Source organism: Monodon monoceros, unplaced genomic scaffold (assembly GCF_005190385.1).
Source record: "Monodon monoceros isolate NGI ecotype Baffin Bay Population unplaced genomic scaffold, NGI_Narwhal_1 Super_Scaffold_18, whole genome shotgun sequence".
NCBI lineage: Eukaryota > Metazoa > Chordata > Mammalia > Artiodactyla > Monodontidae > Monodon > Monodon monoceros.
The window spans coordinates 85,331,404-85,401,059 of record NW_021703774.1 but is presented as its reverse complement, the minus strand read 5'-3'; the positions used below and the strand labels follow the sequence as shown (position 1 = coordinate 85,401,059).

The 69,656-nt window shown below is 46.8% G+C and overlaps 4 protein-coding genes and 1 long non-coding RNA gene across 8 annotated transcripts in view; 4 read left to right on the top strand and 1 right to left on the bottom strand.

Annotated features, from left to right (window-relative positions):
- Nucleotides 1-10,277, bottom strand: part of PSMA5 (proteasome subunit alpha 5) — a 23,223-nt gene extending 12,946 nt beyond the window's left edge. Inside the window, exons 1-2 of the mRNA XM_029229687.1 lie at nt 10,137-10,277; nt 6,063-6,129 (exon numbers count right to left, since the gene is read on the bottom strand). Coding sequence (XP_029085520.1) covers nt 6,063-6,129; nt 10,137-10,165 — 96 coding nt within the window. The 5' untranslated portion in view covers nt 10,166-10,277. The remainder of the gene's footprint in view (nt 1-6,062; nt 6,130-10,136) is intronic.
- A 433-nt stretch (nt 10,278-10,710) lies between these two features.
- On the top strand, nt 10,711-28,228 carry LOC114898201. Its single transcript, XR_003794298.1, has 3 exons — nt 10,711-10,831; nt 16,712-16,898; nt 27,689-28,228. It is a non-coding gene; the product is annotated as an uncharacterized LOC114898201 (long non-coding RNA).
- A 10,505-nt stretch (nt 28,229-38,733) lies between these two features.
- SYPL2 (synaptophysin like 2) lies at nt 38,734-50,703 on the top strand. Its single transcript, XM_029230473.1, has 6 exons — nt 38,734-38,787; nt 38,948-39,022; nt 46,156-46,280; nt 47,342-47,543; nt 48,483-48,674; nt 50,039-50,703. Exons 1-6 carry the CDS (start codon nt 38,734-38,736, stop codon nt 50,183-50,185), a joined length of 795 nt encoding a protein of 264 aa, XP_029086306.1. The 3' UTR covers nt 50,186-50,703.
- A 3,870-nt stretch (nt 50,704-54,573) lies between these two features.
- Nucleotides 54,574-63,472, top strand: ATXN7L2 (ataxin 7 like 2). 2 transcript variants are annotated; one of them, XM_029229354.1, is made up of 11 exons: nt 54,574-54,743; nt 56,644-56,709; nt 57,094-57,198; nt 57,614-57,824; nt 58,123-58,409; nt 59,032-59,114; nt 59,470-59,723; nt 60,516-60,714; nt 60,855-60,976; nt 61,458-62,253; nt 63,260-63,472. In XM_029229354.1, exons 1-11 carry the CDS (start codon nt 54,617-54,619, stop codon nt 63,272-63,274), a joined length of 2,265 nt encoding a protein of 754 aa, XP_029085187.1. In that variant the 5' UTR covers nt 54,574-54,616; the 3' UTR covers nt 63,275-63,472. The 2 variants fall into 2 exon arrangements, with proteins under 2 accessions (XP_029085187.1, XP_029085186.1); XM_029229353.1 differs by lacking the exon at nt 63,260-63,472 and having other exon boundaries at nt 54,617-54,743; nt 61,458-62,346.
- Nucleotides 63,473-64,784: 1,312 nt separating this feature from the next.
- Nucleotides 64,785-68,700, top strand: LOC114899662 (cytochrome b561 domain-containing protein 1). Of its 3 annotated transcripts, none has more exons than XM_029230633.1 (3): nt 64,798-64,973; nt 65,507-65,544; nt 66,115-68,700. In XM_029230633.1, the coding sequence occupies exons 1-3, from the start codon at nt 64,826-64,828 to the stop codon at nt 66,616-66,618; spliced, it is 690 nt and encodes a 229-aa protein (XP_029086466.1). In that variant the 5' UTR covers nt 64,798-64,825; the 3' UTR covers nt 66,619-68,700. The 3 variants fall into 3 exon arrangements, with proteins under 3 accessions (XP_029086467.1, XP_029086466.1, XP_029086468.1); XM_029230635.1 differs by having other exon boundaries at nt 64,803-64,973; nt 65,507-65,568; XM_029230634.1 differs by lacking the exon at nt 65,507-65,544 and having other exon boundaries at nt 64,785-64,973.
- Nucleotides 68,701-69,656: the final 956 nt, after the last annotated feature.

Sequence of the window (69,656 nt, the reverse complement as noted above, 5' to 3'; positions counted from 1 at the left end):
TGTGACCTCCAGAAAAGTAATTTACTTAAAAAAATAATAATAATAAAGAAAGAAAAAAGAAAAGATAAAGAAACACCACCAACAACATAAAAATATCTTTCAAGGTCACTAGCAGTCTACAATATAGCTTGATTTCATCTCTCCATCTCCATGTCACCATCCTAGTCACCCACCCCTCTTTGTCTCAGTTTCCTTATCTACAAAAGGGGGATAATAATAACAATACCTACACATCAAGAGGGGTAAACACACATACATAAAATGCTTAAAATGGTAACTTGCACATAATAAATGAGCAACAAATGTTAGCTATTTTTTTATATGCCAAGATTACTTCAATAGCCTCCTTAGTCTCCCTATCTTTAATCTCTCTCTCCCAATGCATCTTTCATATTATGGCCTGACTGATACAATAAAATGCTATTTTCATTATACTTCTCCTTCTCTAAAGAATTAATATCTCTCTATACTGCCTGTAACATAAAATCCAAGTAAAGCTTCCAGAGTCCTCAAAACCTAATCCTACTTTACTCTTCCAACTTTATTATTTATCATTCTCCAGCAAAACCCCTCAGGTATAGCCAAATCCATTTTCTCATGCCATATTATCCGCTACCCTTGTTCTGCCCATGCTGTCACACCTGGAATACGCTCCTCCCTTTGCCTATCCAAATTCCACCCATCATTCATAAAGGCTTCCATAACTATACGTGCTCTCTCCTCTACATAATCACTATATTTACTTACAGTAAATCACTATATTTACTTAGTTCTACAAAGCAATGACTATCAGTGTGAGCATCAGATTCCTGGAGTCTGTAATTGCAAAGTATTCCAAAGAATTTCATAAATCATTGTGCATAACATGCTTAAAACGCATGTAGACTGAATGATCATGTTTCTTACATATATGTATTATTTTTCAAATGTGTAAAGTTGTGACTTTATTTAGAAGTTATTAAATATATATACCTGCTTTTCACTGTATATTTTCTTAATGGTACATGTGTAACTACAGGAGATAAAACGTCAAAGAATTTTATGTAAAAAATGAGTGCTCTTACTTCTAAGTAAAGGTGTAGACTGAATACATACATTAGCTCTACTCCTTCTCCAAGCCTGAGAACAGGAGATTAAAAGGCTTAAGCAGGGACTGGATAAATCCACTAGGACAAAGAGTGGACAAAGACACAGACACAAAATTTTAAAGAAGGAAGATGGGTTAGTGATTACTTACTTAGCAAACCTGAGAAATCCAAATCCTAAGCCAGTAGTAAAGAAAGTCAAGAAACAACCTGATTTCTATCATAGGACCCCCCAAAAAGGGAATGGTGGCAACAAGGACCTCTGGAAATAGGAACAGAACAGCTAAAAATTATAAAATTAGTTCAACGTTTGCTTAAGAGACAGATTTCCAGATCTCTTACCCTACGTTGTAAAGCTAGATGATGGCCCCCACTCCCACTCCTGTAGAAGACTCTGGAGTGAGTAAAACAGAGGGTCTCTAGATTGGGGGATGCCACCATCGAAGGCAGAGTACTGCAGGAAAACAGGGGAATTAAGTAAAAATTGACAAGTTTAATGTTAAGAACCCCAGCCTTCTTTCCCTGCTCAGTTCTCAGAAGTGAGCAGGCAGAAACACCTTCAAGGCATGAAATGAGAAGAGGCAGTTTTCTCTAGAGCAGTAGTTTTCAAATTTTCTGACCCAAATCTACATTAAGAAATATACTTTATATCATGACCAAAATACACAAACAGATACAAAGAAATAAATATAATAGAAACAAAGTTTCATAAAGAAAAGAAAACACTCACCAATACTATGAGCAAGGCATTCTGAGATCTACTGCTCCTGTCTACATCAAAAAGAAATGCTCCCATGACCTACTAAATTGATTCAGTGCCCAGTAATAGGTCAAGATCTGCAGTTTAAAAATATATATCTAAAGAATCTAGCTTGTTCAAGGGGAAAAAGAAATCTAAAGAAAAAAATTTTTTTTAGTCCTTGAAAAAGGTATTTTCATCCATAAAACAAGAACAGGACACTAATAAGAAAAAGGAAAAAAAACAAAAAAGCTTGGAAATTGAAAATACTTTCTTATGAAATCATTGGAGAACGGGTTCTACCAAATTGAAGGAATACATCAAAAAGAAAATGACTTACAATCTAACGCAAGAGGGAGTTAAAGAGAGTTCCTAGGATGATGATGATAGAAGAGCCTAAGTATACAGCTGTGCAGCAGGCCCAGAGAACCAGTCCCGATTAGAGCTGGTCAAAGGCTCAAAGATTTCTTTAAGAATCTTTTACAGGATACTTAATGTGCCTGAGTGTTTTGAGAGGATATACATAACTTGGAGAGACCTTGGGGATGAATTATTGATATTTACATACTAAATTAGGCAAAATTTTTAAAGAGAATTACAAACTCCCAGGAAAACACTATTGTGCAGAAACAGAAAAACAGCTCAGGTATGAAACGCATTTACGTAGTCTTACCAATAGAAATGTTGACTAATGATCTAACAAAATTATGACAGATATGACATACATTGAGAGGGTTGCCCTATCTCTACCCCAGTAGGAAACTGTATATCTGTGTGTCACTGGGGGCAGAAGTCGTCATCCTTCATAATGAAAAGTCTGTGGATAATACCTAGGTGAAAAAAATGTAAGTCTGTGTTCCTATCTTAGAGATATGGAAGTAAATGCCAAGAAAATTAGCTAAAAGACTTTAAAATGTTGCATCTGAGAAGCTGAAGATAAAGAGGGGCAGGCTCAGGGATTTCTGCTTTTGTTACAAGGTTTATAAAACTATTTTACCTTCTGACTAAAACTACATGCACATATGCCTTAAAAATACAGTTGACCCTTGAACAATACAAGTTTGAACTGTGCAGGTCCACTTACATGTGGATTTTTTTTTTCAATAGTAATACAACAGTACTGATCTGTGGTTGGTTGAATGGGTGAATGAGGAACCACAGATATGGAGGGCCAACTATAACAATAGATTATAGGGCAATTTTAGACTGCTTGGAGGGTCGGTGTCCTTAACCCTTGCCTTGTTCAAGGGTCAACTGTAAAATAAAAAAGTCAGAAACCATTGTCAGAGAAGTTAATTTGGCACTTAGTTGTCCTCTAATTGTTTTATGTATAGTGTATTGATCTTGAATCTCCAACTGAACAGAGAAGAACAGAATTCATACCTACTTTGTAAATTTTTATTTATTTATTTATTTACTGCTGCATTGGGTCTTCGTTGCTGCGCACGGGCTTTCTCTAGTTGCGGCGAACGGAGGCTATTCTTCGTTGCAGTGTGTGGGCTTCTCATTGTGGTGGCTTCTCTTGCTATGGATCATGGGCTCTAGGTGCATGGGCTTCAGCAGTTGTGGCACATGGGCTTCAGTACTTGTGACTCGCAGGCTCTAGAGCGCAGGCTCAGTAGTTGTGGCTCACGGGCTTAGTTGCTCTGCGGCATGTGGGATCTTCCCGGACCAGGGCTCGAACCCGTGTCCCCTGCATTGGCAGGCGGATTCTTAACCACTGCACCACCAGGGAAGTCCCCATGCCTACCTTAAAATTTTATCTAGCAGAGTTATTCTCAACCGGGAGCCATTTTACCCCCTAGGGGACAACTAACAAAGTCTGGAGACATTTCTGGTTGTCACAACTGGAGGAGTGAGTGCTACTGGCATCTAATGGGTAGAGGCCAGGGATGTTGCTAAACAGCCTACAATGCACAGGTCTGTCCCCCACAACAAAGAATTATCCGTTCTAAAATGTCAATAGTCCCTGTAATTATTTTGTGGAGGAAGTTCTCACAGCACAAGAAAAAATTTTCAACTTGTTCAATTTGGCCTCCGACTTAAATAGCTTTCTAGGACTTCCCTGGAGGCGCAGTAGTTAAGAATCCGCCTGTCAGTGCAGGGGACATGGGTTTGAGCCCTGGTCCAGGAAGATCCCACATGCCGCGGAGCAACTAAGCCCGTGCACCACAACTACTGAGCCTGCGCTCTAGAGCCCACGAGCCACAACTACTGAGCCCACGTGCCACAACTACTGAAACCCGTGCACCTAGAGACTGAGCACCACAACGAAGAGTAGCCCCCGCTCGCCGCAACTAGAGAAAGCCCGCACGCAGCAACAAAGACCCAATGCAGTCAAAAATCAACCAATCAATCAATTAATTAAAAAATATAATTTCTATGCTTCTACTCCAAAAAAGGGTCAATATTTTGAGACAGGCTATTTTACAAAATATATCAAAATCAAGATAATTTTCTCTTGTACATTACATTTATCCCCAGACATTTCAATATTACGATTCTGACTAAACTCCACCCCCACCCTGGGTTGGGACTGGGGAGACGGAGAAGGGAAGAAAGAGAACATTTGAACTGACTATGTATTATTTATTTAATATAATTCACTAGCATAGTAACCAATGTCCAGATGCTCAGAATAATACAATAATTTTGACACTGTCACAGATTTCCATTTCTTCCCCCAAACCTAACTCTAAAAGGCACTCTGCCCCCACCTCTGCTGGCTATATCTCACCCATGCCATCCATACAGCACCTCTACGTGATAATTTCTATTTGTCAGCCATTTTTAGTCATTTCTCCAGCTCCTTTCATACTACTAAATCCTTATAGTTATCAAATTGCTTTCACATTGGCTAAGTTGCCAAGACAACAACAAGGTTGTTTCAACACCTAGTAGTATGAATTTTTACACAGGTTAAGCAGCATACATTAATGGCACTACTCCATCCTAGCTCAAACTACGGCTACAGAGATCAGATACTATCTCGTTATCTCTAAGCAACGTGGAAATTACTAGCACTAAGGGGCTTAAGGAGAACCAAAAGAACTGAGAATTACTCTTCGCTTGCACATCTGGATAGAACTATTACCTTAGCTGAGGCTCAAAATAAATGCTACAGCTTGGAATTGTGATAATCTCAGACTTCCTAGTAACATATGGTTTAAATATAGGGCACACATGATTAGAAATAGAAAACAGGCACTTTTTGTAGCTGGCCCATCGTTTTCTGCCCACTATCTACTACAATGCTTCCACCTTCACTTCTATGTCTTCAACTAAGAATCTTCTTTGCCCTTTCCAGATTCTCATACAACTATTTCCCCCAATACACTCTTTCTAGAAGAGGTAACTTAGAGGGAAACACAATAGTTCTCTTCAAATATGTGAGGAATTGCCTTATGGAAGAGGTTTAAACATCCTGTATGGTTCAAGGGCAAAACTAGGGCCAACTGAAGGAAACTTCAGGAAGCTAGACTTTCAATTCAATATAAGGATAAATTTCTAAACCATTATGAACGATTTCCAAACAGAATGAGCTATCTAGTGAGAAAATATTCTGTCACTAGATCTATAAAAACAGAAGCTGTTTGGGGATGCAGAGGTGATTGAAACAGAGTGAAGAGTTGGACTAGATCAGTGATTCTCAACCCTTGCTAGACACTAAGAATCACTGAGGTAGTCCTTAAAAATACTGATGCCTGGACCTTATCCTAAACGACCTAATTTAGATCTAAAGCAGAATTTAGATTATCCATAATCCAACAAATAGAAGATCCCACATAACTAACTTTAGTATAAATAGTTTACTTTCTAACTAATTTTTTGAATACTGGTTTGAACTATTTGATTTTGTTGTTAGATTACAGGACACTCAGGAATTCTAGACCCCTTTCTTTATAGCCAAGATTATAAACACAAACATGTCCTTCCAACCCCACTAAGAAAAAGCTACTTACATAACTATGAAGTAGTTATTTGTTTAAAAAGTTCCAAAGTAGTTGTTAGGAATGGGATTGAAATTGTTATACAAATGGTTAATTGTGCCCAACACTGTAAATCAACCATACTTCAATAAAAAAATAAAATTAAAAAGAAGGTTAACTGTGGTTGATTAAAGGGAGATAAAGAACATTTTCTAAAGGAATAGCTAAAACACATTTACTCCAACTGTTCTGCCAGCAAAGTACTAAGTTGCCATGAAATTTCAAAAACTACCCCACTTGATACTATACCTTGATAGCCTCAATGGCATATTCCACTTGAAATAATCTTCCTTCAGGAGAAAAAGTATTCACACCCCTATAATTAAAAAAAAAAAGAAAAAGGTATTAAAATTGTCAGAAAAAATAAGCATAGAGACACTAAAGTCAAGTTCCTTGACATCTAGCTCAGATGGCTACAAGATGTACACACTGTCTTTATGCTCCTTTACCCACAACAATCTGTAGCTGTTTTTTGGTACATTAACAGTCTTCAAGAGAATGGAACCTATACATAGAACACCTCTGCCCCACTCCCATAGTATCTTCAAACTGATCAAATGAAAGCAGGTGACTTTCTGCCTCAATCTTGAATCAATTTGGAATCCCTCTGGTAAATTCATGCCCCCAAACTATCAGGCAGCTCCTAAGAAAATGTGCATTTATCCTTATCCTCTTCCCATTACGTGAATTTGATGTTAATATCTTACTTTTTAGTAAAAGTCAGCCACAGGGACATTTCTCTATTTATTTTTATGAATTAGTATTGTTATCTGAACAACAGACTGAGATCTGTTGTAGTTCCTAAAGCCTAACCTAGTTAATTCACTCAATACATTATACATGCCAGACTACTCTTCTCCCTTAAACAATTCCCAACCTTTCCTTGCTCATCTGTTAGAAATCCCTTTGGAGAAGAGGCATCATGGTCTTAGCTATAAAAGCTTTCCGCACACAATGGACACTTTAAGAATATTTGAACAAATGAATGAAAATAGTTGTGCTCCTTGGTTTATGGAGTCTGGAGTTTATAACGTGTAAGATGATATAGAGCACTGTTTTCAAATTTGTTTTATCAAAACCTCTTTTTTTAAAAAAAGAAATATTATATATATATATATATATATATATATCCCAAATATAAAACAGATAATAATACAAGTTGACATTTACTGAATATGTACTATATGCCTGGCACTGTTGCAAACCTTTAAATGACAACACACTTAATTCTCAAAACAATCCCATGAAATAGTATTCTAAAGCGATACTATTTTAGAGATGAGGAAGTTGAGACACAAAGAGGTTGACTAATTTGCCCAAAGTCACTCAGCATATAAGAGGCAGAACTGGAATGAGAATTTAGGCAATCTAAGACCAAGCTTTCAACTATCAGGAGTCAAAAGAGAATCTCACCATTCCAGCCTCCCATTTTCCCCAGAGGTACTATCCCTAATGTCATTTAAAAGGAAATTTAGGACTCTAAGAAACAGCTTTTAAAAATCACTGAGAGGAAAGTCCGAGGGCAGAATACCTGGGATTAAATTCCAGTTCTGCCACTTACTAACTTTAATTAGCTCAAATGAAAAAAAAAAATCTATCCTGCCTCTGTCATAATACAATTGGTATTGAATTGCACAGATTATGAAAGCACTTTGTAAAGTGTAAAGTACTATGTGAATACGAATACAGTATTTTCACCCTAATTCAGGAACTTCATCCTGTTGAGGTATTACTAAGTCTTTCCTAATGTGGGCTCTGCTCTTGGCCCTGTTTTCAAACTTTCTCTGGGTTATTTCATTCATGTCAAGCACTAACTACTTCCAAATCTCTATTACCAGTTTGACCTCTTTCCTGATTAATCTGAAAGCCTCCTGAGCATTTCCATTTGGATATCCCATTAGTGCCAAACACTTGACATTTTCCAGTCTGAAATATATAGTCACCCTTGCAAAATCAGCTACATCTCCTGCCATTCCTACTTCATTTTTACTTTAAAACACCTCGCATCTCCCAGTTCCCCAAACTATAAAGTTCTGAACGATCTGACTCACTCCTCCCCTTTTCCCATAATTAACAATATGCCAAGTCATATCAATTCAAATCAGTTCCCCCCACACCCCCCACACAGTAACTCGGCACTCCCTTCCATTGTCAATGCCCTCATTACCTTTCAACTAAGTATTTTAATAGCCTTCTAACTGGTACTGATTCTCTTTCCTCTAATCCAGTCAATTAATCTCTATACAACACAATTATGATTATGTAACTTCTTAAAATTATAATTTATGCCACACAGATGCCTACAAAATAAGACCCAAACTTCTCAATCTCATATTAAAAACCATCCAGTATCTAGCACCATAGTGTTTTCCCAGATCTCCCCCCATTCCCATATGTGTATCATATGTGCCAGCAGACTAGAATTTTCGCAAACACTATGTATGCTTTCCCACTGCCCCTCCTTTGTTCATCCTATATTCTCTGCCTCAAAACTATTCACTCTCACTCTCCATATTTATTAAAACCTTACATCTAAGACTCAGTTTATTTATGTTTTTTAAAATTTATTTAGGCTGTGCTTGGTCTTATTTGCAGCAAGTGGGATCTTCATTGCCGAATGTGGGTTCTTAGTTGCGGCATGCATGTGGGATCTAGTTCCTTGACCAGGGATCGAACCCGGGCCCCCTGCATTGGAAGCGCGGAGTCTTAGCCACTGAACCACCAGGGAAGTTCCTAAGGCTCAGTTTAAATATCAGCTCCTTTTGAAGTTTTCCATAATACCCTAATATTGAATGCAATCTCTCTCATCAAACTCCCATAGTGTTGATTTGAGCTTCTCTAATGACATGAACACATTTCTGAATTATACTATAGTTACTTTTGTAAATAGTTCTTTAAAGGACAGTCTCCCATATGAGAAAAAGGATCATGATATTGTTCACTGCCATATGACAAGCATTCAAGTACCTTAGCTAAGTGAATAAAAAAGGACTGTTTCAGGCATTCTTTAGGAAGATACAAAAATGAGTAACACAAAGCAGTTAATAAAGATGTTAAGTAAATGATCACAAAAACCTTAATAAAGGCTTTCTGATAAGAATAACAATTTCCATCATACACACCCCTTACTCAAAATTATATCACCCAAAGATGATTCTTTCCAATGCTCTGGAAGCTAAATACTGACTAACAAAGTTATTTTATAGGACAGTAGGAAAAGGAGTCCGTTTTTTTTTTTTGTTTTTTTTTAAGGAGTCAGTTTTAAAACCTCACATACATCTTCTATGAGTCAGTAAAAGGATTTTTTTCTTTAAGTGGTAGTTCTAACTGATAAAACTTTTGACAGGTTCAACATATACTTGACAAGAAATGCAGCTTCTCAAGCCATCTAGTACAAAGAAAACATCTGCCTTTCCTGGCTTTAAAATTTAAAAAAAACAATAGCTATGTGAAACGTAACTGATCAAAACAGAAACTGAAAGTAAAAATGTCTACAGCATAAGTATGTACAATTTAATATTACTTAACATTTCCAAGCTCTCAAAAGATTTTTTGTTTTATACAAATACAACAACCTCACAGCTTTGATTTCAAAAACAGATCTGGCTGCAACACACATTTAAAGTAACTTGCTTTAAACTGTTTAAAAAGTCAGAAAAGCCTGGGTCTAGTTGAATCAGCATGATGACAAAACTCTTGAGAACACTCTAAACTCCAGTTCCCATAAAATCAGACACCATACACTATATCTGGGCAAAGCTGAGACTTCCTTCGCGCTTCTGCAGAAACTATACATCACATCACGCCCCATTACACCTCAATCAAAGGAATGGCTGCTCTGTTCCCACAGCTAAGAAACGGAAAACGAGGTTGTGCTCCTAGAAGGAAAAGGGAGCTGAAATGATCAAACCCATTAAGTGATCTCTAATTGCTTTTTCTTCCAGGCACACGTTTACATTTTTAAAAAGGCAGTCACACTCAGCACAAAAAGATGAAGGGGAGAAGGGGTGACTCCTGGCCTTTCCAGGTTAAAGGTCGGAGTCGCGGCGCGCCAGCCGCCTTTCCCCAAGCACAAAGCGGAGCTTCACGCTTCCGCACTGACTTCGGACCCAGCAGTGACTCAGCGGCAGGACAAGTGCGGCCGACAGGCGCAACTCTAGCCTGGGGAATCACAGCGGGCGGCTGGGGAAGGCGAGAGATCCCCGGGCCGGGCCAGACTCGGGATCCTGGGGCGCCCCCATGACACGGCAGAACCCAGGCCCAGACCGGGCCCCGGGCCCGCCGACCCGTAACTTCCACCCCATTTCCCCCAACCACACAGACCTGTCGTACTCAGACCGGGTGAGAAACATGGTAAGGGCAGGAGAAAGCAGCAGCGGCCACTCGGGGATTCTGAGGGCCAAGACGAGTCCACCTGCACCCAACTCACCCACACCGCCACACAGCCAAGTCTCCGTTACCAACTGCGCGTGCGCTCGCAACCCCTTCAGCCCGCCCTCCTGTACCTGCCTTCTATTGGTTGGTCGGAGTTCCCGCCGAGGTGACTGGGCCAACGCGCTTCCCCCGCCCGGCCTCGGTAGTTCCAGAGAGGGCGGGACAAAGGTCTTTCTTCCGCTTTTAATTGCTGGTGGTTGCTAGGGGCGCTCGGAACGGTAGGTGTGTGGTGAGAGTTCACGTTTTAGAGACGTTGTGAAGCCATCCCAAGATTGGCAACTGGGGAACTTGTATGGAGAGTCGGTCTGTCTGAACCCTGGTTTGATAGGTCCCTCGCCGACTCCCGCAATCCCCGCCAGAGCACGTTGGCCCCAGTCTCTCCTCGCTCTTCACCTGCCCGGCCTTTGGCGGGACTCCTCGCTTTTCCGGCTCCGGCGCGGACTTCCTCCAGGTGCTGTGTGACGGCCTCCAGGACTCGACCTGGGAGGTGATGAGGTGCGCTCCGGTGCGTCTGAGCGGGCGCCGGGGGCGAGTCCAGTCGCTTCAGCGCACCTCTCTCATGGCTCGTTTGTTGAGAAAAGTTGGTGAGTTCTAGTCGGTAGGAAAGTCTTTAAGTTTCCGCACGGTCAAGGTAATTTTACCAGCATTTCCTTCCATTTCTCCCCGCTGCCCCCAGTACAGGCTTTCGACCTGGTGACCCAGAGCTCTGGATGTGGGATTCAAATTGTTCACTGTTTTTCTGTTATTCATGAATTAGCTGAAGGTGCCGTCTTTTTTGTGCTTCATGCTTCCATTCTCTAAGCGTAGGAGAGCAACTTCACAGCTTCATAGAAAGACTGTAAATGAATTATGTGTTCCAGAAAGATAACCAGTTAGGAAGTCATTTAGTGGGCAGTGTATGACTGAAAGGGAAACGCAAGCGTTCCGATTCTGGTTAAAGATATACCACTGGTCAAGGCCTTAACCTCTCCAGGCCTGTCTCTCTCAAGTTAAGTTCATAACTTAGCCTTAGATTAGGTTTGTAAATGACCAAGGCAATTCAGTGGTAGGGGAAATGTAGAAATAAGCCTTTTGGGTATTGACATCTGTTTTTCCCAACATTTATTTCCCTCATGAATTCAACAGGAATTTCGTTTTGTGGTCCCTAGCCAATAAGAAGTTTGGCACCAATAAAACTGAGGAGAAATTCCAAGTGGCAATCCTCAGGGACCTTTTAGATTTCTGAGAAAGGAATGGTATCCTTTAGTTTCTGGTCAGCTTAATGTGCCCTTTCTATTAAAAAATTTTAGTTAATTTCAGTATGCCCTCTCTTTTGAAGTTCTCTTGAAATTAATATATAGTAACTACCTATATACCTACATAAATATTACCTATGTACCTATATAGGTACTTGAGCATAATAGTATTTCCTGAACACCCAGGGATGCAAGGTGCTCTGCAGCCCTTACTCATATCAGATGTGGTGGTGAATGTCTCACAAGATTATTTGAATGTAGACTCCTCTGGGTAAATGTGTTTGTGCCCTATATATCATAAGTGAAAGGGAGCCACAGGTAGCTCTCATTGTGGATAAGAAGGGAAATCTTGGTTTCTCCCAAGAAAGTGGACCATTATGGAATAAAAATCCAGCACCTACGGACTTCCCCGGTGGCGCAGTGGTTAAGAATCCGGCTGCCAATGCAGGGGACGTGGGTTTGATCCCTGGTCCGGGAAGATCCCAGAAGATGCTGCGGAGCAACTAAGCCAGTGCACCACAACTACTGAGCCTGAGCTCTAGAGCCCACAAGCCATAACTAGTGAGCCTGCACACCACAACTACTTAAGCCCGCATGCCTTTGAGCCCTTGCACTGCAACTACTGAGCCCGTGTGCTGCAACTACTGAAGGCTGCACGCCTGGAGCCTGTGCCCCACAACAAGAGAAGCCACCGCAATGAGAAGCCCATGAACTGCAATGAAGAGTAGCCCCCGCTTGCCACAAGTAGAGAAAGCCTGCGTGCAGCAACAAAGACCCAACGCAGAAAAAATATAAATTAAAAAAAAAAATCCAGCACCTAGTATAGTTTCTTGCCTATAATCAATTCCATTCAATAAATGCTTCATTAAAAGTTGAACCAGGTGTCCCTCTGAAAAAATGAGCCAGAGAAGACAGAAAGGAAAGGAATGGAGTAAAGCATGAGAGAATGAGCTAGATTCAGAAACTGAGAAAGGTGTATAAACATCTCGGAGAGCTAGGCACATGCCTCCTGGAGCAAAATAAAGTGTGGCAGAATGGTCAGGGTGGACTGGAGACACTACTGGAGAAACCAGTAAGAACTGATCCCCAAACTGAATTCTTTATGTTCCTGTAACTGTCTAACTTATAAATGACTGAACATGGCTAATGTGCTTCATTGCTGTAATGTTTGGGTCTCTGATGGGCAGTTTTGGCTGGAGAGCCCATCATCCTAGCTTGAACTTTCTTCCAATTGTGCTGTGGTCTGAGACCCTGCCTACTCTCAATCCTTTCTTTTCCCTCTCCTTCATAGGTGTCAGGCCTGAGTCACAGTTTGCAGACTCTCCCACCTTCCCTTGCTCCCTTCCCTTTTATCTTTCACAGATAGTTCCCCTAAAGATATCTTGCATGTTGTTACGAATTGTGTCCTTCCCAAAATCCATATGTTGAAGCCCTAAACCCACAATACTGCAGAATGTGACTGCATTTGGAGATGAGTCCTTTAAAGATGTGATTAAGTTAAAATGAAGGTGTTAGGTAGGGTGAACCCTAATCCAGTTCGGCTGATTGCTTATAAGAAGAGGAAATTTGGACACATAAGGAGACACCAGGGGCATGTTTGCAGAGGACATGCAGAGGAAGGGCCATGTGAGGACACTGTGAGAAGGTGGCCATCTGCAAGCCAAGGACAGAGGCCTCAGAAGAAACCAAACCTGTTGACACCTTGTTCTTGGACCTCTAGCCTCCAGAAATAAAGGAGAAATAAATTTCTATTGTTTAAGCCACCCAGTCTGTGGTATTTTGTTATGGCAGCCCTGGCTAATACACATGTCAAATCCCACCTTGGCAACTGCCTCTCAGAGGGCCCAAACTAGCACAAGTGGTACCAGGAGAGGTCCAAGAAAACATAATAAGTTGAAATTTCAGGACTGGCACACTCATTACCTCATAAGCAAAGATGATGCTATCCTGAGCAGTATAGGGGCATGGGTAGCTCCTAGCACAAGGTGGTGACCCAGTTGCTAAAGATTTAATCAGTAGTGACCTGGGAAAACATCCCAGTGGAGGAGAAAGCCCTTGCAGATAGAATTTCAGGCATGTGAAATATATGAGTGGGAACATGCCTACAAGGACAGTGGAGTTGGCTGGTTACTGCTAAGTTGTATTGACACTGTGAAAAGGAATAAGGAGAAAGCAAGGGTTCTCCCTGGGTTAATGCCTAAGTGTGAGAGACAGAAAACCTCTTTAGTAGCTTACAAAGAGGCTTTTATGTCCTATAGTGGAAGAGCTGACACAGTTAAGCCACAGACTCAGGTCGTGATAGAGGCAGCAGAGTTCCAAAGACATTTAAATGTGCAACCAAAGGAGGTCAGGGCCCTGGTTGCAAAAACCTGAAACCCTGAAACAAGGGATAGGACTTCTGGATGGACATCTGTAAGGATGTTAGTTCTGCAAACCCACATGAACTTACAAAGTTTGCAGAGGTGGTTCACCTCTTCGCATTATTCTCTGCATGCTGAAAGACACTGCAGAGCCACTGCCCCATGAGGCAACATAGAAGTTGCCTCTACTTCCTGTCCTGGCTGCCAGGCCAGTAACTAGAGTTAAGTCCTAACAAAACCCAGCTGAGGGACTTCCCTGGTGGTGCAGTGGTTAAGAATCTGCCTGCCGGGCTTCCCTGGTGGCACAGTGGTTGAGAGTACGCCTGCTGATGCAGGGGCCATGGGTTCGTGCCCCGGTCCGGGAAGATCCCACATGCTGCGGAGCAACTAAGCCCATGCACCACAACTACTGAGCCTGTACTCTAGAGCCCGCGACCCACAACTACTGAGCCCATGTGCCACAACTACTGAGGCCAGTGCGCCTAGAGCCCATGCTCCACAACAAGAGAAGCCACCGCAATGAGAAACCTGTGCACTGCAAGGAAGAGTAGCCCCCGCTTGCCACAACTAGAGAAAGCCTGTACGCAGCAGCAAAGACCCAACGTAGCCAAAAATAAATAAATAAATTTATATTAAAAAAAAAAAAACCCAGCTGAGAACATACTGGGCCTGATAACAGAGGAAAGAGATTAAATACAAAAAGCTGTAAGAATTAGCTCGCATATATAGACAGAAGCCAGGGGAGTACCCTGCAATTGAAATTTGAGGTTGCTTGATCAAAGTGGCTGGAATATAAGACTAGACAATCAGGAATTCATTGAATTGGGAGCACTTTCTTGAGGCACAGGATTTAACACCCTGGCAAGAACTCTTGGGGATGAAAAAAACTCACTGCTGGGAGGCTTTTAGAAACCTAGAGAAAGTGACGGCCAATGCTGAGTAAAGTAGAAATGCCCCAGTTGCCCTGGCATATGGTACAAGAATGAAAAAAAAGACAGGAAAGTGGGCATGCAGGAATAGGTGTGTGAAGCCAGAAGACCCATCAGAAGATTATGTTCAACAGGAAGGCCCAGAAAACACACCATTCACTGAGGCCATCAGAAATTTGGTGAGGGGCAAGAGCATCACCAAGAAGTTCTCTGCTGCCTGGGCTGACAGTAGAAACAGTCACAGAGCTGGGGCTCATTAATAACTATGGGAATGATATTCGCCTTCCCCCAAGTAAGAGAGACCAGATGGTGGCACTTAGTCACCAGAAGCCAGGAGGCTACAATTATGACAAAGACCAACAACATCTGACAAGAGTGGCAACCAAGGGGGCCTGACCCACAGCGAATTGTGGAGATGGATATAGAACTTGGCATCTCTAGGGGCAAAGTTAACATCTACAACCAAAAAGAGGCCAAAATGGAGAAGCAAGAGCCTGAGTATGGTTCCCCCGCACTGCACCAAAAGTCATTATCCCTTGTTCAGTGTCTGGATTTGAGCCACTCTTCAGATCTGAAACCCATTGACTTAAGAGGTGGCAGATCCTGCAGCACTGCAGCAAGTATACATGTAATGATTCCTCAGTCCTTCCCCAAAGAGACCTGTGGCCATTTACTTTGGTGACTGTACACACTGGGGAAGAGGAATAACCAGAAAATTTACTCAGAGTCTGAGTTGACATCAGTACCCTGAGACCCAAAGCATTGTCGTGGCCCCTGTTAGAGTGGGGGCTTATGGGGGCCTTGTAGTAAATGGGGTCCTGGCTAAAGTCCAGCTTACAGTGGGTCCATTGTGTCTATGCACCCACCCGATGGTGATTTCTCCGGTTCCTGTGTGTGTAATTGGAATTGATATATTTGGCGGTTGGAGTGATACCTACCTACATTAAATCCTTGACCTGTGTGAAGTAAGAGCTATCATAGTGGGGAAGGCCAAGTGGAAACACCCACCCCTGGCCAACATAGTGAATTAAAAAAACAAATATCACATACCAGGGGCATAATGGAAATTAGTGCCACCATTAAAGACCTAAAGAATGTGGGTGGAGGGAGGATGGTCCCTATCATGTCTCCACTTAATTAGCCAGTCTGGCCCTTGCAGATGGATCCTGGAGAATGACTGTAGACTACTGCAGGCTTCAGTAGTTGACCCATTACATAAATAATATTATGCTGGTCAGACAAGCACAAGCAACAGATGGCTAGTATGCTGGAGGTATTGGTAAGACCAGTGCTCCAGAGAGTAGAAAAATGCTACAAAGATTCAAGGACTTGACACTTTGGTGAATTTTTAAGGGTCCACTGGTTAGAGGTGTGCTAGTAGTATATCCTTCCAAGTAAAAAACAAATTGTTGCATCTTGCATCCCCTACCACAAAGAGAATTCACAGAGCTTGGTAGTTCTCTTTATGTTCTGGAGCAATACATTCCATACCTGGGAATACTGCTCCAGCCCATATACCAGGTAGTATTGAAGATTTCCAGCTTTGTGGCCCAGAACAGGAGAAGGGCTCTTCAGAAGGTCCAGGCTCCTGTACAAGCATCTCTGCCACTTGGCCATATATTCCAGTAGACTCTTTTGTATTAGAGGTGTCAAGAGTGGGAAAAGATGCATTTTGGAGCTTGTGATAGTTAATTTTATGTCAACTTGACTGGGACATGGAGTACCCAAATAATATGGTCAAACATTTTCTGGGTGTGTTGGGGTGGGGGGTGTTTCTGGATGAGATTAACGTTGGACTGGTAGAATGAGTAAAGCAGATTGCCCTCCTTAATGTGGGTGGGCCTCATTCAATCAATTGAAGACCTGAATAGAACAAAAAAGCTGAGTAAAAGGGAATTCCTCCTGCCTGACTGCATAGCTAGGACGTTGGTCTTTTCTAGCCTTCAGACTTGGACCGAAGCATCAGCTCTTCTTGGATCTTGAGCCTGCCAACTTTCAGACTGGAACTTATACCATCGGTGTCCTGGTTCTCAGGCTTTTGAACTCAGACTGGAACTAAACATTGGTTCTCCTAAGTCATCAGCTTGCGGACTGCAGATCTTGGGACTTCTCAGCCTCTCTAATCATGTGAGCCAATTCCTTATAATAAATCTACATCTATATCTATATCTAACTCCTATTGGTTCTGTTTCTCTGGAGAACCCTGACTAATAGAGATACTATCAGTGGAGTGCAGCTGTAAAAAATAACTAAAAATGTGGAAGCAGCTTTGGAACCGGGTAATGGGTAGAGGCTGGAATAATTTTAAGTTACATGCTAGAAATATGGACATTATGGGCAAATCTAGTGAAATCTCAAACAGAAATGAGGAATATGTTATTGGAAACTGGAGGAAAAGCGATCCCTGTTATAAAATGGTAAAGAACTTGGCTGAACTGTGTCCTAGTGTTTTGTGGAAGGTAGAATTTGAGTGATAAAATCGGATGTTTAGCTGAGGAGATTTCTAAGCAAAGTATTGAAGGAGGGGCTTGGTTTCACCTGATTGCTAGCAGTAAAATGTGAAAGGAGAGAGATGAATTAAAGAAAGAATTGTTAAGCAAAGAGGAACCAGAACTTGATGATTTGGAAGATTCTCAGCCTATCCGTATTGCAAAAAATGAGAAAGCATGTTCAAATACCAATGGTGTGATGAGATTATCACTTGATAAGGAGTTTACAGGATTACATGAGCAGAAGCACTGCCAGTTTGAACTGAAGGGGACAGAGATGGGGAAAAATGAAGGACGGCTGTTAGATTTATTGAATTGGACAGGACAGAGTGATAGATGATCACCAGGGCCACTGCCTCAGTTTTGACAGGCAGGCGGCTTCTGCCTGAAGCCTTGGGAGTGGGACTACCCAGCAAAGCCTTGGGGGTGATGCTGCCACCCCACTGGACCTGGATGGCTGAGCACTGAGCCAGAGGATTATTCTCAAACCTTAAAGATCTAATGGAATTTTCTTGCTAAATTTTGAACTTGCTTAGGACGCATCCCCCTTCCCTTCTTTCCTGTTTCTCCCTTTTAGAATGGGAATGTCTATCCTGTGCCTCCCCCACCACTGTATTTTGGAAGCACATAACTTGTCTGATTTTACAGATTCACAGCTGGAGAGGAATTTTGCCTCAGGATGTATCATACCTTGAGTCTCACTATATCTGATTTAGATGATATTTAGATGAGACTTTAGAGTTGATACTGGAGTGAGTTAAGACTTTGGGGGCTATTGGGATGGAATAAATGTGTTTTGCATTTAAGAATGACATGAATTTTAGGGGTCCAGGGGTGGAATGTTATGGACTGAATTTGTCCCCCTGCCCAATTCTTATGTTGAAGCCCTAACCCCCAATGTGATGGTGAAGAAGAGATACCAGAGAGCACTTTCCGCCCACCCCGTGAGGACAGAGTGAGAATGAGAAGGTGGCTGTTTCCAAATCAGGAAAAGGGATTGCCAGAGCCTGAAGATGCTGGCACCCTGATCTCAGACTTCCAGCCTCTAGAACTGTGAAAAAATGAGTGTCTGTTGTTTAAGCCACCAAGTCTATGGTATTTTGTTATAACAGCCCAAACTGACTTAAGACAGAACTTATGGTAAGCCTCAGTGGAAAAATCACAATGCAGTCCCTGGAACTTGAGCAAGGCCATGCCATCTGCAGCAGAGAATTATATACGTTTTAAGAAACAGCTACTAATGTGATACTAGGCCTTGGTAGAAACCGAACACTTAACCATGGGACTCCAAGTAGTCATGTGTCCAAAACTGCCTGTTACGGCCTTAGTTCTTTTGGTGTTCAGATGGACCCAGCAGCATTTATTGTAAGATGGAAATGGTGCATCTGAGATGGAGCTCAAGCACAACTGAGGTACTTGTAAGCTGCATGACCAGGTAGTCCAGACCCCCATGTCACCCACCACAACTGCACCAATACCGTGACCAGCTGAAGGAGGGGTAAAACCTGAGTTTGGTTTATGGGTGAGTCAGCTTAAGATGTGGATGTAAGCCAAAGTTAGATAGTGGCCTCATTATAGTCACATACTTGAGAAGCTTTGAAAAATGGTGGAGAGGAAAAATCTTCCTAATGGGTAGAGTTAGAAACATTGTCCCTGGTCATCTGGTTTGTGTATAAGGAGAAACAGACTGAAGTAAGAATATATATAGATTCTTGGGCATGTGTCAATGGCCTGGCCCGCTGGTAAAGGGCCGGGAAGAAAAAAGACTGGAAGACCGAAGACAAGAAGGTCTAGGGTAGAGTCTTGTGGGTGAATATACATGAGTGGGCGTGAAGTGTGAAGATTTTTGTATCATATTTTGCACCCACTAGGGAAGAGGTACTAAACAATTAAGTAGAGAAAATAACTCATGCAGTTGTCATTACCAGCCTTCATCATTGGCTACCTTGGAACCAGCCTGATGGGCACTGTTGTGGGTTATATTGTATCCCCCCCAAATTCATACATTAAAGTTCTAATCCCCAATACCTCAAAATGTGACATTTGGAAATAGGGTTCTTGCTGTTGTAGTTAGTTAAAATGACATCATACTGGAGTAGGATGGGCCCCTAATTCAATGTGACTGGTATTCTTATAAACAGAAGGCCATATGAAGACAGAAATATGCAGAGGGAATGCCATGTGAAGATAAAAACAGAGATTAGGGTGATGCAGGAGAAGCCAAGGAACACCAAAGGAGCTAGGGGAGAAGCATGGAACAGATTTTCCCTCACAGCCCTCAGAAGGAACCAAGCCTACTGACACCTTGGTCTCAGACTTCTAGCTTCCAGAATTGTGAGACAGTAAATTTCTGTTGTTTAAATCACCAAATTTGTGGTACTTTGTTAACGCAGCCCTAAGAAACTAATACAGACACATAAATGGTGTGGCCTCAGTGGTAGAGATAGAAGCTATATATGGGCCCAGAAAGTATGGACTCCAGCTTTTTAAGGCTGATCTAGCTACTAATGCCTAAATGTCCAACATGTCAGCAATAGAGACCAATGCTGAGCCCCCAAAATGGAACTATTACTCATGGAGACAGTTGGCTACTTGGTGACAAGTTGACTACCTTGAGTCCCTTCCATTCTGTGGGGGCCAGTGCTTCATTCTCACAGTGATAGATAGCTATTCTGGATATGGGTTTTCCTTTCCACCAACAGATCCTCAGCCAACATTACTGAATTGGGATTTGTGGAATGTCTGATCCACAGGCACAGAATCCTGCATAACATAGCATCCAACCAGGGCAACTGCTTCATGGTAAAAGAAGTACGAGAGTGGACCCATGACCTAGTACCGCACCAGCCAGAAAAGGCTGACCTGATAAAGAGCTGGAATGGCTTTCTAAAGTCTCAAGTGAAATGCCATTCATTTCACTTATTCATTATTCCAGCCTCCCACAAGCTGCAGAGGCAACTCTGAAAAAACAAGATGCTATCATTCAGGATATGTTATACACATTAAATCCCAGGCCTTTATGAACCCAATAGGAAAAGTACATGGGTCCACTAACCAAGGAGTGGATGCAGGAATAGCTCCATTTACCTTTACTACCAATGACCCACTAGAGGATTTTGTGCTTTCTGTACCCACAAATCTGGGATATATAGGGCTGGAGGTACTGGTCCCCAACGGGATTGCACTCCTGTTAAGGGACACAGCAAAGGTCCCATTGAACTGTAAGCTATGACTGCTGCTGGGGCACTTTGGACTCATTATTCCAGGGACCCGTAGGTGAAAAGAGAAGTCACCATCATGACAAGGATAACTGACCCTGATCAGTAGGAGAAGGTATCACGGCTTTTTACAGAATCCATGTGATCCACTTGGGCATCTCCTAATACTCCCTTGCCCCACTGTAACTGTGAACACATGCAGCAACTCTGGACTAAGAAGGGTGTGGTTACTAGGAGCTCAGTCCCCTCAAGAATAAGGGTTTGGATTATACCACCACATAAGCCACCAAGACCTGCTAAGATGAAAACTGAGGGTGAGGGGAATTTAGAGTGGATAGTGGAAAAGGGAGAGAATGAGTATCAACTGTGGCCTCCAGACCAATTTCTATAGTTCATTCCACTAACCTTCCTCTTTCAAGTTTCTCATCAGGAAGAGAGGCCCATGGAAACCATGGAAGAGCTTCTCCCCAAACCAACAAGAAGCGTATAGATCAGTGGGTCAAAGGAGTGGACTGTGGTGTTTCTGAAAATGTGCCACTGGATTTCCTGCTGTGCATAGCATAGTTAACTGATGAACCCAGATACTGATCTGGATCCACCAGTGTGTTCACAACTGAGGCCACGTTTCCCACAACCTACTCCTACCTAACTACTGAGCATGGTAGAGTAATAATGCAGGTTCATTCCTTCCAGACTTGGGACTCCTCTAATGGGACACTTTGGCTTGAGAACTACTGTTAGGATTCAGAGCTCAGAGGGAAATTGAGAGAAAGGAAATTTTTGCAAAGACAGTTTAAAAAGAAAATAAAGGGACTTCCCTGGTGGTGCAGCGGTTAAGAATCTGCCTGCCAATGCAGGGGACACGGGTTTGAGCCCTGGCCTGGGAAGATCCCACATAATGCAGAGCAGCTAAGCCTGTGTGCCACAACTGCTGAGCCTGCGCTGTAGAGCCCATGAGCCACAACTACTGAGCCCATGAGCCACAACTACTGAAGCCCGTGCGCCTAGAGCCTGTGCTCCACAACAAGAGAAGCCACTGCAATGAGAAGCCCATGCACTGCAACGAAGAGTAGCCCCCGCTCACCACAACTAGAGAAAGCCTGCGTGTAGCAACGAAGACCCAACACAGCCAAAAATAAATTAATAAATTAATTTTTAAAAAAGAAAATAAAGATAAAATCAGAAATTGATAAAAATAGAAAGCAAAAAACCGAGAAAATCAACAAGAGCAAAACTTATTAATCTCCAAAAAGACAAAAAATTAATCACCTCCTAGCAAGGCTAATCAAGGAAAAGTTTAAGAGAACACATTATTAATATCAGCAATAAAATAGGGGCATCACCACAAGTCCTATAGCTATTAAAAATATAAGAGGATACAACTTTATACCAATAAATTTGGCAATTCAGATGAAGTGGAAAATTTTATTGAAAAATAAAGCTTATCAACACTGAAACAATAACAAACAGGAAATTCTATATTTTATATTTTAAAGGAATTGAACTAATCATTTAAAACCTCTCTACAAAGAAAACTCCAGATAGCTTCACTGATGAATTCCTTCCAACATGTATATTTCTTTCAGAAAGGCATAAAAGGCATATTCACACTTCCTGATGCTTATATATCACACAGTCTATTTGTGGATTAACTTCCCCCTGCTCCATGTCTCATTCATTTAGCACCTACTATGCATTATGTTAAGAGTTGTAGAAACGAAGATGGATAAAGCTTTTGGCAGAGGGAGCCTTCAGGTTGGTGGAAGAAGCAGATATATAATGTAAATGCAATGAAATAAGTGCTAATGAAGATTTTTGTAAAGTACTATGAGAGATGGGTGTGAATCCAGGGAAGGAAAGGCTTTAACAGGCATGAGAAGTGAAACAATATGCCATGTGCTGTGGTCATAAAAATAACTGGAAAATAGGGAACATTCTTTCTCAGAATTCCTTACTGGATCTTCTCCCCTTATTCCCTCTAATTTTTGATACCTCAGGATTATTCCTTGGCTTCTGCTTTTCATTCTTCCTAATTTCATCCACTCTCATGTTTGTCCCTTTCATATATAATTTAATCATTACAAAATTTGTATCTCTAGCCTCTACCCTCTCTTGAGCTCCAGGCCTAAATATTCAAATATCCAGAGAACTCACCTACTCAAGGACTTTGCTTCCACACTTATTCTCCTCTCTCTCCTGCATCACCAGTCCTCCCTCCCTTCTTGAAGAAACCCTCCCTTGATGGCATATGTCTCTTCAGCTACTACACTACTTTTCTGCTCCCCTTTATATAGAGAATCTTCTCACTTTCTTTCTACTGCATCTTAACCTTTTATGATACTTAAAAACTTTTTTTATAAATTTATTTCTTATTGGCTGTGTTGGTTATTCGTTGCTGCGTGTGGGCTTTCTCTAGTTGCAGCGAGCAGGGGCCACTCCTCGTTGCAGTGCGCAGGCCTCTCACTGCAGTGGCTTCTATCGCTGCAGAGCACGGGCTCCAGGCACACGGGCTTCAGTAGTTGCAGCACGTGGGCTCAGTAGTTGTGGCTCACGGTCTCCAGAGCACAGGCTCAGCAGTTGTGATGCACGGGCTTAGCTGCTCCGCAGCATGTGGGATCCTCCCGGACCAGGGATTGAATCCTTGTCCGCTGCATTGGCAGGCAGACTCTCAACCACTGCACCACCAGGGAAGCCTGATACTTAAAAACTTTTATGAGTCTTTTATCCCCGCTACTCTTCTAAGACTACCTTTACCTGGCTTCTACCCTCTTGATCACTACTACTCTAGTCCAAACCACCATCATCTCTCACCTAGACTTATCAAGGTCACCAATAACCTTCGTGTTGCCAAATCCAATTCTCAACTTACTTGACCTAACAGCAGCATTTAAGCAGTTGATCATTTCCTCTTTCTTGAAGAACTATCTTTACCGGGCTTCTGTCCTCTACTGATTTTCTTCTCACCTCACTGGACACTTCTCAGTCTCTTTGTTGGATCTTCTTTCTCTTCTCAACCCTTAAGTATTAGAGTATTCTAGTGTTCCATCCTTGGACTTCTACTCAGTTTTAGCTTACACTCATCTTAGAAAATCTTAACCAATTCCATCATCTTAAATGTCACCTATAAGCCAATAAATCCAAAAATGTATATCTACAGATTTAACCTCTCCCCTGAACTCCAGACTCATATCTCCAATAACTATTCTACTTGGAAGTCTAACAGTATTCCAAACTAAACCTTTCTAAAATCAAACTCTTGAGTGCCTGTTTATCAAACCTAATTCCCTTCAGTCTTCTCCATCTCAGTAACTGGCTCTGTGATTCAGCCTGTTGCTCAGGCCAGAAATATTGGGGTCATTGTTGACTGCTCTCTTTTTCTACTACCCTCATTCAATCCACCATCATATTGCATCAGCTCTGCCTTCAAAATATATCCCAGGGCTTCCCTGGTGGCGCAATGGTTAAGAATCTGCCTGCCAATTCAGGGGACATGGGTTCAAACCCTGGTCCGGGAAGATCCCACATGCTGTGGAGAAACTAAGTCCGTGTGCCACAACTACTGAGCCTGCGCTCTAGAGCCCGTAAGCCACAACTACTGAGCCCGTGTGCCACAACTACTGAAGCCGTCATGCCTAGAGGCCATGCTCCACAACAAGAGAAGCCACTGCAATGAGGAGCCTGTGCACCTCAACAGAGTAGCGCCTGCTCACCGCAACTAGAGAAAGCCCACACGCAGCAATGAAGACCCAACACCGCCATAAATAAATAAATACATTTATAAAAATATATATATATATCCCAAGTCTGATCAGTTCTCACTAACTTGATCATTACTACTCTAGTCCAAACCACCATCATCTCTCACATAGATCCCTTCCTTGTAACTGGCTACCCAGCTTCCACACTTCCCCCACGATAGTCTTTTGGGAGTGATCCTTTTACAGTATAAGTTAGGATATGGTACTTCCCTATTCAAAAATCCTCCAATGATTCACATCACACTTAAAATAAAACCCAAGGTTTTTTCCATAATCTACGAGGTCTCTTGCTATATTCTGACATTATCTTCTCCCATTCTCCCCTTCCTTTTTTTTGTGCTTCAGTCACACTAGTCTCATTGTTATTCCTCAAACATATGACAAGCACATTCCCATCTCTGGACATTTGCACTTGCTGTTCACTCTGCCTAAAATACTCTTTCTCCAGATATTCACATGGCTCATTTCTCTGTTCAAATGTCACCCCCTCACAGGGACTACTTCATCTAAAATAACTCCTTCATTTGCAGGGATTTTACTCTGCTCTATTTTCTTTCATAGCTTGTAACATTAAAGGGATTATATCATGTATGCATTTGGGTTTTTTTAATTATTTTTTTATTTTTTAACATCTTTACTGGAGTATAATTGCTTTACAATGGTGTGTTAGTTTCTGCTTTGTAACAAAGTGAATCAGATATACATATACATATATCCCCATATCCCCTCCCTCTTATGTCTCCCTCCCACCTGCCCTATCCCACCCCTCTAGGTGGTCACAAAGCACCAAGCTGGTCTCCCTGTGCTATGTGGCTGCTTCCCACTACTTATCTATTTTATGTTTGGTAGTGTATATATGTCCATGCCGCTCTCTCACTGTCCCAGCTTACCCTTCCCGCTCCCCGTGTCCTCAAGTCCATTCTCTAGTAGGTCTGCGTCTTTATTCCCATCCTGCCCCTAGGTTCTTCATGACCTTTTTTTTTTAGTTTCCATATATATGTGTTAAAATATGGTATTTGTTTTTCTCTTTCTGACTTACTTCACTCTGTATGACAGATTCTAGGTCCACCCACCTCACTACAAATAACTCAGTTTTGTTTCTTTTATGGCTGAGTAATTTTCCATTGTATATATGTGCCACATCTTCTTTATCCATTCATCTGTCGATGGATACTTAGGTTGCTTCCATGTCCTGGCTATTGTAAATAGAGCTAATGAACATTTTGGTACATGACTCTTTTTGAATTATGGTTTTCTCAGGGTATATGCCCAGTAGTGGGATTGCTGGGTCATATGGTAGTTCTATTTGTAGTTTTTTAAGGAACCTCCATACTGTTCTCCATAGTGGCTGTATCAATTTACATTCCCACCAACAGTGCAAGAGGGCTCCCTTTTCTCCTCACCCTCTCCAGCATTTATTGTTTGTAGATTTTTTGATGATGGCCATTCTGACTGGTGTGAGATGATATCTTATTGTAGTTTTGATTTGCATTTCTCTAATGATTAATGATGTTGAGCATTCTTTCATGTGTTTGTTGGCAATCTGTATTCCTTCTTTGGAGAAATGTCTATTTAGGTCTTCTGCCCATTTTTGGATTGGGTTGTTTGGTTTTTTGATATTGAGCTGCATGAGCTGCTTGTAAATTTTGGACATTAATCCTTTGTCAGTTGCTTTGCATTTGTTTATTGGATATATTATCTGCCTTCCACACTAGAATGCAAGCTCCATAAGGGCAAGGATTCATGTTTTGTTCAGTCACCAAGTCCTATCAATTCTACCCCTTAGAAATATCTTCATTCCATCTTCTTCTCCATTATCACTACCTTCGCCTTAATTCAGTTGCCATCACCACTTGCTAGGACTATTATAGTATTCTCCTACTTGACTTTCTGCGTTCACCTTCTTTTGATGTCTTTCTCTCCCATTACTTACCAGTTTGATAGCACTGTAGTTGATATGTATTCATGTCTCTCCTACGTAGAATCCTTTGTAGGGGACACCCTCTTTGCCTACTGGATAAAATTCAAGCCCCTCAACACAGCATCCAAGTCACCTCCTGCAACCTCCTCACCTTTACCAGCAGCACCAAACTGCTTATATCGCCTCATGTCCTTGCCTGTGTCCTTGGGACATACTGGTTCTTCTACTTAAATGTCCTTTCCTGACTCTCAGAGGTAGATAAATATTTCTTCCTTTGGCCATACTTCTATTGCATTTATTATACTGTGGTGGAATTTTTTTCTTTTTTTGCTTACATGTAGGTCTCTTATTAATCTATGAGCTCTTAAGGGGAGAGAGTTGTGTTTTATTCAGGCCACAGCTTCTGTCACACAATAAGGGGTAGATGAAGATTGGAGTAGGGCATGGAGAACGTTCAAAGTAGAAGGGACTGTGTGTGTAAATACTCTGAGGCATGAGGGGGCTTGGCATCTTCAGAAAAGAGAGAAGGGCTGTGTGACTGACCCAGTGAATAAAGGGGAGAGCGGCAGGAGGCAAGCTAGAAAGACTGTGGGAACCAGATCACGCAAGGCCCTTGTCGAACATGCAAAAGATCTTGAACATCATCCTATGAAGCCTCTAAAAGATTTTAAGGAGAATAAAGGTAAAATTTGCACTTAAAAAAAAAAACCCTCATGAAGCTTGCTGTGTAAAGAATGGATTGAATGAGTACAAGAACAAATAGAGAGAGACCTGTTTGGACACTAGTGCAGTCGTCCAGGCGAAAAGGGATGATGCATTGGCCTGGGTTGGCAGCAGTGGGGATAGTGAAAAGTAAACAGATTCAAGATATATCTTGGAGGTAAAATGAACAGGACTTGATAGGACAAAATGGGGTGAGGAAGATAGATTGCACAACTGAATGGCTGATGGTATCATTTGCTGAAATGCAGATTTGTCCTAGGAAGTTCAAAGGAGCAATAGCTAAGTTTTGAGAAGTTGAGTTTGAGATGCCCGAGTATGAGACATATAAAGGGATATGCTGAAAAGGCAGCTGAATATGGAGGTATGAATTTCAGAAGAGAGGTCTGAGCTGGAAGAATAGCTAGGAGTCATGAGCCACAGACTGTATCTAAAGCCATAAGAGTTGATACGAGAGCCAAGGAGACATGGTAGCATGAAAACAGAAGAGGATTATGGATGATGCAGAGTTGAGAAGAAATTCATTGGATTGGAAATAATGAGAACAGGAAGCTAAGAGGCCACATGGACTTTATAATTGCCCAGGAGAGTGGCAGAAGTTGAGGGGACAGGTAGGCCATGAGCCAGGTGCTTGCAGATCTTCAGAGAATGAGAAAAGTGGCCAAGAGTTTGGAAGATCATTGCATTCAGAAGGGAGAAAAGATGAATGGATAGATGACATGAACCTTAAAAAGGCAGATTTTGCAAGAGGGAGAGGGAATAGTGAGGAGAAACAACCTAAATTTCCCCTTAATTGTATTCTCTGTTTCAGATAATGAGGATCTTCAAGAATGTCTTCGAACTGCAGGTTAAACAGGCTCAAAGAAATCCCACCCCTATTGTTCCAGACTAAGCCCATCCCCTGGGGCTTAATCAAGGCAGAGAAGCTGCCAGAGTGAGGAGGCCAAACCTGTGGGAAGGTGGCATGGAATAAGAATGACAACTAAGAAGCTGTACTAAGAGTTCAGGTGAGAGCAGGTGAGAGATTGAATTAATGCAGAGGCAGATGGGACAGCAGGGAGAGAGAGCTTGAGGAAACATCTCTAACATAGCTGGAGACTGAGTTCAATCATGTGACCAATGATCCAATCAGTCATGCCTTCCCAGTGAAATCCCAATAAAGTATCTTGATGCTGAGGTTCAGAGGAGTCCCTGGTTGGTGAACACGGATGTGCTGGGAAGGTGACATGTCCTGGCTCCCCAGGGAGAAGATATGGGAGCTCCATGTTGAAGACCCTCCCAGACCTCACCCTATGTGTCCCTTCATTTGGCTGGCCCTGGTTGGATCCTTTAAATAAAACTGTAATTGTTAAGTGCAGTGCTTTTCTGAGTCATTCAGTTCTGTGATTTATTCTTGTGAATTATTGAACCTGATGGGATAATGGGAACCCCTGAATTTCTGCCAGTTGGTCAGAAGTGTGGGTGACCTGGGGACTCTCAAAGTGTGGAATGGCATCTGAAGTAAGGGCAGTCTTGCTGAGGACCGTGCCCTTAGACCTGCGTGGTCTTACACTACCTCCAGGTGGTTAGCATCAGAGTTGTATTCAGTTGGGGTTTGTGTTAGAATAACAGGTAACAAACAGAGAATTCTACTCAAACTGACTTTAAAAAGTGAAGGGAATTTATTGGTGCACATTACCAAAAAAGTCCACAAGTAACATGGCTTCAAGCACGGCTTGACCCAGCAATTCAAATAATGTGACCAGGACCTAGTTCTTCTCTCCTAGTTTTTCCTGAGACTGGCGTCATCCTCAGCAAACTCTCCCTTCCTGGTGCAGGATGGCTGCCAATAGTTCCTGGAGCTATGTGCATGTGGATTGACATCCAATTAAGAGACAGGTTTTTATTCATTCAAATAGATGTTCAAGAATTGAGTATAACTGGCCTAAATTGGGTCATAGTCCCATCCTTGAATGAATTATTGTGACCAGAAATAGTGCCATAAGTCAATCAGAACCTACTTCTAAAACCAGAGGTGGGATTTATCTTACTTAAACCATTTGGCCATAAATGGCTTGCCTTATACAAAATCTGGGTACTACTGTTGGAAAAATGGGGAAATAAATACTATGGAAGCAATCAGTAATGGAACCGTGTTCAGCTGCTATTTATTTAATTGACATCTCATTTTGAAAATTAGCTGCATTCTGGAAAACAATCCCAGATTCCTTTAGTTCTTAAATTCCACACTTAAGGGTTGTTCTGTCTGTACTCCAGGTGGCTTAGATACCCTGTGAGGTTCTCTTTACAACCTAATGATTTGCTGGTACAATCCCAAATGAGAGAAATACAGCTTGTCAGATTATGGTACAATTCATCTTCTCCAGAGATCATTTATGTGACAACTTAATTATTCAGAGAATAAAACCCTAAGAGGTGCCCACACTTAAAGAGCTGATAGAAGATGATTCTGCAGAAGAACATCTCCATGCCCTCAGCTCTGAAAAATCACTTGAAACTACTGAAAGAGATGTCACAAAGTTTACATACCAGAGTTCATGGACTTTAGTTATGGGAAACATTCTTCGATCCTCTCTTAGAGTCAATTTGCCATGATTCTAGGTGCAGTTCTAACAGGTTTGTTATCTGATGTAATGATCATCTTTGTTTTTGCTTGTTCACTGTTCTTTCTTATTTAGGCAAAAGCACCCTGATTTTCCGTTGGGGAAACTAGTTCTCTCTAACTTTCAGTGTTGTGGTTTTGATAGGACTGATACTACCCACAAGGTCCAAGAATGAGTACAAGGATCCGGCCAGTCCCTTGGCCATACCATGACTGATTCTGAAATGGGAATGTGGCCCAACCTGGGCTATTGAGAGCCCTACCCAGAACTTCGCCTGCAACTCTTATGGGGTTGCTAGGTTGTTACGATGTTAAGACCAGACATGTTGTTGGGCTATCAAGGGGGAGAATCCAGCTGGAAAATGAAACCGACATAGAGAGAAAAGCAGAGGAGAGATAGACAGAGACAGAGGCAGAGAAAGAATCCACTTCTGATGTTATTTGGGCCCCTGGAACGAGTCATGACTAAAACTCTTGGATGTTTCAGTTACAGGAGGCAACAAATTTCCTTTTCTGCTTAAGCCTGTTTGAGTCAGGTGTCTGCACTAAAGTAGTTTAAACTAATTCATCTGGTTTTCTGCAACAAGCAAATTGGAAGCAACAACAGAGGAGGGTTTTTGCTTGGAGGCATATGAATTAGCAGCAGTTTCACTAATTTTTTAAAAATGTTATGAATTCTGCACACTAAATGAAATAAAATCCAATATTTTGGTACTTTGTGCTGACACCAAAGGAAAGCAAAGGAAAACTACAAAATCTCTCTCTCTAATTAAAAAAAAAAAGAAAGAAAGAAAAAGAAGGAAAGCAGTTTGGGATCCAGATCATGACATCATATCTTACAGTACAGGACAATGTTTGATAGTCCTGATGTGACATTCCCTATTTTTATACCTGTCATCAATGGTCTTTCACACTTAAAACCATCTTTGATTCCTCTCTTAGTGAGTAATTACAATACTAGAGCAAAATTATATTTTTAAGCTTTCTGCTTTAATTTCCTGCAAAGCCAAAATACTGGATTTTTTTACATGTTTAGAATTTATAAAGTTTTAAAAATATTAATGTAACTAAATATTATTTAACACATTTAAAAACAAAAATTGTAAACAAATTACAAAATATCCTTCTGGCCACTACTGGCTCTGCTGCTTTCTGCAACTTCACTTCTACCCCACACATATCCATACACATCATCTATGATGTAGCTGGTTAGGAAGAGCTTCTAGACTTTCCTTCCCAGTTTAGCAACCCATAGGGTTTTCAGGACTACTTCCTCTGATTGAAAATGATTTCTCTCCTGTGAGCCCAAAACAGATGGCCCTAGCTGGGTCTGACTCTTCTCCATCCCCTATGGGGAGATTTCCTACTTCAAAGACTCCTCCTTTTTAGTCCTCGCTCAGCATTTTTGCTGAGAGAGCGTAGTGGAGGATGAAGTTTGGAAGAGGTAGGGAGTTACTGGAATGGGGTGGTAAGGAGGGGATGGGAGGGTTTATGGTGATAAATGGTAATGGTTTATGGTTACTGATGAGGAGGAGGTTAGAGCAGGAGGAGGAAGGAGGGTTTGAAGAGGACCTAAGAAGAGTAAATAAAGCTGCTGACCGAGGTCTAAAATAATGGTATTACACCAATAAAAATACCTTAATTTCAGTGCTTAAAAATAGCACAGTATATGGATACACTGGAATATAGAAAACAGTAATGCAGTCATGATTCCCTCTTCCCTGACCTTCAGTCAGAGTAGCCTCTAAATCTTGTTAATTCAATTTCAGACACATGCCACTCCACCTGGAGATTCAACTTCCTGAAGTATTCTTGGCGCAAACCTTGAAAGGCTCTGGTTCTGTTTTAAGAAGGAAAGCCATGTACTTACATCACTTATACACACTGCTGCCAGATTAATAGTTCTGAATCACAGTTCTACCACAGAGCAACGAATATTTATTGAATATTTGGTATGTGGCAGGCACCAGGCTCTCTTTATATTACCTTATTTAACCTTCATAACAGCCCTTCGTAGTAGATACTGTCATTAACCCCATTCTGTAGATAAGAAAATAGAAGCCTAGGAAAATTAAGTCTCTTGAAAAGGAAACATAGCTCCTAAGTGGCAGAACTAGGTTTGGAACTAATCTGTCTCACTCCACTTGGGTCCTTAACCTCTATTCTTTTTTTGGTTTTTTTTGCGGTACGCGGGCCTCTCACTGCTGTGGCCCCTCCCATTGCGGAGCACAGGCTCCGGATGCGCAGGCCCAGCAGCCATGGCCCACAGGCCCAGCCGCTCCGCAGCATGTGGGATCCTCCCAGACCGGGGCACGAACCCGCGTCCCCCGCATCGGCAGGCAGACTCTCAACCACTGCGCCACCAGGGAAGCCCTTAACCTCTATTCTTTATCACCTCTTCTGCTCAAAATCTGAGTGAGTAGTCAATAAAGTTATCACCTCTTCTTTATCTATTCTTTATCACCTCTTCTGCTCAAAATCTGAGTGAGTAGTCAATAAAGTCTAACGGCTTATCACTTAAGGCCCTTACCCCCAACTGCCATTCCAATTTTATTTTCTACTATGGCCCTTCATACATCTGATTTTCAGGGCAAATAGAAGTATTTGTTGATCACCAATATGCCTCAGCAATACACACTTCCATGTCTTTGTTTATGGAGGAATGTTTTCTCTATGTCACTGGTTCCAGAAAAAAATAGAAATATTTAAATCACTGTTTCACACAATAATTGTCATAGTTTTTATTTTCCATTACAATAACAGCCATTGATTTTTACATATATACATATATACACACACATATATATATTTCTTCCCTTAAAATAAACTATTTTCTTCTGAAGTATGTACAAAGATTAAGTGGTTTGGAAATGTATTAGGCCTTTACAAATTGTTTATAAATCCAAATCCAACAGAATTAGGATTCCAAATAGTAGAAGTCATTTTACCAGAAGTCCAAAAAGTCTTCAGGGTCTCCCAAGATTATCTAAAATAAACACAGAAACAAAAAACTATTCAGGACAGAAATTTGGCAAGTGGTCAGTCTCCTTTTGTAGGGTGCCTCTACTCCTAACAGGCATAATTTTCAAAAAAAAAAAAAAAAAAACCTGCTGTGGAATAAATTTCATGGATTAAAAAAAATGCTGAGTGACGTTACCTTGAATGTACAGTCGATTTGGCCACAATACAGCTTCAGCTTTTTAAAAAGCAGTAGCTCTCCAGAAAACAAAAAGAGAAGGGAAGATTTTCCAACTTATTTTAGGAGGCTACCATTACCTTGATAACAAAACCAAAGAGAGTCCAAAAAAGAAAACTACAAACCAATAGCCCTCATGAACATAGATGAAAAAAATCCTCAACAGGGGAATTCCCTGGCGGTCCAGTGGTTAGGACTCGGTGCTTCCGCTGCATGGAGCCAGGTTCGATCCCTAGTCAGGGAACTAAGATCTTGCATGCCGTGCACTGGCATGGCCAAAAAAAAAAAAAAAAAAAATTCTCAACAGAATTTAAAAATTGAATTCAACAATATATAATATACACATATATATTATAGAATATATATACATAAACAATAACACATCATGACCAAAAATTCAAAGCTGACTGATTCAGTATTCAAAAATCAGTCAATAGACCCACAAAAATATAGTCATTTGATCTTTGACAAGCAAAGGCAATTCAGTGGAGAAAAAATATGCTGTTCAACAAATGGTGCTGGAAAAACTGGACATCCATGTGCAAAAAAAATGAATCTAGACACAGACTTTATACTCTGCACAAAAATTAACTCGAGATTATAGACCTAAATGTAAAATGCAAAACTATGAGACTTAGAAGATAACATAGGAGAAAACCTAGATGACCTTGGGTTTAGTGAGGTCATTTTAGATACAACACCAAAGGCATGTCTCATGAAACGAAAAATTGATGTCAGGCTTCATTAAAATTTAAAACTTTTTAAAAAGTTTAAAACTTTTTTAAAAAGCTATGCAAAAAACACTGTCAAGAGAATGAGAAGACAAACCTAACACTGGGAGAAAAATTTGCAAAAGACATATCTGATAAAGTATTGTTATCCAAAATATACAAGAAACACTTAAAAGTCAACAATAAGAAAATGAACAACCTGATTTAAAAATGGGGAAAAGATCTGAATAGACACTTCACCAAAGAAGATATACAGATGGCAAGTAAGCATATGAATAGAGGATCAACATAACATGTCATTAGGAAATTGCAAATTAAAACAACAATGGGATACCACTATACACCTATTAAAATGGCTAAAATCCAAAACACTGACAACACCAAATGCTGGCAACGATGTGGAGCAACAGGAGCTCTCATTCATTGTTGATGGGGCTGCAAAATGGTACAACCACTTTGGAAGATAGTTTGGCAGTTTCTTATAAAACCAAACATACAATACGGCAATTGAACTGTATTTGCCCAGAGGAGTTGAAAATTTACATCCACACAAAAACCTGCACATGGACATTTATCGTAGCTTGATTCATAGCTGCCAAAACTTGGAAGCAATCAAGATATTCTTCAGTAGGTGAATGGATACACAAACTGTGACAATGGACTGCTATTATTCAGCGCTAAAAAGAAATGAGCTATCAAGTCATGAAAAGACATAGAGGAAACTTATGTATTATTATATATATTTCACTTATATTACTAAGTGAGAGAAGCCAATCTCAAAAGGCTACATAATGAATGATTCCAACTGTATGATATTCTGGATAAAGCAAAAATAGGGAGGCAGGAAGATCAGTGGTTGGTTGCGGGGTGGGGTGGAGGGAGGGATAAACAGATAAAACACAGGATATCTTTAGGGTAGTGAAATTATTCTGCATGATACTATAAGAGTGAATACATGTCATTATACATTTGTCAAAATCCATAGACTATATAATACAAAGAGTAAACCCTAATGTAAACTATGGACTTTGGTTGATAATGATGTCAGTGTTGACTTATTGATTGTTACAAATAAATGTACCATACTGATTCGGGATGTTGATGATGGGAGAGGCTGCGTGCAGGGAGGGGATAGGGAGGCGGGAATTCTCTGCAGTTTCTGCTCAATTTTACTGTGAACCTAAAACTGCTCTAAAAATAAAGTGTATGTATGTATGTGTGTATATATATATATGTACGTATGTGTGTGTATACATACACTTTATTTTAAAATTATATATATTTTATATATGTATTTATATATCCTTTTAATATTCTAAAAACTATATCAGTGTAATCTACCATACTTGTCATAATTGTCCAAAGAAGAAAAAATACATTATCATTATCAATTGATGCAGAAAAAGCATTTGACAAAATTCAACATCCATCCATGATTAAAAACTCTCAGCAAACTAGAAATAGAAAGGAACTTCGGACTTCCCTGGTGGCACAGTGGTTAAGAATCCGCCTGCCAACGCAGGGGACACGGGTTCAATCCCTGGTCCAGGAAGATCCCACATGCTATGGAGCAACTAAGCCCGTGCGGCACAACTACTGAGCCTGCGCTCTAGAGCCCACAAGCCACAACTACTGAGCCCACGTGCCACAACTACTGAATCCCGTGTGCCTAGACCCCGTGCTCCACAACAAGAGAAGCAACTGCAATGAGAAGCCCGCGCACCGCAACGAAGAGTAGCCCCCGTTCACTGCACCTAAAGAAAGCCCGTGCACAGCAACGAAGACCCAACGCAGCCAAAAATAAATGAATAAATTAATTAATTTTAAAAAAGGAAAAAAGAAAGGAACTTCCACAAGCTGATAAAGGGCATCTATAAAAAACCTAGAGCTGATATCATACGAAATGGTGAAAAGCTGAATACTTTCCCCTAAGATCAGGAACAATGCAATGATGTCCACTGTCACCACTTCTATTCAACATCATACTGAAAGTCCTAGCCAGTGCAATAAGGCAAGGAAAATAAATAAAAGGCATACAGGTTATAAAGGTAGAAGTAAAACGTTCCCTATTTGCAGACAATGTAATTGTCTACATAGAAAATCCTAAGGAACCTACAAAAAACTCATGGAACTAAAATGTGAGTTTAGAAAGGTCACAGGATACAAGGTCAACAGAAAAAATCATATTTCTACATACTAACAATTGTCAAAAGGAAACTTAAATTTTAAATTATATAATTTATAATGGCTCCCCCCCCAATTAAATTCTCGGGAATAAATCTACCAAAACATGTACATGATCTGTATGCTTAAAAGTTCAAATGCTGATGAAAGAAATCAAAGACCTAAATTAATGGAGAGGCATGCCATGTTTATGGATTGGAAAATGCAACAGGGAAATGATGTTAGTTTTGCCTAAATTGATTTGTAGATTTAATGCAATTCTAATCAAAATCCCAGCAGAATTTTTGGAAGATATGGACAGCCTGGTCTTAAAATTTATTTTGAAAGGCAAAGGAACTAGAATAGCTAAAACAATTTTGAAGAAGATGACTAAAGTTGGAGGAATTATATCACCCTATTTTAAGATTTACTTTAAAGCTACAGTTTCCAACACAGTGTGGTATTGGCAAAGGCATAGATACATAGATTAGACAGACAGTCCAGAAATAGACTCACACAAATATGGCCAACTGATTTTTTTACAAAAGTGCAAAAGCAATTAAATGGAGAATGAATAGTCTTTTCAAAAAATGTTGTTAGAACATTTGGACGTCTACATGCCAAGAAAGAGAGAGGGGAGAAGGAGGGAGGAAGGAAGGAAGGAAGAAATAAGGAACCTTGACCTAAATTTCATACCTTATACAAAAAATAACTCAAAAATATCTGAATGGAAAGCGTAAACTATAAACATTTAGGATAGAACATAGGAGAAAATACATGTGACCTAGGGTTAGGCAAAGAGTTCTCAGACATGATGCCAAAATCATGATCCATTTTTTAAAAAAGATGAATTAGACTTCACAAAAGTGTAAACTTTTGCTCTGCAAAAGACACTTAAAAGAATGAAAAGACAAACTATAGACTGGAGAAAATATTAGCAAATCATATATCCAACAAAGGACTTGCATTCAGAGTATATAAAGAATTCTCAGAACTCAATTGTAAGAAACAACCCAACTAAAAAATGGGCAAAGGACTTGAACAGACACTTCACCAAAGAAGATACACAGATGGCAAATAAGCACATACACAACGTTCAACATCGTTAGCTATTGGTGATGCAAATTAAAATGGCAATAAGGTACCACCACGTACCTTTTAGAATGGCTAAAAAAATTCTGACAGTACCAAGGTCTGGAGAAGATGCAAAGCACCTGGAATACATTGTTGGTGAGAAAGCAAAATGATAAGCCCACTCTGGAAAACAGTTTGGTAGTTTCATATAAAGTTAGACATATAGTCTAGAAATCCTACTTCTTGGTATTTATCCTAGAAATAAAGACTTACTTCACTCAAAAACCTGTACAAAAAATGTTTTTTTAACAGCTCTACTCATAATAGTAAAAAAATAAAATGGAAATAACCCAAATGTATTTTGGCAGGTGAATAAACAGTGATGGATCATATTTTGTAATAGGATGGAATACTACACACACAGGGTTCAACTTTATATGCCATTTTAATTTTGTTTTTAAGGAATAGATTTGAGACAAATGAGGAAGAGCGTTAAAATTTAACAAGGCTGGTTGGTGGGTGTGTGGATTTTGCTGTGTTATTCTGATTCTTTTCTGCTTGTGTTGTATTCTGTATGCATATTGTTGTCGACATCGGTAATGAGTAGATTATTTCATATTTGTGTAGTGTGGGCATTTACATACCTCACACCACTTAAGCCTCATTATCACTTTATGAAATAAGGACAGAAATTATTATCCCTATTCCATAGAAAAGGAATCTGAAGTGGATTGGGGACTCAGTAGTTCCTTGTTTAGCCTAGATTTGCATGGAAGTCCACTGGAGAAGTTCCCTTCAAACCCAGGTGACTTGACCCCAGTCACTCCCCCCACCCCAACCTTGGAAGGCACTTATTTAGTGGGGGAACAAATTGTATTAATAATAGCTAAATGTTCAAAAAACAGTCATCCTGAAGTACCAGAAGGGGCCTCCCGGAATGATTCCCAGGCGATGGATACACCTTTACAAGTCAATTCTTAGGAGGTGAAGGCAGGTTCTTTGGCTACCTCCCACTGTCTCACTCAGTGACCTTGGGCAAATCACTTAACCTTTCACTACTTATATTTACACTCCGGTAAACCGAATGTGTAATATTCATCATTACTCATTCAGGCTCCTGCGGAACACATCTTGAAAATTAGGGACCGATTTACGGTGGATCATATGCAACAACGTCAACTTTTCAACACAAAGTACATCTTCTAAGCCAACCCCCCCTCCCCCGCCATTCCTCAAAGAATATTTTCACTCTCATTTAAATGGCGAGGGCTATTTTAAAGGAGATTGAGTTTATACTTTTAAATGATCCATAACTTTTAAATCACTAACGTAAGAATGCTTTTGGTGTTAACAAATTAAAGCAACGCCTAACTAGACAGAACAATAAGTCAGTTACATTCTATTGCCCGTTTCGTCTGTACTGGCTCTTGAAGATTTTGGAAGCAAGCAGTTTGTTAACCATAAGTTTTAGAACTTTATTTCAGCCCTGATAATGCGTTTATGAAAATCCTTTAGGTTCTGAGTATTATGGTGTGAAAGAAGAAAAAACGGCACAGAGCAGCTCCAAATCCAGGAAAATTGGTAAAGATAAACTAGGAGCCGATGATCGCCAGCGCGCCAGGCTGGCTCCCGACTTTGGCTACGCGTCGGGGCAGCTGTGATGTCTCGCTTGGGACTGGCCCTGGAGGCTCCTGGCAAGGAACCTGAGCCCCCTCGCGGTCGAACTGCCCGCAGAGGCCACAGGTCCCTTTAAGGCATCCTGCGGGCAGGGACCCGGGAGCTAAGGGGGCGGGAGGAGGGTTCTCAAGCGCACGCCACGTGACTCTATTGCCAAGTTCGTTCGCGAGTTTGACAGAAGTTTGAATTGGACTCGGGGGTTTTCTGCAGCCGGCGGGGTAGAGCGGCGGCCGCGGCCTCGGCGAGCGCGAGCAGCAGCGCCCCCGCGACCCACCCAGCCAGACTGGATCCCGGGCCGCCAACGGCCGCTCGCGCTTCGGTACAGCTCGCTTCCCCCGCCGCGGGTCAGCAGCCCCGAGCCCCACCGCGGTCCCCGTGGACCGCGCGCCGCGCCCCGGCCCCGCCGCGCCAGCATGTCCTCGACGGAGAGCTCCAGTCGCACGACGGACAAGTCGCCGCGCCAGCAGGTACTCCCTGCACGCCGCTGGGGCTCTCTCGCCGCCCCTTCTCCACCTGGGTGTCGGGCCGACCCTAATTCTGCCCTCTCTCCCGGGTGTGAGTGGGAGGAAGAGGGCCAGCGCTTTCCTGGGTCCCCCACCGCCCTGACCCCGGGCCCTGTCCCCGCAGGTGGACCGCCTGCTCGTGGGGCTGCGCTGGAGGCGGCTGGAGGAGCCGCTGGGCTTCATCAAAGTTCTCCAGTGGGTGAGTCGCTGCCCCAGACGAGGGCTATTTCGGGAGCCTGGGCTGTGACGCTGACCCGAGCAATGTGGCCGAAGTGGGGGGCGGGGAGGTGCTGAGGCCGGTCCCGGAGGAAGGGTGGGGGGCGGCGACAGGTGGGCGGGGGAGGGGCGGGCTGGGGCTGCTTCTCCAGCACTTGGTGGCAGGAGGGTGAGGAACGAAGCATGCGGAGCCCCGGATTCGGTCCTTCTATGTGCAAGGAGTCTTTGCCCAGGGCGCTCACATTTCACCCGGGCGAGAGGACCCGGGTGTAACCTTTCCAGAACTCTGATCCTGCACATACCACTCCTCGGTGGCGGAAGGGGCGAAGAGGACAAGTGGGAATGAGGAAAGCTGCAGAGGGCAGAGGACGGAAGGAGGCAGGCGATGGAAACCATCCTGTCCCCAAACCCACCAGGACCTGACTGATCCTGGAGGTGGATTCATGGGACAGGGTCCTGACTGGCAGCTGTCCTGTTGAGGTCACTAGAGTAATCTGCGTTCCTGTAACTGCGTGAGGGAGTGGATGAATGAATGAATGGAGTTCATGGCTCTAGGATTACATAAAAGAAAAAATAGTAAGACAGAATAAAAATCAGCCAAAATGTGGCTTGTAGAATAAGATAGAATATTGAGCTAGAAAGCTGGGGCCCTGGGTTCTAGACCTGGACCTGCCTTTTCTACTTACTTGACCCGGGACAAATCTCTTCTTTGGACTTCAGTTTCCATGTTAATCAAATGTTCAGACCATCCCTAGGGTCCCTTTCTGCTCTAAATGGGTTGGCATGCTAGAACATTGCCCTTGGGTTAGACTTATCCTGTGACCTTGAAGAAATCATTTGCCCAGGGCCTCAGTTTCCCCTGCAGTGGTATAGGGGAAATACCATCTTCTCCTGCCTCACTGGTACTTTGAGACATTAGCATGTTTTCTGTCCTTCGTGGTGCCCAAGGCCTCCTGGGTATAAATTAGGAATGTGGACAGGTGCAGTCGCTCTTTCAAATCATAAAGACTTTTTGAGAGCAGTTATTGCACTGTCACAGAAGAGATTTAAGTTAGACAATCCACACACCAAATGGTGTGTGAATAACTTAATTAATGTGCTTTCAGCACAGAATTCAGCTAGGGAATAAGTTACCATTAATACTGAGGAGGATTGAGTTCTAAGGGGCTTTTAACTCATTGGAGACAGGAGTTAGCACTGTGTCGCTGATTCTTAAATCATCCTTTGGACGAGAATCATCAGATCTGGAATTCGGGGGCAATAGTGCATTTGGGGTTACCTCTGGATATCTGAGACCCTGACTGGGGCTACAGGCCAGCATGCGGAGCTCCCAAGTGCAAACTCTGGGACCTGTTGGGGACTTTCCACTCTCTCTACTGCCTCAAGAGCGGTTGGAACTACTGCTGACTGAGCTCTTTCACCTCCCCCCCACTTCCGTGCCATGAGCCACCACTTGAGTACTTGAGGGGGCCGTAGAAGAATATTAAGGCTCTGTGTGTCTACCATCCAGAACTAGGGATCCATTATGAGTGGTCCAGAGGAGCAGAACCAGAAATGTAAGGGTACAATTTTATCATTAAACTAGACAAATGTATCTAAGGGAAATTTGAGAAAGGCTGTCAAGGGATGAGGGAAACAATGAGGTTGTTAGACCATGGAATCATCCTCCATGGGAGGGATTCTGAAAAGCTTCCTTCTTTAACCTTTCTATCCTTTTCCCAACCCTCCCCCAACCAATACCCACAACATTTCTATAAGGCTGCACAAAGCAATGCCTAGTCTCCTCCCACAGTCAGTTCTGATCCCTAAGAATTAAGACCTGTTTGACTTTTTTGCGGTACGCGGGCCTCTCACTGTTATGGCCTCTCCCGTTGCGGAGCACAGGCTCTGGACGCGCAGGCTCAGCGGCCATGGCTCACGGGCCCAGCCGCTCCGCGGCACATGGGATCTTCCCGGACCGGGGCACGAACCTGTGTCTCCTGCATCGGCAGGCGGACTCTCAACCACTGCGCCACCGGGGAAGCCCCCTGTTTGACTTGTTAAGATCCTCAGCTTCTTAGAGAGGAAGTTATGCCTTTCTCTCATAATACTCAATCCAAGAGTCCAGGGCTAGGCTCTGCACTCAGCCTTCATTCGAAGGGTAGCATCATAAAGAGACATGATTTGCTTTTACTGCCATCCTGGTAGCCTGAATTCAGAGTGAGTTTCACTTGCTCTGAGTCTCTGCAGGTGAACACAGGAACCAGCACCAGGAACCAGCACCAAAATGACAGTGAAAATATCGTTTGGGACTTTTTGCATATTTCCTGCTTGGAGGGATCAAATACTCCGGCCTGGAAAAGGGGGAAAAAACCACAGACGAACCTGCAGTTATTGTAATGATAATTGAAAACTTTGTTGTCGCTATTACAAAAAGCAAAGGTTTTACTGGAATCCTGGTGAGATAAAAGTAATGTTATTCTTTTATTAGTGAGGAGCTTAGCTTGGGGTATCTCCTTAAAATTTAAAGATTAATCTCACCTCAATTGCAGTTCTGGGGTCTCACTAAGTCTACACTAAGCTAGGAAAATAACATAGGCATATACCAATTATTGGAGAACTAGTTTTTCTCTGCTTTCTAGCTATGGAACCTAGGGTAAGTGATGAAATCTTCATGGGTCTCAGTTTCTTATCTGTAGATGAGGGTAAGATCTATCTCATGAGCTCACTGGGAGGATTACAGGAGCTAATATCTGTAAAGCATTGGAGCATTCAGGAAGACTGGTGAGCCTGGCAGTCCAGGAGGTATTCAGCAAGTGTTTGTTCCCAAACCTCTCCTTCTCCCTAACTTTCCCCCTTATGCAGACTGTCAGCTAGACTTGTCCTTTGGTGAGATTATTCAGATGTCACTGCCAAATCCTCACTTTGAGGGTAAGGTACGAATCTCCTGGATTACTCAGTTACTGTATCGATAATGTCACGTTACCTTTAACTTGGTGTGCCCTTGATCAGTAATTCACCTTTGAGGTGCCAAAGTGACTTATTTGGCCCTGGGGTCTCTGTAATGAAAATAAGGTATTTCTGTAAATGTGGGGAATTCGAAAGTACACCATCAGAGTCTATAAAAACCAGTGAGATGATTGTGGGAATAGGATTTGGGGGAGAACTTGTCTTTCTTGTGCCCTGCACTAAGTGGAAATGTTAGTGTTCTCAGGACTGACAAAGGATTATCACCAAAAAGCAAGTCAGCACCAAAGTGGAGCCTCATCCTTAAAGTAGCAAGGTTATTCTGACATCTTTCCAAAAGAGATGCAGAGGGCTTCCCTGGTGGCGCAGTGGTTAAGAATCCGCCTGCCAATGCAGGGGACACGGTTTCGAGCCCTGGTCCAGGAAAATCCCACATGCCGTGGAGCAACTAAGCCCGTGCGCCACAACTACTGAGCCTTCTCTCTAGAGCCCACGTACCACAACTGCTGAAGCCCGCGTGCCTAGAGCCTGTGCTCCACACAAGAGAAGCCACTGCAATGAGAAGCCCGTGCACCGCAACAAAGAGTAGTACTGCAACTAGAGAAAGCCCTGGCACAGCAACAAAGACCCAATGCAGCCAAAAATAAAATAAATAAATTTATTTAAAAAAAAAAAAGAGATGCAGAGGGAGGAGGGGAAGGGGGAAGAGGAGGAGGAGGAGGAGGAAGAGGGGGAGGAGGGTGGCAGTGTATGACCACTGCTGTTCCCAGCAATGCAGGTCCATGAGGAGGAAGGCTGGTTGGTACCAGAGCTCTGGAGTTGCCCCTTGTCTTAGGGTCTCCATGTCTTCGTGGCTCCTGTTCTTTATGACCAGCTTTTTTGGCTCAGAGCCTTGTGCTTGGTGACAGGGGTGGTTTCTGTTCTTCCCTGCTCTTCCCTGTGGCTCAGTCACCTGGCACAGTTAAGGAAGAAAGCATATCTGATACAGAAAGGTAGAGGAGGCTGGGAAAGCGTGTCTTTCTCTGCTCCTGCATCTCAGGTGCAGAGCTACTTCCTCTCTCTTTGCAATCCTCCCTGCACACGGTAGAGATCTTTTTCAGCCTTTATAACTCTTGTGATGCAGGGTTCTGTTTTGGTTTTTATTTGAGCATGACTCTCTCCTTCCTGGATGCAAACTCTTGAGAGCAGGCACCAGGTCTTATTCAACTTAGATTCTGCAGCACCTGGCACAAAGTAGATGCTCGATAACTCTTTGTTGATTAATGAATGGGTGATGTAGAAAGAGCACAGAACCGGGAATCAGGAGTTGTGAATTCTAAGCCTGGCTCTCACATTGGCTAACTGTGACCTTGGGGAAGTCACTTAATCTTTTGGGACTTCAGTTTCCACCTCTATGAAATGAGACTATTGTGCTTGATAGTCTCTGAGATCCTTTTTGCTCTGTGAACCTGTGAGATTTTGCTGAGGTTCCTCCATCCGTTCACTTGCATAGCCAACTGTCATCTGTTACCTGACACCATCTGACTGTGTTATGTTCAAATTTAATCATATATTCTGGTTAATAAAGTTATATAAGGTGTTTAGAGGCTCCTGACTTTCAAAGAATCAGAATAGAAGAGAATACAGTTAATACTGAAGTTACTATGGGTATATTTTGCCCAGAGAGGAATCGTAAAGGAGGGTTCAGGATTTTCAGAACCTCAAGGTTGTCATCTGGCCATAGCAGAACTTCCCGCAATGATGGAAAAGCTCTATAATCTGTGTTGTCCAGTATGGAACCTGCTAGTCACATGTGCCTAGGGAGCACTTGAAATGTGGCCAGTGTGTCTGAGCAACTGAATTTTAAGTGTTATTTAATTTTAATTAATTTAAATGTAAATAGCCACATTTGGCTAGTGGCTACCATTGTGAATAGTGCAGCTCTATAGTAGGAGCTCCATGAAGACAGAGGGTTTTTTTCTCTTTTGTTCACTAATAAATCATATCGCCTAGAACAATGCCTGGTACATAGTAGATGCTCAGTAAATGACATCTTTCTGTAAATGGTCAGGAGTGCCAGTCAAGAGAGTGCTAGTAAAAAGCAGGCTCCATAACTAACTTCATTGCCCCAAGTTAGGAGTACCTACTTTTGGGGGGAACCTATTACAGAGCCATTCACTGGCTAACTGCCAACAGTAAACATATATCCAACTGTCTGCCCTTCCCAGAATGTAACGCCTTAATTGTGTCCAGTTCTGGGCACCAGAAGCTAAGAGGAACAAAGAAACTTCCAAGAGGAATCAGAGAACTGACAAGAAACAGAGCTGACAAGATTGGAGAATTCTTACGAGGACGAGCTAGAGAAGTTCCACTGTTATGCCAGGGAGGCAAATTGGAGTATGTAAAGGATAATGATTCAGAGGCTTTGAGTAACTTCTCTCCAGGCCTGTCAAGAAGATGAGCAAACAGGGCTCTATTGCAGCCTCTGTAATGTAAGTCAGATCAGGAGGTTAAGCAGGCATTGGAGAGAGGTTATACTGTCTCCTTTCCTGGATGATTTTTAAGATGGAGACAATTGTCATTTGTTTGAACTAAACCTCCTAGAAACAGAGAGGTACCCATTATGACCTTTAGAGAGGGGTCAGTGGCTCCAGCATGAAGAAGATCTGCCAGGCCAGGCGATGCAAGGTGGGGCAGTGGCACCAGACACCACCCAGGGACAGAGCGCAGCTGCTGGCAAGCCCAGCCAAGGGCACACTGATAGCGTTACCCTCAGAGAGTGAGAGAATCATAGAGTTGGAAAAGGCCTTTGGATTACCTGCTCCAAACTCCTCATTTTACAGAGGAGGAAACTGAGACTCAGAGAGCAGAATGACTTATTAGAGGTCACCCTGCCAGTTAGTGACAGGGCCAGGACCAGGACCTGGATTTCCAGACTCCTGATCCAGGGCTCTTCACTCCACAGTACTATCAAGCATTAGCAAAATAATGTGAACACAACTCTATTCTATAAACACTGGATGCAGGACTGGGATGTGAATTAGCTGTCTTCTAGGTGCTTAATATCCAAGATACCAAATCGCAAAGAAACGTACAAAAAGTGAACAATTAACAGAATAAGCTCACTGCTTAATACAAATGATTATATCGTGCACAAGCCAATGGTAAGTGCACAGGAAATGAGCCCTGAACAGATAATGTGGGAGGATCAGAGACTCCAATTTCTCACCTCCTTCTAACCAAAGTGTGTATCCCCAGAAAGAAATTAGAAAATCATGGGATGAGGGAATTTCATGTCATTCAAGGCAGGAGGTTTAGTAAAATGTGATGAAAGGTGAAGAGGAAAACAATTCATGTGATCTGAAACGCCTCTGGTTCTTAACACTGAGAAATGGCAGCAGCAACGGATTATAAAGGGAAACACCACTGGGGAAAAAGCAGAGGCTGATAAGGCAAGTTGACGATACTTTTCTCTGGGCTTGAGCCAGGACTGCCATCATCAACCCAGCCAGCACAGTTGCCAAAGGAAAGGTGCCTTTGGGGGCGAGGAGTTAGCTGGCAGTACACAGCAGCCGGGCCCCTGCCCCCTTGGCCCCTCGGAAGGCTTGGCAGAGGTTGTCCCCTCTAGCTATACCTCCACTGAGGCAGGAAGCCATTGGAAGTTAGCAAGAAGGTAATGGCAAGATTCATTGATGGCTTCAAAGGAGAAATGGAAAGAATTCCATGCACTCCTGATCTAGATTGGTGCAGGGAAATCTATTTCTAGGGTGCTTCTCCCTTGGGGAGGAAATTCAAGTCCAACTTTGAGATAGAAGTTTCCAAAGCCTAAATTGCTTTGTGTCAGTCATCATCTTAAGGAGGCTACCTGTGGTCTCCAGTGTCACATCCGATGGGGAGACCTGGAAACTGCCCATTTCTCCCTCTTCATCTCCCTCCCAGGTACCAGTCAAAGTCAACCTTATTCATTTGGCTATTTGGTCCAGCACGCTGTGCAGTGAACACAGCACCCTGAGGCTGGGAGACCAAAGGAAGCCATGGGTCCCTGGCCCGGAAGGACTTGATTAAAGGGACTCCTGGCCCTCCCTCCGCCCCCATATCTGCACCGGCTGAGAGTCAGAGGGTGGTTCTGAAGTGATAGACCTTGGCCAGCTGAGACCTTCTGACTCTCAGAGGGGCTTCACTCTCCCTCAGCTCTTTGCTATTTTCGCCTTCGGGTCCTGCGGCTCCTACAGTGGGGAAACAGGAGCAACGGTTCGCTGCAACAACGAAGCCAAGGACGTGAGCACCATCCTTGTTTCGTTCGGCTATCCCTTCAGGTGAGCAGGAGTTGATTCTGACCCCGCATAGCCTCTCTCATTGGATTGGCAGGACCTGCTTGGTCTCTTTCTCCTCCAGAAACCTAAAGACCTTTTGTTGTGTGCCACTCCAGTTTCAGATAGAATTACAAGGCTCAGGTCCTTCCTGCCCTTTAGGAATTTCAGACACACTGGCCAGAGAAAAATATAAGGGAAACTCAAAAAGATCCCTGTTATAATAATGTTGCAGTCCATGGATAACCAATAGCAGGTAACAACAGCTCTTACAGAAAGAACCCATGCAGTGTGGGGTGGAGGGTTCTCGACCCTCAGCAGCCTCCTCCCTGCCTTGAAGGTAAGGAAGCTTGTCAGTACTCAGATCCTGAAGAGCTGATGGGGGATGCTCACCAGTACCACCAGAATACAAGGGGGTATATCTTGGCCGGGAGGTAGAAGACAATACTCTTTCCTGAGTGTTTGGGAGCTTAGAGAAGGGAGAGCCCAAGTGTTCAGCGGGGAATGGGGACAGCGCTCAGCTTTTCAGAAATTTCTAGTAGCAGCAGCCAAGTTAGATTAGCTGTCTCTTGTTCATAATAGGGTATTTGTTTTTCTCTCTTGATTTTGTCCAGTGTGGTCTCATTGGGGGACCTAAATAAAGCCTGAGAATGGGTGATTCCAATCTTAACTTGGCCACTGTGGACCTGTGCTTTCCCAGGGACAGAATGAAGCTGATTTCCCTGGTGGTTTGGCTACCAGAAATAGATGAACTATATATACTGTGGTTACAATCTAAAGGGTCGTGGAGATACTTGGAAATGCAGGGTCACCGTATCTGGGCAGGGTGGATGACTGTGGGGTGGTGGCTGAGAGGGAGGTAGAGTTTGACCAGAATTCCAGGAAAATTCCTGTCCTGACTGCAAGGTTCCCTCCAGAAACTTTCCTCCCTACCTGCCCCTTTCTTGGTTCTGTAAGAGTCCTCGGGTGAGAACTAGTGCAGGACTGCTCCTGGGGCAGGGGAAGCCCACTGCCTCCACAGGGAGAGGATCGCCCTGAGCTCAGGGTGGGCTCCGTGCCACCTGCAGGTTGAACCGGGTCCAGTATGAGATGCCCCTCTGCGACGATGAATCCACCTCCAAGACCATGCATCTCATGGGGGACTTCTCTGCCCCCGCCGAGTTCTTCGTGACCCTGGGCATCTTTTCCTTCTTCTACACCATAGCTGCACTCGTCCTCTACCTGCGTTTCCACAACATCTACACGGAGAACAGGCGCTTCCCCCTGGTGGTGAGTGGGCACAGCCAGGAGGGATGGGGTGGAGGCACTGAGGAGACATACGTTTCCGGGCTGAGGACAAACATGGTGGCTTTCCTGGGTCCCTGACACTCGGATGTGAACCTCCTCAATCTCCCTGCCAGCTCTTTGCTGCTGGTCCCTTCGGGTGCTGGGGCTGCCACAGGTCCTCGGGCCAGTGGAAGGCCCATGTCCCAGGACTCTGCGTCTACCAACCTCCCATCGCTTGCTCTACTCAAAGTAGGCACAATAGCTTCAAGAAGCAGGCGCTGAAGTCTGATTGCTTGGGTTCAAATCCCAGCACTGTCCCTTACTAGCTGTGTGCTCTTGACAATTTCCTTAACCTCTCTAACTCTCAGTTTCCTCAACTATAAAATGGGAATAAAATAATAACTATCTAATAGTGTTTTGGAAGGATAAAGTGAACATGCATGTAAAATACCTGGTGTATAGTTAGCCTCCATAAGTGCTAGCTATTATCAATATTATTTCCCCTTTACTTTCTCCCTATCCCAGGCATGCAAGGTGGAAAGGGTGCCTTAGGGGACCCCATTTATCTCCTGCAGTCTGCCCTCACTCTGCCACCACTTGTAACTGAGCAGTGGTGATCAAAGGAAAGGCTGGGCGTGGGGAGAGTGTCAAGTTTAGGCCACGTGGGTTTAGGGATGACACTGACCAACAGATGCCTGGGCACATTGTTACGTGACCTCAGTTCTGAGGGCATGGGCAGGGGTAGCCCTGGCTGGCGGGATTCTCTTGGTGGCAGGTTCCCTAGGATGATCTGAGTTCCCTGAAGCTCTAGGTGTTGGGTAGGATAGGAAGAGGCAGCTGTCCTGGGACCCCAGGATCCCAGTGCCTTATGGCAAGACGAAAAGAAGTACAGAATCATGGAGGCCTTTCTGATTGTATTTCCTGTCCCTCTGCTCCTCCCAGGACTTCTGTGTGACTGTCTCCTTCACCTTTTTCTGGCTGGTAGCTGCAGCTGCCTGGGGCAAGGGCCTGACTGACGTCAAGGGGGCCACACGACCATCCAGCCTGACAGCAGCCATGTCTGTGTGCCATGGAGAGGAGGCGGTGTGCAGTGCCGGGGCCACGCCCTCCATGGGACTGGCCAACATCTCCGTGGTGAGACCTGTGGCCACTGAAGGGGTCTGGGGAAGGCAGCACACTCCCAGCTGCCCAGGCCTGTCACAGCAGGGTCTGAGAGGGACAGAGAGGGTGTCTTCACAGCTGCCCTCCCCGGCACTGGCAGCCAGTGCTTCCGCTGCACCTAATGCTGGCTGCTGGCCCCTGGCTGACCCTGAGGGACATTTGGGCAGGGGGAACCCAAGAGCCACTCAGCCTCCTGTGCCTTCCTCCTTCCGCCCTCTGCCTCCCATTTCCCTCTCTTCTCCCCACCTCCAGGCGTGCTCTTTGTGACTGCCTCTCCCTCCTCCTGCCTCTTTACAGTCTGTGTGAATGTACACACATAAGCAGGTGGAGGGGGAGCCTAGGGCTGTGACTGGGCTCAAAGCGGGGGGCAGACCCAGAGTGGGTGAGAAGGGGCTTATTGTCACTCAGGCCTCCAGGCTGGAAAAGGTCTTTGGGCAGTGGTGGGTCTAGCTGGTATGCATGTATTTGGCCACCCCAGCTGTTAGAACATTGAAACATCTCCATATTAGTTGGTAAGTAGCTGAGCTTTGCAAATGCCCTCCTGTCAGCCCAGCCGCCTCAGCCCTGCCCTGAAAATGGCCTGAACCTTCCCCGGGCCCAGCAACTGAAAGGTTTAATGGCTGGCACACCAGGGAGCCTTCTAGACCTTGCTGGAACCCTGCTGATAGGTGTTAGCCCCACAGCCTTTTACTGTAAAAATATTCACACATTCGGCGAAGTTGAAAGACTTTTACAATGAACAGCCACGCACTCGTCAGCTAGACTGTACCATTAACATTTTACTAGACTTGCTTTGTCCTGCATCTATCTGCCTCTCTTCATCTATCGATCCATCTTATTTTTAATGCATTTCAAAGTTTATTGCAGACATCAGTACACTTCCCCCTAAATACTCCCTGCTGATAGGTTTTTAAATATTTTGAATAAATATTTGGATAGAGCTGGCTGGGTCGCTACCCTAGGGAAGGAGCACCTTGGACAGCTCTGGACCCACCCACCCCGACAAGGCCTTCGGAAAACGGCCTGCGGACGCTGTGGGAAGCGCCACTAGAGCCCTTGCTCCTTGCTATGCTTTGCACGGTGCTCCACTCCAGGAGCCAGGTTCTCCTAGCGACCAAGCCACAACTTGGGTGCATGCTGTGGACAGAGTTAGACACTTTCACCAGAGAATCCCTTAGTGGGTGGTGGCCTTAAACCCTGACTCTACATCCAGTTCTCTTTTAGTCTTTCTAGCCCTCTGCACCTCCCCCACCCCCCAACACACAGGTACTCCCCCTCCCTGTTCCCAGGATGCCCTTCTATTCTCATAAGCCACCCTCCCCCTGATGTCTTTGCAGCTCTTTGGCTTTATCAGCTTCTTCCTGTGGGCCGGGAACTGTTGGTTTGTGTTCAAGGAGACCCCGTGGCACGGGCAGGGCCAGGACCAGGGCCAGGGCGCCGGCCAGGAGAGCGCAGCTGAGCAGGGAGCGGTGGAGAAGCAGTAAGCGGCCCCCACCCGGCTACTCCCGAACAGGACAGCGCCTCTTCAACCGCCTCTGGCTTCCAGGACCTCCCTCTTCTTCCTCCCCCAACTCCCCTCCCCCATTATTCTGGGCTCTGAGCTTTGAGACGTCTTCACTGGATGGGCAGGCATCAGCTGTCGGAAACCTGGGCAGCCCTCCCAGTGGCTTCCTATCCCTCCTCTTGCTGGAGCCCCGGATGGCAGGAGCTCAGTGCTTCTTATCTACTGCCTGGACCCAGGCATCTTACTTGGGGTCTTACGTGTACCCTCACAGCCTTTGAGAACCAGCCTCTGCTACAGGCAAAGGTTGGGGTCAGGAGACCTGAGACTGGTTCCTCGCTGCCACTTCTATCAGTCTGTCCAGCGTCAATAAAAGTGGGGGGAGGGGAAATTGGCTGGCAGCCTTCTCCCTGCCCCCTTGCATGGAGGGCCCACCAGTGGTTTAGTGACCCCTCTTCAATGGCTGTCATCAAGGCCCCGTGTCTGCGCCGACCTCCAATCCGCCTGAGCTCAGTATGCTCCCCACCCTCTCCTCTGGCCTCTGTTTGCCCACAGAGCCCATCACGTGGGAACCCAGGGGGCAGACTAGCCTAGAAAACAGCCTTTCAGAGGGTCCCAAGTAGGCTGAGACTTGATGGGGAGCAGATAAATTGCAACTGAGTTGCAACTTAAAGAAACAGAAGCCAGAAAACTTGCTGGGGAATCAGTTTTTTTTAAATTCCCTTAGTCCTTCCACCCCTCCAGGCTGGGGCACTTCCACCAACACTCTAAACTCATACTTGCCCTAGAAACTCCTTACCTTCCTCCCTGTCCTCCTTCTTGGGCTTGGTCTCACACTTGGGACACAAGATGAGGGGTCTAGGAGCATCTCCATTTCAGCCCTCCCCGCCTCCCACCTCTCTGTCCCTCTCCCTTCCCCAGCCTCTTGGGTCTGAGGCATTCAAGATCCTTTTCAAAGTCTGTCCAGGCCTTCCTTTCATTCCTGTAGGGCCAGATAGGGGCTCTGAAAGGGTAAGAAAGGACCATCATGAGTCTAAGTTGCCCCAGAGCCCCAGGACATGGATGGATGGGCCCATTTCTTCCTTACTCTCTGCTCATTTTTTTCCCGCCCTGCTCCTTCTCTGGCCCGTTTCATGCTTCCCCTTCTCACCTTTACGAAAGAACATGCCCTCTCCCTTTGCCCGCCATTCCTCCCCTGCTTCCGCATCTGTTCCAAGCTCTGTCCCCCCTACACACCCACCCCAGTCCCGGGCAGGCTGATGCTCTTGGTGCTTCTTCACTTTGGGACCCAGTTCCATATTTGTCTTTGGTGTGTCTCCCCTTCCTGACACCTCCTCAGTCCCTCTGCGGACCCCAGGGCCCAAGAGTCAGTGCTGACTGGATAAGGGCCATCTGTCTCCCATCCAGCTCAAAACATTTCAGTCTGCCCTGGCCATAGGGCTGCCCAGGGAAGAAGGAAGAAGGCAGAATCCAGCCATTTTCCAATCCAGTGCCAATTAGCCCAGATGTCATCCCAAAGGTAAATGTGCCCTGTGCCAGTCTCTCCTCAGGACTGAGTCAACCCCTCCAACCTCCTCACCTTCCTCAGCACCCTCCATTGTAATGTGTGCATTACTGGGGTACCTAGGCGGCAGGACCTTTGACTTCGGGCCAATCATTTCTTCTTTGGGTCAGTTTCCCCACTTGACAGGGGAGTGTGAGGTTTACATCTTCAAATGCTCCAGAGTCCTTCAGTGAAAAATTAGGTGTTTTGTTTTTTAGATTTGGGGGAAGGCATTTGAGGAGGGAAGATAGGAGATGGGGATAAGGGTGTTTCTAAGTCTGAACCTCTCTGTCCTGAGCTGTCCCCGTGATTACTCAAGGACAAGGGGAGACAGTTTTGCCCACAGCTCTAGAGACACAGAGAACAAAGGGATGACCTTCAGTTTTCTTCAAGCTGGCCCCTGTGAGGGTCTGTGAGCAGCTTCTACTGGAACTCTGTTTGGATTCTGTGTATGTATTTGTAATTTATCTGAAATGTGATGGATAAAGTGTTCTCATTTGGGGGCCTAAGTTACTAATTGGCCCTTCAGCTAGGGAAAGGGGGTGGGTGGGTATGCACTCCTGCCAAGGACTCCTAGCCCGGAACTCTCCCTAGAGCAGAGAAGGCTCTTTCTCCTCTTCAAGAGGCTGGCTTGTTCTCACCCTGAAGAGCCTTGATTTAGGCTATGGCTTCTCTCTCCATAGCCACCCTAAGAGGAAAGGCTACTTCACCTCATTACCTTCAGAGGGCTGGGCTGGGTCAAATGCTGAGTGCGCGGCTGTCCTCATAGGACTCATGTCCCCTCCAACTAGGGCTGGCATCACCACTTTGCCTAGTGGGTCCTGAGGTAGAAGGTGCTGGTTTCTCCAGTTGCCGCAGGAGGCCAACAGGCAGGGCACTTGCCCTTTGCCCTAGTAAACTCTGACCCTGCCAGGGTGCCCACCTAGGACCTTTCCTGAACATGAGTTCCGTCCACTATCATGGTCATAGGTATCCTTCTTCTGGGATTGAAGATCAGGGGTGGGGGGAGAATGTTGCATGTTGTTTTCTGGTGCTTGTTATTATACATTTGAATAAACAGTGCTTCAAGCATTTGCCATGAAGGAGCCAAGAATGTAGCCCTTCTGGGGACCTTTTTCCTCCTCCTCCCCTTGCTTTAAGTTCTTGGACAAATATCAGCATTTCCACCAAAACATCATTCCGCTCCTCTCCACTCTGCACTCCCAGCGACAGAGTCTGCAGGCTGAGGAGTTGTTCCTGGCGGACCCCGGGCTGGCAACATCTCCTCTTCTGGTGGCACCAATTAGTCCAAAGTAACTGAGACTCATTAGTAGATTTAGAGCAAACTCAGAAGGCGAGAGATACTGGCTTCCACAGTGCTGTTTCCACTTACTCTCCTACCATCTGTGACCTAGACAGGCTTCCTGTCAGGAGTTGAGGGCCACGTGCTTTGCCCTTTTAACTATAAAGGTTCTTGCTGAACAGACTTGCACCTCTATGCCCCTTCTGACAAACAGTCACAGGCTACATTTACATTCCCTAGAAAAATACACTTGGGCACAATATTACGTTCAATGTCACCAGTTTCCCACTCCCCCTAGGAATCATCCATGGTTCTCAGGTTAAGGATCTCTACCCTCAGAGATTATCCTTGAAGTACTTAAACCTTCCCTGGGTGAAAATGAGACAGTCTGAGGTCTTGAAGTCACAGACCTTGACTTAGTTGCCTCCAGTTTGGTTTCCCCTTAGATGAAAGAATGAATATATGTGGTGAGGTGTAAGGGGTTGAGGAGGGAAAAGAGAATTAGTATCTCTTTTCTGATGTGATGGGGTGGGGGGCAGGCTTTTGTCTCTTGATTATGTGAGGGTGGGAAGGAATGTTATCAGCTGAGAAAAGAGAAAGAGGTGGATGATTAAGGTATTTTCCAGGCCTTAGCAAGGAAAATGACAGATCTGATGAGAAATCTCCTTGTGCCCAGGCTCTGGTAGCAGCCCTGCCAGCAGAGAAAATATTCGTTAGAAAAAGAAGCCAAAGGGATGGATGGAGTCAGGGTCCAGCCAGGGTTTGGGAAGAGGCGGTACAGGGTATCGATCGCAGTGCTCATGACGAGAGAGATGGATCAGCAGAGATGCTGCAAACACCAGCAGCCTCAGGGCCACCCCAGTTCCGGGGCTGGCTCTGGCTCGGAGATAGCCTTCTGTCATCCTGACAGGTGATCCCGGTCAGCTCAGCTAGGTCCTCCCAAACCCAGACAACGCCACTTCAACCCTCTGCTCTGCGTCAGGGCAGCGTGGGTTTGCCACACAGGAGGCACAACCCGAGAGTTGAGGACCCTCCCCCCACTCCAACCCCTGTGTCCTTCAGCACATCCTACAGACCCCCTCCCTTTGCCCTTCTGATTCACAGCGCCCACCTCCCTGCACCTACCGCATTCGATCTACGGGGAAGCGAAGTCGCTTCGTGGCCGCCAGCCCGGGAATGGGAGCCAGCCAGCTGGCGGAGGCACGGTTTAAAGGGGCATCTTGGGCAGAGAGAGGTTTGGGACTGGGGTTTGTGTGCAGCGAACTTAAGAGAGTGGGCTGGTAGCACAAAGAATGGGTTCACAACGGTTAGGAGCAGAGGTCCTGGGGCTTTGGTCTCTTTTTCCCCCGCAATTGTGCATTTTGGAGTGGCGCTCTCGTCAAGCTCAGTAGGCAACCTCACCACCTCTAAGCCTACGTTTCCCAGAAGGCTGTGCGGCAGGGAGAGTGAGGGGAAGGCAACCAGTGCTGCGCTTGCGCAAAGAGTGAGCTGGAAAGGTGGGAGGGAGAGGGGAGGCGTGCCCGCGGCAGGGATGGGGGGAGGGGGCCGCGCAGCGGCGGCGCCGGGGCGGGCGCGCGTCCGCGGCGGTGATGGCGGTGCGTGAACGCGCGGCGGCAGCAATGGCCGCTCTGGAGCGGCGGGTGCCGAGTCTCGATGACTTCGCGGGACAGAGCTGGAGCTCGTGGGTGGAGCGGGCCGAGCTGCCCGCGGCCGACGGTGAGTGAAGCACCCCTAGAGTCTGAAGACCCCATCACTGTCTCCCCTCCCCCCCTCCGGGCCCCCGCCAACAGAGGGGAGCTGCCGACGGGAGCCGCCGTCCGGCTCCCCGGCCCCCCAAACAAAGGACCCGCCGGGTCCTAGTGCCCGCCCGCTCCGACACCTTCGCGCCTCCGGGTCCTAGCGCCGGCTCTCCTCCAGCAGCCCACCCTGCCCACCTCTGCCTCTGCCGTTGCCCAGTACCTGCCCCCACATCTGCTTGCTTTTATGTTTCTTCTCGCCTGCTGTCCTCCAGCTTCCGCCCCTCCTGCACCTGCCTCAAGCTTTCCCCATTCGCAACAGTCCTCTCCACGTGTTTCCCACGCACCCCACTTCTGTGCCCCCCTCCCAACCCCCCTTGTTCCTTCGCCTTCTGCCCTACACCTTTTGCTCCTTTTCGGCGTTTGCCTGTCGGCTGCAGTGCCACTAGACCCCCGCCTCCTCCGCATTAGTTCGTCGGTCCATCCATCCATCCATCCTCCCTTCCTCCCTCCTCCGTCCATCCATACATGCCTCCAACCCTCCGTCCTTTCCCGGGCCTCTTGCCCTGCCTCCCGGGCTCTCTCCCCTGACCCCCACCTTCTCTAGGCCCCTGAGTGCTTTTGGTGAGCAGGCTGACAGCCCCTTCTCCTGATCTTTGTCTCCTGGGCCCCAGGGGGCATCTGGCCTCGTGGCCTTTGGGGTGACAGCAGGCATCACACCCCTGAAGAAGTTTGCAAGTGAGAAGAGGTGGAGGAGGAGACCACATGGAGCGGTCTCTGATGACACTTGTTCTCCTCTGAGACGTCCAACTCCCAGCTCAGTTCTGTCCATCACTGCATTTTAATGGACTTAAGAGTGGGAGCTGCCCCTTGTTTCTTGCATGCCTAACCCACCACCCCTCATATCTGGAGATTATATAAGACTGTCAGTATTCTTCCCATTCTAGAAAGGTGCACGTCTGTTAGTAGGTGTCAGAAGCAGACCTAAGTGGGAGCCTCAGGCCACCCCAGAACTGCCCCATGCTGGGTGGGCAAGGATGGGGCCATTGTCAGGGTCTGGGTGCATTGAGAACCGGAAATGGAATCAGACGGGTTTGGTGACTCAGAATTGATTTTTTTTCCAAGGGACAGGGAGGGGGCGTAGAGGAGGGAGGGGAGAGGAGTAAGATAGGGGGATGGGGAAAGAGCTACTTTGCACAGCTAAAACGTTTTTGTCATCAACCCAGAAACTGAGGTACAAGCGCAACCCTTGCCCAAACCCCCTCTTAAGAGGAAAAGGGCTTGCATAGCTGGTCAAGGGGACTTTGAAGATGCTGAAGGGCCCAAAGACAGCAGTTTCTCTCCTCTGTGGCCATCCTATCAGTGCAGGACCTGAGAAGCTGGATGTAACTTTGACAATGCCATGGCAACCAGGTGGAACAAAATTGGGGATGGGGACCTAAGAGATTATCTGTTTGGGATGCCACAGAAAAGCAGAAAGGACCTGTCTGAGAAATCTCAAGAAGGGACTCAGGGATCTGTAGTAAAATATGTTAAGGACTGTTTCCCGTTTAAATGGGGAAGCAGGCCCAGAAAAGAGATAATTACCCATAGTCACCCAACCAGTCAGCAGTGAAATCCTGAACTGTACCTTGGAATGAAGGATCCATAAGAAAGGTGGCTGGATCCCTCCTCATGGGGCCAGCTCATTCCAGAGGTAGCAGGTGAAGGAAGAATGGGCACTTGAGAAAGATCCACTGAAAGGTTCTCCAAGTGGTCCTGAGCACCAGGTGCTTGTCAAGTAGTGAGAGCTTCCTCCTGCTTGGCCCCAGGACCTGGTCGGATGGGAGATGGGGCTTCTGGGATGGGGGTGGTCCTTCTGAGCTGTGTTTCTCCTCCAGGGGCTGAGTTGGAGGAGAGTAACAAAAACCTGAAGAAGTTGGATGCCATGACCCTCATTAAAGAAGGTGCGAGTTGACACATGCTGGGGCTGGGGCCCAGGGCAGACAGGACCACCTTCCCTTCTTCCACCACAACCCAGGAGGTGGCTGCCTGAAGCAGCAGGTCTGGGGATTCTCACTTTGATAGGTCTGAGTCAGCCTATTCCCCTGGCTCCTGTGACTTATTGAGGGAGATCCTAATCATTGGTGTTTGGTGCCCGCTCACCTGAAAGCCCACATTCTTAGGGACTGGTTAGATTGAACTCTGGAAGCTGGAAGCATCCAATATAAAGCTTGTCATATCAGCTGGGAGGGGAAGTGTCATCTGAGTGGTGGGTGGGAGTGTTCTCTGATCTTACAGGGAAAATCTGGTGTCCTCAGCTCCAGTGATAAGGGCTTCTGTCATTGCAGACATGTCCATCTTCGGGCACTGCCCTGCCCATGACGACTTCTATTTGGTTGTATGTAACCATTGCAGCCAAGTGGTGAAGCCTCAAGCTTTCCAGAAGCACTGCGGTGAGGGGAGCCCTCGGGAGGAGATAGAGGGGACAGGGGAAGGTGGAACATGGAACTCTGAGGACAGGGCCAATTGGGAGGTCATGTGGGTAATGGAGGGAGGCTTTGGGAATAAGAAGGTGGAGGCGGGGAGCTTCACAGATTGTGGTTGGTTGGGGTTATCGTTTAAGCAACCTTTTAGCATCTGGTGGAGTAAAGTTCTAGCGTCTGGGAAGAGCTAAGAGGTTCAGGAAGCTGATTCCTAGAATTTTGAGTCTTGAAGGCTCAAATTCAAATGGGAAGGAGGCAAATTTAAAATCTAAGCTTTGGAAACTCCAGGTTCTCTATCATGAGTCTGTGAGCAGGGTTAGGAGGTTGGGGAAGGAGACAGTTGATGCCACTCACCTCGATTGCTTTCTCCACCTCCTGGTGACAGAAAGAAGACATGGGCCGCTCAGCAAGCTTTACGCCCGGGCCCCACCCCCACCTCCAGCCCCTGCCAGCTCTCAGAAATGCCATGTAGTGAACGGTCAGGGCCCAGCTTGTAGGGCCCCAGGTTCCACCAAAACCTCCTCCAGGGAGAAGGGCCAGGGGTCCCGGAGCCGTGGCCACCAGCCTCCGGAGAAGACCCAGAAGGACAACCTCTGGTAAGGAAAGGCTGGAGACTCCCTGAGACAAGCCCTGACCCTAGCCCAGGGAGGGGTTGGCACAGATGGAGGCAGCTGTGGGGCGATGGGCACTGCGCACTGCGGGAGGCGGCCATCTCTCTCTGCAGCTCCCTTCTACTTGCTGCAGGGAATATGGGGTCCCCTTTTCCCATGTTCTGCACCCCTGCAGGAGCCCACCCAAGTTCCAGGGCTGGGAAAGGAGATGGCTCTGGGCTAGAGTCTGGGGCCCAGGCCCAGCCTCCCTACCTCCCAGCCTGCACCCTCTCTCCATGTATAGCCTTTTCGTGCCTGTGGTGAATCTGGAAAAGATGTCCAGTCTCCCGAAGCCTGATGGACACGGAATCAGGGTGGCTCCGCCCTCTGCTTTCCTCAGCCAGCCGGCTGGCCTCACCAAGGACTCCCCTGGAAAAAACCCCGTGGCATCCCCTTCTAAAGAACTTCCTGGCAGAGGGAGCATCGAGATAACCCCCAGCGAGGGCTCCAGTCACCGGGCTGAAGGCAGCCCGTCTGAAAAGGAGCCTGGTGGGGCCAGGCTGCCCCCTAAAACCCACCGGAAGATGGCTCGTGAGTAGTCGTGGTCTTGGGGTCAGGAAGGTAGAGTGGGGACTCCTTTGGACTGCTTTGTCCTTGGGCCTGATGGAGAGGGGGTCAGGAAAGGGTGGGCTTGGCCATCACAGCGTGCCAGGGTACAGGAGCCCCTGGTCATCCCTTGACGTGGACACTCACTTGACCTGCTTGCTCTCTTGGAAGATTCTCTTCAGCCCAGGTCTCCTGATTAAGGCCATGGGAGCCTGTGCCCAAGAAGGTGAAGGTATTTTTCCTCACCTTGGGCTGTTGAACTTTATCTCTTTTCTCGTCTAGATCCAGGGCACCAGAAGCCTCCCATAGCTGGTTTCCCTGGCATCCCAGATGCCTGTAGCTGCTTTTGTTTCCTGGTACATGTTGCCCTGTTTGAGACTTGGGGCCCCCCAAAGGAGTGCCGGGGCTGGTATGGGGACGGGATGGTTCTTACACCCAGCAGAGAGCTGCTGTTTCCCAGAGGAGTATCTCTGAAAGGCTGCAGCCCCAGGCTTGAGGCCCAGAGGCTCTCCTGCCTTAGGCCCAGCTCTTCCCAGGCCTTTGGCCTGAAGACGCCAGACCCTCCCAGAAATGGCCTTGGGGTTCATGGGAACCGCTTTCCCCACAGGGAAGGAGTGCGACCTCAACAGGCAGTGTGGGGTAATAAATCCAGAGACCAAAAAGATCTGTACCCGCCTGCTGACCTGCAAGGTAACCCCCAGTCCCTCTGCACAGTGAGGGAGGACAGCACAGACACGGGCCCTGGGCAGGGAGAGCAAGTGAGATCTCATCCAAGATCCAGCTGAAGGGATGGGGGTTAAGCCCAGACCAGGCAAGGGGAGGGGAGGTTCTCCATACTGGGCCCAAGGTGGGGACAGCGGGCAGGGGGTGGCTTCCAGATCCCCCTCTCCAGAGGAGGGTTCTGGCCCTGTCAGGAAGTGAAACAAGGACACACAGACACACCCACACTCACACGCCCAGTCTCTTCACTTGCCCAGGCCAGAGCACACCACTGCCCCTTACCTCTGCTCAGCCCCTCCCCACCCTCCCCCCTGCTGTGTTCTAGATCCACTCCGTGCACCAGCGCAGGGAAGTCCAGGGCCGAGCCAAGGACTTTGACGTGCTGGTGGCAGAGCTGAAGGCCAACTCCCGCAAAGGGGAGTCTCCCAAGGAGAAGAGCCCAGGGCGCAAGGAGGCAGCTCTTGAGCGCCCCTCCCAGGAGCCCCCCTCCTCAGTCCAGGTTGTGGCAGCAGTGGCTGCTCCCAGCAGCACCTTCTCTGCTCGTGCCAAGCAGACCTACCCATACTGTGCACTGCCCAGGTACGTCCAGGATCCAGCGCCCATCTTACCTGGGGACACTTGGCCCCAGGCCATCAGGAACCCCTGGAGACAGGCCTAGGGAGTGCCCTGGAAGATGCTGCTCACTCCACCCTGAGTGTGTGGGGAGGGGCCCCTGGCGGTGGTGTGGAGGTGGGTGACTCTCTGTTCCTAACCCGGCATACCGCAGTACCCCAGGCTCTCTGTAGTGTTCCAACACCGAGGAAAAACCATTTTCCCAGCTGCTTCCAACAGGCCAAAAGGGTCAGGCTCCTGGGTGAGGCAGTCCTACTGTGTATTAATTCACTGGCCCCTTCGTGTGCAGAGGCTGCGCTGGAACCCAGGGAGAGCCTGCCTTGTGGAAGGAGACACACACGCATCTCTGCCTGTAACATGGGGGCAGACACGAAACATAGGCTCAGCTCACAGATAGGCTCACAGGAATATGTGATGCAAGAAGGGGCTTGAGAAAATTGACTGGGCTGACCAGAGCTGGGTGCGGTTATACTCAGATTTTCTGGAGGAGGCGAATGTGAAGCAGATTTTCCCCCTGAGGAGGCAGGGCCAGGGAAGTGAAGGGGCTGGGGAGAAAACCCCTTGGGAGCTGTGGCCCCTGATCTTTCTGGCTCTTACTCTGTGAGCTCTGTTGTTCCCTCCCTTCCTGTCCTCCTTCCTCTTTGTCTGATCGCCCAGCAGGGTGTCTGCCCTGGCTTTTGGAGCTTGGCAGGTTCAGGGACACACCTACCGTGAGCCACGCTCATCACATCCCCCTCACGTCCCCTCTGGCCCTTCCAGGTCCCGGGCCTCCTCTGAGAGTGAGTTCGATGATGAAGGCCCTTGTGGTGGTGATGGGGACCCAGGCCTGTTCCCCTTCCCCCTGCCCCGGGGTGGTGCCCAGGCCTCCAGCGAGGAGAGTGAGGAGGAGGGGACATCTGATGACCTCCACCTCCCCACTGACTGCCATTATGCAACCCGGCCCCCTCGGCCACAGGCGGTAAGGACCTGGGGCAGGGACCTGCGGGTGGGGAGCCAGTCCTCCTGGCCCACAATGTGGGGAGGAGGTCAGATCCTACGTGAAGGTGCCCTCCCTGTATTTCAGGCCCCTTTAACCATGTGCCTTCCTTCTGCCTCCAGTTCTGCACCTTTGGGAGCCGGCTGGTGAGTCCAGGATGCTACGTGTTTAGCCGCCGGCTGGACCGGTTCTGCTCGGCACTGAGCTCTATGCTGGAACGGCACCTCAGCTCACACATGTGGAAGTGAGTCTCTCGGCCCCAGAACCTCCCTTCCCAGGCCCCAGGCATACACGGGATTCAGAACCCCTAATTCGTCACACATACCTATAGATGTGGCTTGTCTGTTTGCCAGGAAGACCCCAGGTAGGGTGAACAGGAGGTGGGGAAACTTGGCAGCCTGGAGCTGGGCTAAGGCAGGGCCTGAATGGGTCGCCTGGGAGTGAATCTTAACTCTCACCAATCACTTCCAGTACCTTTTGGGTAAGTAGGGATAGGGGATGTCCAGCCTGAGATTTAAAGTGAGGTTTTTAAAGGGTCTGTATGTTAGTTCATTCCTGCCTTTCCCTGTGCCTTCTTCCTATCCCTGAGTTCCAGCGTTTCCCAGCAGAGGGCGGCACTGCCAGGGCTCTGTGGGCCATTTCTACGTGGGTGGAAAGACTTGTATGTTGGTGGGGAGGCCCTCTTGCTTGCTTGGCATCACAGTGGGGCTCTCTTCTTGCTGCAGGAAGATCCCCCCGGCGGCTGAGCCTCCATCCCACCTTGTCAGCTCCCCGCCATCTGCTCCCCTGAGCCCATCCTCTACGGGCAGCTGCCCCCGCCTTCCAGGCCCACCCCCCAGACCTGCCTGCCCAGCCTCCACGCCCCCCACCAAGGACAGCCTTGGCCCTGGCTACCCTGCAGGCTCCCCCAACGTGGCAGCCGCCTGCAGCCAGGCGGAGTGCATGGGCGGGAGCCAGGCTATCACCTCACCACTGCCTGCCAACACACCTTCCCCGTCCTTCAGCAAGCTCCCACCTTCCAAGGCCAGCAAGTCATCCAAAGGCAAGGACGGGCTCGAGGTGGAGGCTCCTTCTCGAAAGCGAAAGTTATCCCCTGGGCCCACCACTTTCAAACGGACCTGCGTCCTGGAGCCCACTGGAAAAGGCAAACCCTCTGGCTGCCGGGGCCTCTCGGCCAAGACTAAAACAGGCCTGGGCATGGGGCTTAATGGGACGGTGGAGCCAAGAGTGAAGCGGGCAGGGCCCCTGGACTGCCGGGGTTCCCCTCATCAGCCCCCCACGCCAGTCAAGGCTTCTCAGCTGGACAACCAGGGAGCGGCTGGACACCCGGCCAAGGCCCTGCCGACCAACTGCCTCTCTGAGGAGGAGGTAGCCAAGAAGCGGAAAAACCTGGCCACTTACTGCCGGCCAGTGAAGGCCAAGCACTGCCAGGCTGGTGCCCCTGCCGACGCGGCCTGCTCTGTGCGCCGCAAGAAGCCGGGTCCAGCCCTGGCCTTTGAGGAGAAGTGTTCTACACTGAAGGTACCAGCCCAGCTCCCTGAAGAGCAGGGGCGGGGAAGGGTCAGGATGGATGAGGTTGGAGTGCACAGGCACCTGACAAAAAGAGGTGCTTAAGTAAACGTCTGTGCAGGGAAGGGAAGGCTGGGGAAGTTGAGAGAGCATTCCTGGGCCATCTGCTCTAGGGAGAGGTGACCCCGGCTTTTGCTACGTGGGCCTTCCCCTATCCCCAGCCCTCTCCTTTGGGCTAAGGAGATGTTGCCTCTGCCTCTCCCCCTTCCCCTGCTTGCTTTAATCAAAGGGCCACTTTCTGAATTGGCTGTGGCCCTCACTCCAGGACTTGGAGCTACCTCTGTTCCCTGAAGGAGAGAAAGCTGGACTCCATGAGCTCTGATAAGAAAGGTCTGGGCAGTGGGGTTGAGCTTGGGTCCCTGAGCTGTGGCCTAACACGCTGCGCACAGGCTGGGTGGGCTGGTCTTGTTCATTGGTTTTGCCTCTGGGCACCAGGGCGTGAAAGGGCAGGGACATAACCCAAGGTCCCCGTATGCATGTCTGCCCATCTTATACATATACCCATTGCCAGGTTTTGAGGTGGCAGGCAAGCTCTCCAGGGTTTCTGGTAAAGCCAGCAGCCAGGTTTATTTGCCTCTTCTGATGGGAGCCCTGGAGTAGCATGCTATGAGCTATCCATATGACCTTAGCCAGGAGGAACGCATTGGAGGTGGGAAGGGGAGATGCCCTCCTGGTTTAGGCACTGGCCAGATGCATACCAACACCTTTGGTGCCCATATGAGAGTAGTAAGTTTGACAGCTGCATGGGGCCTGAGTGTGTTTTTGTCACACGTGTGCATGGGTGATCTCCAGGCTGCCTCTGCTGGGCTGGCGTTCATCCTCCCCCTTGCCCAGCTTTACTCACAAGACCAGCAGGAGGAAATCAAGCCTTAGCTTTTCTGGCCCACATAGTTTGCTGGATAGGAGGACAGTTAGACCCCCAGCCCGACCCTGTCTCTTGCCTCTTGTCTTCCTACAGTCAAAAGCCCATTAACAAGAAAGTGCCTGCCCACTGCGATGGAGCCGCCAGCACCTCCTCCCCTCCAGATCCGGGCCCCAGGCTGCTGCCGCTTTTTATAACTTTATATTATTTTTTTTAAGAAAAAAAACTCTTTAAAATACCTCAAGACTGTCTCCCTGTTCTGTTGCTGCTAAGAAAATATAAAAACAGAAACGTAGAAAAGGAAGGAAAGAAATGTAACAAAGTGAGTGTCCTTACTGTCCCCAGCTGCTCCCCAGGAGGCTGAGATGATAGGCAGTCAGACTCCAGCTCCCGTCACTTGCCTGCAAAAAAAAATCTCTTACACTCGTATATTTTTGTCCTCTTAGTCTGTGGAAATGGCCGGGGGTTGTATCACTGGGGGAGTCTTAGGATGAGGAGGTATGTGGCTCGGAGCGAGCAAGGGGACTACAGTCCCACTGGGAAAGGAAACTTGATGGGGGAGGGGAGCCACACCTCTGGCTCTACTCTTGGATCTTGGCCTTGAAGGTCTGTGGATGTCCACCTGTGGCCCTTTTCTGGTCTTCCAGCAATCCTGCTCCTCCGTCCTGTCTCTGAATTTCTGCCTCAGTTTCTTCAGCCCTTTCTGTCTCTTACTAGTAGCCTTATTTTCTCAACCACTGGAGCTTGAGTTGGTAATTGCACTCAGGATGTCCCTGATTTCTGTGGGACAGCCTGGTTTTGGTCTCTTTCTCCATGGCCTGTGGGTTTACCCTTCAGGAAGGGGTACGGCCTCTCCCAGGTAGGCCTCCTTAAGCTGAACCACACCCTTTTTTGGAGGCAGTAAGGGAAAAGGTATCCTCACTTACAGAACTTCCCTTGGTGTGGGAGGCAGCAGCTGTGTGGGAGGCCCTAGCCCCTCAGGTTCGCCTGGCTCCCCAGGGCTGAGCAGATGGTGTGGAGGCGGCAAGGGCTGGGAGTGCCCTAGTTTTTCCATTTGTCTCACTGGGGACAACAGCTACTGTGCAGACAGGGGATACGACTGTTGCACGTCCCTCCTTTGGTCCTCAAACCTGAATTCACCAGGCACAGGGCACTAGTCTTTAGCCTTCTCCTGTCCTTTCAGTCTCCTTGCTTTTAGGCAGGGAGGGATCTTATTCCCTTAACAAGACAGAAGAAGAGGTGGCAGGAGAGAGTGGGCAACCAGGGAAATCCAGTATTTCTGGAAAACTGTTCAAAACACTGGTTTCACACTCTTGGTTCAGTATACCAAATCTGTGATTCGGGTGAAATAAGTTGTCGTAAATGTAGTTTCCACAGGCTATTTGAGACATAAGCCCCGTCAGCCCGGGTAGACATAAAGATACACATGAGTTGGGCAGAAGACACACGGTGGGCCCGGAGCTGTCCAGTCGCCTTCTGCCCTCGGGGCTCTCCAGGACGGATGCGCTTTCCCCCAGCCCCCAGAGGGCGCTGTGGACGAACCGCCGCATTGCCGGCGGCGTCCCGGGGAGGAGCCTCTCCCGCAGCCGAGGCCGCCTCCGCGATCGCAAACCCGGAAGACGTGCCCTGGCAGCTGGAAGTGTGGGGCGGCTGGGCACCGCCATGCAGTCCCTGGAGGTAGGTCTGGTTCCCGCTCCACAGAGGGAGCCGAGACTGACCCGGTGGCTGCGGAGAGGCAGTGGGATCTTGGCGCACCTGGTCGCTTTGGGCTTCACCATCTTTCTGACAGTGCTGTCCCGGCCAGGAACGAGTAAGTGTGCAAGGCGGGGCGGGGAAGGGGGCGGAGCCGAGACGCTGGAGGGGCAGCGCTTGGGAGCGCTAAGAGGCGTGGAGTGGGGACCCTAGCAGTGGATGGGCGGACTGTGGAGGGGTAGTAAGGGCGCGGTGGGGCGTGGCCCTGGGGGTGGGGCCTGGAAGGGTGGGGCTTTGGGTGCTGGGAGGAGAGGAGGCGACTGAAGTGAATGGAACTCACTAGTTCATCATAAGCAAAGCCCCTCGTGGATGATACAAGTAAAGGAGGGATGCCAAGGTCTGTTCTAGGACTGGGCTGGTAGCTGCGAGGTGCTGAATGGGGAACGCAGGCCAAAGTGGTATGTTTGCCCTCTTGGTTGCTCACCCTAAGGCCCTTTGGCTGCTCCACTTTGCCCGGAGTTCCTGATTACCCATTAGGGTTGGAGACACTCCTCTGACCTTTCCCCTCCAGCCAGACTCTTTGGGCTCCAGCCAGCCACAGGGGTAGAAACAACGGTGCCCAGTCGTCAGTCTGTTCTCTTTGATTCTTAGGTCTTTTCTCCTGGCACCCTGTATTCATGGCCTTGGCGGTGAGTTTGGGCTTCTTTCTGCAGGTGATTGGTTTGGATATGCCCCTAAGGAAGCATCCAGCCTTCAGAAGGCTTAGCCTTTCTGAGGCTCAGAGAGGTGGGGGGAAATGCCCAGGGCCCCATCTTTCCCTGCAACCTGTGAGATCAGGAAACATGGAGGGCTGGGCTGCAGGTAGTCAGGTGGTTTAAGGGGGTGGGAGGACATGGAAGATACCATTTTTTTCTCCATTAGGGCCTGAAAGGAGGAAGTGGGAGGGGTGCAATCCAGTTGCTCCCCACTCCAAAGTTCAGGAGGAAGTTTAACATTTGCTGTTCCCATTGGTCAAGAAATGAGGGTCATTGTCTGTGGTGGAGGTGGGGGCATGATGTCAGCCTGAATGATGAGACTTCCGCTCTAGCATGGATTCCCAGTTCTGCCCACAAATGCTGACCTGTGTGGCAGGTGGTCCTGGTGGGAGTTCTTTAGCCCCCACCCTCTGTCCTCCTTGTTTGGATGTATGAGGGCACCTCTTTTTTTCTTAGGCCTCCAAGCTGGGTCTGAGGCTCACTGGCCCTCTCCTGTGTTCACAGTTCTGCCTCTGCATGGCTGAGGCCATCCTACTCTTCTCGCCTGAACACTCCCTGTTCTTCTTCTGCTCCCGAAAGGCCCGGATCCGACTCCATTGGGCGGGGCAGACCCTAGCCATCCTCTGCGCAGCCCTGGGCCTGGGCTTTATCATCTCCAGCAGGACCCGCAGTGAGCTGCCCCACCTGGTGTCCTGGCACAGCTGGGTAGGGGCTCTGACATTGCTGGCCACTAGCATCCAGGCACTGTGTGGGCTCTGCCTCCTCTGTCCCCGGGCAGCCAGGGTCTCAAGGGTGGCTCGCCTCAAGCTCTACCATCTGACATGTGGACTGGTGATCTACCTAATGGCTACGGTAACAGTGCTCCTGGGTATGCACTCTGTGTGGTTCCAGGCCCAGATCAAAGGTGCAGCCTGGTACCTGTGTCTGGTGCTGCCCCTCTATCCAGCCCTGGTAATCATGCACCAGATCTCCAGCTCCTACTTGCCAAGGAAGAAAATGGAAATGTGAATTCCTCCAAACTGTGAATCAAAATGGGACACTTGACTTGGACTTCAGTGGTTCCTTTGGTGACCTTCAGGGATCCACTTCAGAAGTGGTAGGGTTTTTGTATTTCTTAGCTGGGCTAGGGGCTGCAGAAACCCAAACTGCTGTTGCTGACAGATGACTCAGTGGGCCCAAATGGGGAAATGTACGGGGCGCAAGTGAAAGGTGATGGGGAGCTTGATCCTGAAGCCTCCACTCTTGATGGGAGACAGAAGTGTTGGGTGGTGGTGCTGATGGTACTGGCAGTCATTTCTTGCTTGCATGCCTGGTGAAAAGTTGGATTCCTGTAACTTATGAATGACAGCTATGGCTCTTTGGGTCACTTTGAGAAAGCAGTGTAGTGGAGAGAGCCAGTGGGTCTTGTTTATGGGGTGTGGTCCTTGTACACGCTATTGTGGGACCTTATGCGAGTCACATGTCTCAGGACCTCAGTGTCCTCATCTGTGTAATGAGTGATTGTTTCTAAACAATTTCTCTTAACATTTAGTGTCTGTCAAGTTGATGTCACAGAACACCCTCCCAGGTCTGAACCGTGGGTTGGCCCACTCAGCAGACTCAGAGTGTAACTCTCACATTCATTGTCTCCTTACCCCTCTGGAGGGACAGGTCTGCTCTCGTGGCCTTTCAGGAATCTGTGCCGATTTGGCCCCTGCACCAGGGGACAAGGGGTCAGGCACTGTGGAGAGAAGGGGCCCAGGTGAGGGTCTCCAGAACATCAAGACAGTAAAGGCACTAAAGTCACTTTAAAACTTTTGGAGGAGCAAAAGGGCATTGGCTTAACTAAGCCTTGGCTCGGCTTCTTAGCCCAGCTAAGGACTTCCTTCAGCTCACTTCAGGATCTGGGCTTGAGGGCTGCGAGACATCCACTCTCAGTGGCAAAGTAGTCCTGAACATCTCATGTTTTGTCCTTCTTAGGGCTCAGGTCCTTGCCTTAGCACGTAGCTTCGTGGAGCTCTTCCGAAGCTGTTAGAACAAAATAAGAGTCAAGGAAATGGGGCAGGGCTCTTCTGATCTAAGAGAAAACGAAGTGTCTCTGGATCCCCTTCTCCCCTCGTCAGCTAAGCTTTCCTTAAGTGTCATCTCTTGCCAGCTCTTTGGCCCAGGACGGGGCTGAATTTGGTGCCAGCTGGCAAATGAGGGCTGGGCTCTCTTCCCTGCAGAGACCCCTCCTTGTTCCAAACTGAAAGTATCAGTAGTTCCCCAGACTGCCCTCGGTGATAAGGGCTGGCTGCTAGATTGGTTAACTGTCGTCTGGCTCAGTCGGGGAGCTGGGACCTCCGTAGACCATGGCAAATACTGAAAATGGCTGAGCCAGGAAATTGGTGTTAATGCTGGTAGAGAGAGCTCAGTGGGAACTCTGGGAGGCCTGGGGTGTAGGGCCTGGAGCTCTAGGTCCCAGGAGCAGGAGGGGTAGATGTTCCTAGATAGCAATATTTTGGATCTCTCAGGTCTTTAGAAGATTCAAGACCTCCTCTCTGGGTGGCTCAGAAGCAGGGAGGTTGGTATGATTCAACAGTACAGGAGTGAGCACTGCAGGGACAGAGGGGTTCTCTGAGCGGACCTCGCTACGATCCTCCTGGGTCAGGTGTCATCTCCTAGGAGCTCTCCAGACCCTGAGCATCTCAAGGGGGACCCCTGCTATGCAGAGGGTGATGGTTCCTGTCTTTTTCATTGCCCTCTCTCCCCTCTCCAACTCCTCAGTGTGTTCTGAACTTGGGAGAGATGGTTGCTGGGGCTGCATGGAGGAGATTCTCACTGAGGGTCGCTTTGATCAGGGAGCCCATCTCCCCTTGCCCACCACAGTCAGTGCTGGGAGTCTTACTCTGTCTATAGCAGGGTAGGAAGGCTGGGTGGGGTTCACCAGCTTGCTCTGGGAGCCAAGCAGGCAACACCATAAAGCCCGAGCCTGCCTGAGGTGTTGCCTCCTCCCAGGTGGTGCGGGGGCTGGTGAGCGGGCAGGCTGGCTGACAGCCGGCAGTTTGCGTGGGCAGTGCCAGCTGATGTCTATTCCCAGCCCTGGGAGGAAGGGGGAAGTCATTTATATTCCGCAGGAGGAAGGGGTCCCAGCTGTCACTTCTCTGACCGGTAGGCCTCGGGGGTGGGGGGGGCAGAGGCACAGGGCAGAGAGGGGGGCACAGGTGGTCTCCTGCTTAGCCAGTCTGATTGCAGTATAGGGAGGAGGTCGCCAGGAGGAGCCCTTCTTCCCCGCTGGCCAGATTGTAGGGGGACTTCCCTCCGCTCCCCGCCTTTCTCCTTCCATCACCACCTGCCCTCACATCCTGGGGCAGCAGCTGGACAACCATTAGACCTCAGTGCCAGGGCACTCTTCCTCCAGCTGGGATCTCGGGGGCTGACGGCTGCATATGCCTCTTGCTTGTGTGTTTCCTCCTCCCTACACCCTCTATCCCCCCACCTCCCTGTATCTCCCCATCTGGGGTGTTATCTGGGCTCCTCAGGAGTGAGGCAGAGGCCTTGTGGGAGAAGCAAATGGCTGCCCTTTTGCCCTTGTCCCCTAACTAGGGAAAGCTGCTAGTAGCCAGCCTGTTTTGCCTTTTAGAAAAAAAAGCCAGGGTGTTCAAGTTTTTTTAAATTCTGTGTCATTTGCACAAATTTGCATATCAAGCTCACTAAGTTCTGATTCCGAATATGATTACATTCAAACTCAGCCTTGAGGACATTAGAAATATAGATGCTTTTTGTATCTAAGTCCAAATGGTAATAGGATCACCATTCTGGGTTCACATACCACCCCAAAGCCCCCATCTTTCCCATAGCCACCGCTTTCCCACCCCAACACTTCCCCCCGCCCTGCCCCTGGCTGGGGGGTGGTGTTGAATGGCAGGAGCTCTGTCTGGGGAAGTCTCCCACCCTCACCTTCTTGGCTTTTCAGCTGCATCGAAGGTAGGCTGCTATCTCTTGCCAGCCTGTGCCTCCTCTGTCCGCACCTTCTCACAGTGCAGACTACCTCTCCCCACTCCGACACTGGCCTGTCCCTTCTTTCT

What these genes read in the sequence shown, in the direction of transcription:
- SYPL2 (XM_029230473.1), top strand. Translation starts at nt 38,734, where the DNA reads ATGTCCTCGACGGAGAGCTCCAGTCGCACGACGGACAAGTCGCCGCGC. An exon ending in ACAAGTCGCCGCGCCAGCAG is followed by an intron (nt 38,788 to 38,947) that starts GTACTCCCTGCA and finishes CTGTCCCCGCAG; the next exon opens with GTGGACCGCCTGCTCGTGGG. An exon ending in GACTGGCCAACATCTCCGTG is followed by an intron (nt 48,675 to 50,038) that starts GTGAGACCTGTG and finishes ATGTCTTTGCAG; the next exon opens with CTCTTTGGCTTTATCAGCTT.
- ATXN7L2 (XM_029229353.1), top strand. Translation starts at nt 54,617, where the DNA reads ATGGCGGTGCGTGAACGCGCGGCGGCAGCAATGGCCGCTCTGGAGCGG. An exon ending in AACCCACCGGAAGATGGCTC is followed by an intron (nt 58,410 to 59,031) that starts GTGAGTAGTCGT and finishes CTTTCCCCACAG; the next exon opens with GGAAGGAGTGCGACCTCAAC. An exon ending in CCATACTGTGCACTGCCCAG is followed by an intron (nt 59,724 to 60,515) that starts GTACGTCCAGGA and finishes TGGCCCTTCCAG; the next exon opens with GTCCCGGGCCTCCTCTGAGA.
- LOC114899662 (XM_029230635.1), top strand. Translation starts at nt 64,826, where the DNA reads ATGCAGTCCCTGGAGGTAGGTCTGGTTCCCGCTCCACAGAGGGAGCCG. An exon ending in GCTGTCCCGGCCAGGAACGA is followed by an intron (nt 64,974 to 65,506) that starts GTAAGTGTGCAA and finishes TTTGATTCTTAG; the next exon opens with GTCTTTTCTCCTGGCACCCT. An exon ending in GTTTGGGCTTCTTTCTGCAG is followed by an intron (nt 65,569 to 66,114) that starts GTGATTGGTTTG and finishes CTGTGTTCACAG; the next exon opens with TTCTGCCTCTGCATGGCTGA.